The sequence below is a fragment of the Vigna umbellata genome, chromosome 10 (genome assembly GCF_029865625.1).
Source record: "Vigna umbellata cultivar VRB3 chromosome 10, Vumbellata_1.0, whole genome shotgun sequence".
In the NCBI taxonomy this organism is placed as follows: domain Eukaryota; kingdom Viridiplantae; phylum Streptophyta; class Magnoliopsida; order Fabales; family Fabaceae; genus Vigna; species Vigna umbellata.
Genome location: NC_142174.1, coordinates 19,747,223 through 19,819,311, shown reverse-complemented (window position 1 = coordinate 19,819,311; position 72,089 = coordinate 19,747,223). Strand labels below are relative to the sequence as shown.

At 35.1% G+C, this 72,089-nt stretch overlaps 3 protein-coding genes and 3 pseudogenes across 5 annotated transcripts in view; 4 read left to right on the top strand and 2 right to left on the bottom strand.

The window, feature by feature from the left end:
• Positions 1 to 3,474, bottom strand: part of LOC124833365 (protein CYCLOPS-like) — a 5,848-nt gene extending 2,374 nt beyond the window's left edge. Inside the window, exons 1-6 of the mRNA XM_047307836.2 lie at positions 2,616 to 3,474; positions 1,367 to 1,413; positions 962 to 1,102; positions 738 to 789; positions 605 to 657; positions 1 to 393 (exon numbers count right to left, since the gene is read on the bottom strand). The exon at positions 1 to 393 is cut by the window's left edge and continues 275 nt beyond it. Coding sequence (XP_047163792.1) covers positions 1 to 393; positions 605 to 657; positions 738 to 789; positions 962 to 1,102; positions 1,367 to 1,413; positions 2,616 to 2,801 — 872 coding nt within the window. The 5' untranslated portion in view covers positions 2,802 to 3,474. The remainder of the gene's footprint in view (positions 394 to 604; positions 658 to 737; positions 790 to 961; positions 1,103 to 1,366; positions 1,414 to 2,615) is intronic.
• A 7,679-nt stretch (positions 3,475 to 11,153) lies between these two features.
• CLPP4 (CLP protease P4) lies at positions 11,154 to 21,136 on the bottom strand. Its single transcript, XM_088100383.1, has 2 exons — positions 20,623 to 21,136; positions 11,154 to 11,930 (listed from the first exon to the last, which is right to left on the bottom strand). The coding sequence occupies exons 1-2, from the start codon at positions 21,057 to 21,059 to the stop codon at positions 11,447 to 11,449; spliced, it is 921 nt and encodes a 306-aa protein (XP_087956509.1). The 5' UTR covers positions 21,060 to 21,136; the 3' UTR covers positions 11,154 to 11,446.
• Positions 21,137 to 23,634: 2,498 nt separating this feature from the next.
• LOC148192121 (uncharacterized) lies at positions 23,635 to 24,768 on the top strand (annotated as a pseudogene).
• An 8,848-nt stretch (positions 24,769 to 33,616) lies between these two features.
• On the top strand, positions 33,617 to 36,769 carry LOC148192120 (uncharacterized; annotated as a pseudogene).
• An 11,307-nt stretch (positions 36,770 to 48,076) lies between these two features.
• LOC148192119 (protein NPG1-like) lies at positions 48,077 to 54,101 on the top strand. 3 transcript variants are annotated; one of them, XM_088100191.1, is made up of 5 exons: positions 48,077 to 48,290; positions 48,631 to 48,879; positions 49,617 to 49,866; positions 50,005 to 51,215; positions 53,850 to 54,101. In XM_088100191.1, the coding sequence occupies exons 2-5, from the start codon at positions 48,727 to 48,729 to the stop codon at positions 54,024 to 54,026; spliced, it is 1,791 nt and encodes a 596-aa protein (XP_087956317.1). In that variant the 5' UTR covers positions 48,077 to 48,290; positions 48,631 to 48,726; the 3' UTR covers positions 54,027 to 54,101. The 3 variants fall into 3 exon arrangements, with proteins under 3 accessions (XP_087956317.1, XP_087956319.1, XP_087956316.1); XM_088100193.1 differs by having other exon boundaries at positions 48,077 to 48,369; positions 48,709 to 48,879; XM_088100190.1 differs by having other exon boundaries at positions 48,709 to 48,879; positions 53,850 to 54,100.
• Positions 54,102 to 60,002: 5,901 nt separating this feature from the next.
• Positions 60,003 to 61,136, top strand: LOC148192118 (uncharacterized; annotated as a pseudogene).
• Positions 61,137 to 72,089: the final 10,953 nt, after the last annotated feature.

The following is a 72,089-nucleotide window of genomic DNA, read 5'->3' as shown; positions in this document are numbered from 1 at the left end:
TTTTGATGATTCCAATTTTCTTGTTCTTCGCTAAAACCAGTTTGGAAAAGTGGTTCTTGAGGATAATAAAGTCCATTTAAGCTATCTCCTGCAGCTTCTTTCTCAACTTGGTTCCATAGTCTCTTGCGTTGCAATGTACCCTTTAGCATACTAACACAAGATGATACTTTATCTGCATTAACCATTTGATGAGCGTGGAAGGTAGAAGAAGATGAGTTAGATGGAGACATGAACGATCCCTTTTGGCTTGGAAGCTCACACACAGTAATGTAATCAAAACCGTTAAAATTTGCTATTTCTTGTTTTGTTGAGTCCACAACATGTTGAGGGGCCATGCTCATTGATTCCATTCCTTGTTTTGTTTGAGAATTTTGCATTTCAGTATACTTCCGCCTGCAAATAAGTAGTTTGAACTTTCTCTCAGACAAATGGTTCAAATTAGCTCACAACAACAATGAAGTAAAAGTCTAAAACTTTAGGATCTAATGTATGACTTTGTATCGGTGTAACCATATAAAATCCAACGGAGGAACTAATATAGTGCAAGTGCCTCTTGTAAACATGACTTTGAAGAACAGAAATACAAAGGGTGTGGTAATGATACCTCAATTCAGAGGACCGGCTTCTTGTTACTCTTTGATCACTAAGAAACCAGGCCTGCATTAATAATTAGACATTGAAGGGTCATGAACCTTTGTGGAACTAAAGCTTAAGTAATGAGTTTGGCATATACAAACCTTGGCCAGAAACAGGTCACTGCTAGATTGTAGTTCTTTGTTAACAGGATCTCTGAAAAAAATTTGCAGATATGGAACAACTTTCTAAATCATATTATTTCTTGATGTTGACAAAGAAATTCACAGCAAAGATAATAATGAAGAAACAATAAAGTCCAATGAATAAAATTAGGTTTGCAGAGATTTCATATGAATAGCAGTTTGAGGAAGACTACAACAATTACCTGATTTGAAAATTGATGTCACCTGAAACATCATTTGCAAAAAGGTTATTTTGCATGTATAATTTGTCATTGTTTCTTCCCTCTGAAGCTACACTAACACGTTGTTCATTAGACACATTATTTGCAAGTTCGGTGGAGATCCTGCGGTTTCAACACAATCACAATTTCAAAACAAAACACGGATTAGGACTTAATGCATCAGGAAATTCGTGTGTCATCCCAGAAAATGCATAATTAAAAATTAAAATTATTGAAACCAAGATTCGATGAAGGATCAACAGGAACACTACAGTTAATTGCTACTGAATATCTTGATTAACACTATCATGATAGACAAACTTTTCTTAATTTTGAAATTAAACCAATTATGCTAATAAAATGTGTTACTTTCACAAACATACTCACCTCTTTGATAATCGACTGTTTAGTCCCATGCTTGATGAATTGTACCCCTGATTTACAGAACAGATATCATCAATTGAAAGAAAGTGGCAGAAATGAAGCATGAAGAAACGTAAGGTAAGAAGTATCCAAGTACAAGTTCCCTAGTCAAAAAAATTTCTATATACAATTAATTCATCATCAAAAAAACTATTGTAATTGTTGTGGCCTGGTAATTCAACCCTTCATGACATAACATGCTTTGGATAAAATCCAAATAGCCTTTCTTTTGTTGGGGTTAAAGGGCTTCACATGTTAAAATGGCAATACTTTTTCATCATTCTTTTTGCTTGCTCAGCTGTTTTGTTCAACCAGTGTTTCTTTAAGGAGAAAAATCAGTGGACTTTGATTCTTCAATTAATATCCACAGATAAATCCTCATTAATCTTTACTCTTTACCTTCTTCACCGGCATTTGTCGTGTGATATTGTCTCTATCCTTGTATATTATAGTTTAAAAAGACAATACCTAAGAACAGTTTTTAGAATTACTTTACTGTTATGTGAGGAGAACAGCCTTCATTTCACTGCAAATTTTTTTATCAGAATGAACTAGAGCATTGTTAGAAAGAAGAGAAGGATCAGCAAGTTCGGAATGGTTTATTCTCTAACCTACCTACCTAAATATAAGCAATAATCACGTAATATATCAATACGATTCATGAAAGGTGGTATGCATTTTAAGGGCTACAATATGAACAAAGTATAGGCAGACACTGTCAATTTCATATATTAATAGGTAGTCTTGTTCTCATTTCAAAAATCAGGGAGACTAGGATTCGTAGCTATGACAATCAAAATAGAGTTTCAACTTGGTTTGCAAAATTAAAATTTACATCAAATGTCAACAAAGGTTCAGAGGTAAAAATCTGATTCTGATAGAAAGACAACACCAAAAGCACATAAGGAATCTGAGTTGTGTTCTTAAATTATGCAGGGTGAGGGGTTCCATATACTCTTGGTAGGGGAACTGATCTTGAATGGGAAACCCAGAAGAATGGTAGTTGCTAAATTGTTCATCCTCTACTAATCATGGTCAACTGGTATATCTGCTCAAATGTACAAACTATGAAGTTCAGGAATTGTTTAGAAACTTGGAACGAAAATATGCATGTCAAGAAAGTTTGCTGCTTTGATCTTACGTTCAACAAAAACAAGAACATAAACAACAAACATCAAAGTAACATGATCTTGTGTCATATACAGTGACTTGCCTCTCCATTTGTTAACCAACGTTTGAAGAGCTCTTCACTGTCGGTGCGGAAGCTTTGTGAAACAGCCTTGAATCCCAACATATCCATGGTAGGCACTGGCATACCAATAGGACTCTCCATCACTGTCTTCAGGAACAACTCCTCACTTGTATTCTTGTATAAGCCAGAAAAACCCCTCCCTTCCATTTTCTTCTACCTCAGGTCAACACTTAAAGCTGCTGGATACTGTTTTCAACTCAAGTTTGGTTGAGCCTTTCCGGTTTCTCAACAAAGCTTTCAGCTGAATTCTGTGTCGTATATGATAATACCATCATCCAAACCCAGAGGAATAAATAACCTACTTCATTTCTCAAACGTATATATCACTCTCTGAAAATTCAACCCCACAATCCAAGCCTCTAAACTCTGTCAAACTAGAAAATATTACTTTAGAAAAAAGGAAGAAAAAAACAAAGAGCTGATGAGTACCAGTGCAGAAACTGTTTTATCCAAACTAACATGCAACACAGGAACAGCTCCTGCAACAATTAACACGTGAAACTTCACAAAAACACTTTTATAGGAAAACAACCTGTGTAAGGACACAGTATTTACTTTGTTCCATGACAAAAGCTGAATTGTAAATTCCTTTTCTCACTAATTAAACAAACATCAGAACAGTGGCATCTAACAGTGAAAAATAAATTCTCTAAAGATTCTTTGCAGCACTAATTTGTCTCTTGTGTGCCCCCAAAGTGAAAATGTTGCGGCGGTAAAAATGAAGTCTTGAATGGTTAGAGACCGCGTGGAAGTTTAATGGGCAGGTTTAAAAGTAAGTAAAGTTTTTAGCTTTTGATCGAAGCAAAGAGAAGCATTACATTAAAATAATGATGGTTTGGTCATCTTAAGCAGTAAACAAATGCCGCAGGTGGTACAATTGGAAGAGGTTAGTGTGAAAGGGACGTTGAGGAATATTCAATGGATTTTCTGGTTTTAAAATTGGAAGCTGTTGAGATGGCGCTTTCATTGTTGGCTAAGCACCGCAGCAACGTTCTTTCAACTCTCTTCATAGAATGTGAAAATCATTGCTCAGTGCTGCTTACATGCTGAACATTAATTTCCATGTCTCATGAATCATTTACATTTCAAGTTTTATATTTTAGTCATAAGAATTGAATAACATAAGAAAAAAATTATCATAAACTAAAAACTAAATAAGGAATTTATATTTTAGTCATAAGTATTTTTTATTTATTTAATAGGGATGCACCATGTAATAAGAGATCATTATTGAGAAAGAAGAAGAAAAAAATCTTTTTTCAGTTAAAATTAATTTATACATAAAAATAATTTATAAATTTTCTTACTTTCAAATCTGGTTCAACTATTTTTCTTCAATTATGTTTTAATCAATAGGATTTTTCTTTTTCTTTTGCTAACTGAGGACTATGTTATTACACTTAGTTTAGTGTTTTTAATATATTGTTATCTTAATATACGAAAAGAATGCGCATTTCTAGCTTAGATAAATTATGCGAGTTGCATTTAAAGCGTGATCAATTATAGCATATCATATGTCTTTATTAATAGTAATATTATACATACTATTCTTAAATGCTTCCCGAAATTTAATACACAACATTAACAATTATTAATCTCAATTTTAGTTATAATTTGAAGTGCAGAAATATAAACATGAGAAAATTCTATTAGTATATGTAACAAAAACATACTATTAATCAATTATTTTCATATTTCATAGATATTAAGTAATAAGACATGATACAATAAATATATATATATATATATATATATATATAAATAAGTATATATATATATATATATAAATAAATAAATAAGTATATATATATATATATATATATATATATATATAAATAAGTGTATATACAATCATCCAATTAATAAAACATAGTCAAGTATCAAAATATTTAAAACTCTTTTACACAGTACAAAAGTCATATATATAGATAAAACACCTTAAAATAAATCATAAAATAGTTTTAATATTGTTTACCATAGTCATATGCATTCACTAGTAAAAAACGGGACTACTAACATGTCCATTATGTTTCGGTTGATCAAAAACCAAAGCATAAAATGGGACAGTAGCATTTTTAAAATTATTGAAAAAGTATATGCCTCGGTTCTATTTTAACCGAAGCCATAAAGTACTTACAACCTCGGTTACAAAGGTAATCGAAGCCATAAAGCCCGCAAAAGTTACCAAGAAAAGACTTTTCAGATGACAAATATCTTTGTGCAGGGTTTTTGGCCTCGGTTTTGAGGATAACCGAGACCAAAACCCCTCAGCTCCGTTGACATTCTCGCTTTGTACTCTGACGTTTGAACGGACAGACTTTTTGAAAGGGGGCATGGCCTCGGTTCTCCTTGGAACCGAGGTAAAATGGTTCATTAAAATTACAAAAATGTCATTTAATATAATTTTTTAATTTTTTTTGGGCATTTTAATTTTGTGCAAGGATTTTGGCCTCGGTTCTCCTTAGAACTGAGGTAAAAAAGTTCATTAAAATTACAAAAATGTCATTTAATATAATTTTTTAATTTTTTTTCTAGGCACTTTAGGCCTCGGTTCTTTATAGAACCGAGACGGTGGAGGCTTACTGCCTCGGTTAAAAAAATAATCGAGGTAATAACATGCGTTTAGGTTTAAATTTCGTTAACAGAGGCATTTGTAGATAGAAGACTTTCGTTTCGGTTTAAATTGCGTTGTTGCTCTCTCTCGCCCTTAGGGGTTCTCTCCACTAATGTTTTGTTCTCTTCTTCACTCCTTTGTCGCGACTTCACAAGAAGGGGAAAGCACTCATCTTCATCTTTTTCTTTTCTTCTTGTTTCGTTTCGCCTCATAGTGAGGGAGGCACGAACTTCTTTTTCCTCTTCACCAACTCTGGTTCGTGTTTCGCATTGAGGGAAGACTCCCTTTCACTTCTCGGTGTTGGTTCGTTTTTGCAGGAAGGGAGACGACTTTGACAACTTAGGCACATCTTTATTTCTCGCGATGTGGTAGTAGCGGTGCCTCCGCGAGGGTTCGTGTTTTGGTGTCTTCGCAGTGAAGGGAAGTCGTGTCAGACTCCAGAACAAAGTTTAGGATTTCTGACCTCGTACTGATTTGGGATTTTTTTTTAATCTGATTCCTGCGTTTTGGATTAAAATTTGGAAATTTTGGGTTTCTATGCTTGCAAAATTTTCTTGTAATTAAGGTTTTAATTGTTCTGGTTTTGGGAATTTCTGTTCCAGTTGGGTTCTTTTTAAAAATTTCATATAAGAGCACCTGATTTTAAAAAAAAAGGGTTTTGATATCTGTTCTAGCCTGAACCGCTGCCATAGACCCATGTTATTACCTTGGGTGCAGAAGAATCGAAACAGAAACCTTGGAGATATTACCTCTATTGGATCTTAGACCAAAAGTCTCCACCTTTTTACCTTGCCAGTATATGTCTCGATTCAAAAATCAAAGTGTATTGTCAAAAACAATTGTTGTTGTTTTCCTTTGTTGCACTAATGATTATCATTTTTACTCACATACAATATATAATCACAATATATAGTCCTAGTAGAAGGATAAACACTAACCAAAACAGGAAATATTATAAGTTGGTGACATTTTTCATATGTTAAAATAATTTATCAATACATTTCATTCATATTAATTCATCTCATAAAAGCATACGTGTACTCTAAATTCTATTTTCTAGAAAACATATATAATTGAGTCAAATTCTTATAAAATCTTATATCTATCATAACTTTTTATTATCTTGTAAAGTTATTTCATTTTAGACAAAGTCATTTTTATATGACAAAGTCATTTTTATATGACAAGATAAATTTATATACTATATGTAAGATATGATATATTTCATGTCGCTTCACCAAACTAAGCGGTCTCCTTCCATTTTCATCACCTAAACATCATTCTTTAATAAGTTTAGGTGTTTAGTATAGTTAGGATGACCTCATGTCGAAATCTCTTGTCAAATGCATACATTAGCAATATACAATATGACAAATCTCTTTAGAAATGGCCATATTGTACACATCATTAACACATAAAGCATAACTATTATAAATCCAATAGATTTATGGCATAAAACGAATCTTGCTTTACTCAATCTCACTCAATATATTTATGGCATAAAACGGTCTTGCCTTTACTCAACCTCATACTAAATAAACTTATAGCATAATATAGTCTTTGCTTTACTCAACCTCACCCTTAAAATTCACGATTAAAACTCATTTCATGTTTTTAAACTCTATTTATCGCTCAACCATCAAATGATTCACCCAATGACCATAAGTTCATCTTCGCTCAAACTTAGACTTGCTCAATTATTCATTTTCTTGCTTACTGAGACACCCCTAAATGTATAGTCATTTGAACGACCAAGTCATTCCTAGACATAAGATTTCTCAAAATATCTTTTGTCGGGCGAGTGATTCACTTGCTCACTAAGACCACTATGAGCTAGTTTCATCAAGCTCTCCCAACAAGTGAGGCCACTTGAGCTCACTAGATTTGAAATTTGAAATTTTCAATTTAGTGGGTGACTTGCTCGCCCAACTAGTCTAAGAAAATAAAAAATTTAGTATATGTATTAAATCATTCATTTGGTCAATCTAATCATTTTTACATGTTTATTAGTTCAAAAATAACATACGTACAAGTTTAAAAGTGTCTTAAATACATCAAATTTTTTACCGAAATAATACATCTTGGATTGATCAATAAACATAATTCACATATACATCACATATTTCAAATTAATTCAATCAACATTATAAGTTTCATGCACCTTCCATATTTAAATCTATATAAGTCAAATTTAGGAAATAATTCATCGTACTAATTCCTCAATACTTAACATACCAATTCATACAACCAAAACATATTCATGGATAAAAATTTTACTAGCTTTTCTTACATGAAGTAGATAACTTTAATTTATAATAATTAACTTAATATAAAATATTTTGAATGTATAATTTAATTAGGCAATGTATTTATTGTTTTATACAAATAAAGTAATTACATATAATTCACTTCATCTTAATATTATTCGTACTTTTTCATTCAATTAATTATTTTTAACATTATTTAAAAAATGACAATTTAATTATATGTTTATAATTTAAGTCCAGTACATTTCTTTTGAAATTATAATCATAACTCTGATTTATTGCAATATAATTTTTAATATATTATAAACATTATTTTTTCTTTAACTAAAAATGTTTCAAAATTATTTTGGTACACCCAATAATTACATATTAAGAGTCAAAAACTAAATTCTCAGTTTCAAAACTAACAATGTAATTAATTACCTATATTACCTTATCTCAACATACTTCAAAATAAAAAATTATTAAATATGTTTATGTTTTTATCTTTACGCAATTCAAAAGTAATCTGAAAAATAATATTATTTTATAATACACTAAATATATTTTTACTAATTACATGATAAATGCATGAAATTTATAATGTAATATAAAATTATATGTATTCACGTTAAATAAATAATATTTTATAAGTAGAAAATTAATAATTATTTAACAAAAAGTAATACAGAAATTATTACTTGTAGTATATTAAAAACGAAATAATTTTAAATGCAAATATCTGAATAGTAAAGAATAATAAATACGTTCCCCAATCATATGCAAAAGAAAATAATCTAGTCATCTTAATTTAAAGCATTGTTTGGTACCTCAATTATTATAGTTAAATTTTTTTAATGTTAAACCCACTATGATTAAGAAGGTAAGAACTAAAGAAAAACAAGTAAGAAAATGTAAAAATTAAAACTAAACTGTTCTAAATATAATATTAATCATTGTGCACCTTAAATTTAAAAACAATATCACTCCCTAAGAATAATTTCCCTCAAACCATCTTGCACTGTATTTGAGATCGCTGACACATTTGTCTCTAATCTCTATGACAAAAAAAAGTCAATAAAAATAATGCCATTTAGTGCTTATTTTTTATTAATATCTTTTGGCGTCATTATTTTAAATTGGTCTGACTTTGATTCCTTTCTTAAATTTAATTAATAATGCTTTGTTAATACCAATTTTTGTAATTGATTTTTATCAATCTTTTTCACTCATTTCTCCCTACAAAGTTTCCTCATCTGAAATTGTTTGATTGGTATGTACATTCTATTTAAGCGTTTGCAATAGAAACATCATGAGTATCATTTTGGAACATTTGAATTTGATATCACATTTAAATTTTTAAAATTGTTAGCACATTTTTTTGGGTTAAATATGTTTTTAGTTCTTAAACTATTGGTCGTTTTTGGTTTTCGTCCCTCTTTCAAAATAAGATACAACTTGGTCCTCATTCTTTTCGAAATATTCGTTTTAGTCCTCGAAAACTAACACCGTTAAAAATTTGATCCTCATTTAGTCAACAAAATGAGGACTAAAACCAAAGTTTCGAGGACTAAAACGAACGTTTCGAAAAGAATGAGGACTAAATTGTACCTTATTTTAAAAGAAAGATCAATAATTTAGGGACTAAAAACATATTTAACTCCATTTTTTTAAACAATTATATAAAAATTGTGGTTAATAATTCATAAAACTTCATAGAAGAATAAAATATAGTCTGACGTGTTTAGAAACATACACATACCAAAATACAGATGAAAGAATATTAAATATAAGAGAGTGATGCATGAATTGAGGAAAAATAAATATATTACCATTAAGAAAGCAATTATATGAGATGCTTGCAACATCAATTTTGGTTACGTAATTGAGGAACAAAAACAAGAGAACATGGTTAAGCACCTCTCTTAATCATGCAACTTTTGCAGGCAAATTAATCAATATGCTACTTGCATCCTTCACACCAACTCTTCAAATAAATATTCCCTTCAAAACAAAAATGCGCTTTTACTTTTCATATTGGTCAATCATCTTTTTTTATTATCGATAACTTCAACTTTTATTTCAATGTGTAAACAAGTTTTATTTCATAAACATATCGTATCAGATTTTGATGGAAAATAACTTATATAACATTGACGTAATTACACTTTTACTCGTAATACATTTGAGTGAAATTCCATTGAAAAGACTTTTAACATAAAAATAGTATTTTTTTTCTTTTATTTATTTGAAGGGATGACTAAGAAAGATTTATACTTTCATATTCAAAATAAATATTTTAAAATAGGATTTATTTAAATAAATATAATTGATCTAATGATTAGTCGGTTGAGATTCTGTTCTTATAAGAATAATGGATGAAGATCATATGATTTTGTTTTAAAAGATATATTTGTTGAGAATCCAAGTGTGAGTTCAAATTTCACATTGGATAGAAATGAGAAAGTAAAACAGTATATAAAGATGACAGACCTATTAACTTATTGTCTTAACGTTTTGAGTAAAGAGTGTTATCGATCCCTTATATATATCACAGAATGAAAGGAGAAAAAAAGTATTTAAAATACACTAAATTTTGACTCTTAAACAATATGAGACTGTTAGGTATAACAGAAATAATAATAATAATAAAATTTGAATTATAAGTAATTTTCAATCTAAAATCTTAATATAATAAATTTGTGAATCTTATTTTTTATATAAATTTTTTATTTTTCATCTTTATTCAATATAAAATAATACTCTAAAGGAAGAGGAATTGAAGATAGAAAATGGAGTAAATTTTGTGTGGTGCAGGCATAATTAGTGGAATGAATATGGAGAGAGTTTGATTGTGAATAATATGATAATGTTAAGTTTGAATATGAAAGTCAAAGTATGGAACGGCATAATAAGGGGAGGGAACATTTGGTTGATCCGGCACAAGTTACCTAATTTTCGAGCAAAAGAAGACAAGGCTGCTCTTTTTGGCTTTCGAACTGTGACATGCACTGATAGTAATTGGTCATCATTAATTATTTCAGTAATCACCAATTAGTACTAATTACAGGCTCCACTTTTCATCAGTCGGCACCGTTTTGTTTCATTGCTCACAAAGGTTGACCTACACATCAGTATCTATCATCATTCACACTTTCTTTTTCTGCTTTTCTTTTATATTATATATATATATCTCTAAAATATCACTCTTCATAATTAATGTTTCTTGCAGCTTCTGAGACGTTTATGTTTTTGGTCTGTTAGAACAAAATTTAGTAACTGATCATATTTTTAAGTTTAGTTTTTATTTATCTTAACAAAATTGAATTTTTATTAATTGTTAATATTATTTGTCAACTGGAGAGAGTAGTCACAGCACATTTATATCCACATTGCATCATAATTTCATGTATTGATTATACCAGTACTTAACTCACAAACCCCAGCTAAAAAGTATCTCTATACGACGAAAAAGTTCTAATACTATGCAATGCAACTTTGGAGTTTTTGATTACAAACTCAGTGATGGAGAATATTTTCTGCATCATATATATTTTGTCTTACCCATTATGCAAGAACATTCTGCTAATTATAATAATTACAAATGTTAGAAGTTTAACTCCTGAATTAGATGTTCCATGAGAAAAATAAAGAGAATATTTTATAGAAGCTCCTGACAGAAGGGTGGCCATAAAATCTGCTACAAATTAATTTTAAAAAATAAGAAAAAATGATAGTAGTTGATTTAACGAAGAAATAATAGAGCTAATGATAACCAACAAAATTCTCCATAACAGAACAGTAATTTTTCACTCACCCACACAAAAATTAAAAATGCAAATCCTACACTTTTGAGGGTTTGTTACAGCATGCTGAAGCTTCACCCAAAATGTTGTATACTGCTATCAGCGTAACATTGAATTCAAGGATAGCTAGTATATCTCATCATCAGGAATTTCTGGGTTTAGGAATTTCTTTGGGTCTTTACTTATTTCTTCATAGTTTAGTGTTGATTTCACCCTTTCTGGCACTGGCATGAGAGGAATAATTCTATCTCTATCGATCACACCATCAATAATTCCATACTCAACTGCTTCAATTGGAGACATATATTTATCCCTATCAATATCTTTCTGTACTTGCTCAAATGAGCGTCCAGTGAAACCTGCTATAATTCTTGTGATATTATTCTTGTTGTGCATAACTTCATTAGCCTGAATTTCTACATCTATAGCTTGTCCACTAGCACCTCCCAGAGGTTGGTGAATCATAATTCGTGTATTTGGCATAGCAAACCGCTTGCCTTTGGTGCCACCACCGAGGATAACAGAAGCTGTTGATGCTGAAATTCCAAGTGCAACCGTGGAAACATCGGCCCTCACAAGCTGTACGGCGTCATAGATAGCCATTGTAGCACTATATTAAAAACAAGCAGAGTAAATAAGCGGAGAAAAATAATTAAGCCATCAAACATTTGCAATGAAAAAGCCACCATGCAGAGAAGATTGATATTCAATAATTTAACAAAAGAAATCCAACAGATGCTACAAAACTCTAAGCAAATCTATATTCTGTACAGACTTCCAATTCATTCTCGAAGCAATATGAAAGGAACCTAATGGTTTGATCAGCATTACTAGGATTGTGTTTGTTTCAGTTTCTAGACCCCTAGCATCTGTTGAAGCCAATGACACCAACGACATGGATTGGCTTTAATGTGCATAGGAACATGTGCAGACTGAAACAATACAGACTTAACCAGCCCAAAAGAGTAGGAAAAACATTAAGAGCACCTAGCTCTTGTCAAAGTTGAAATTAAAGATTATACAAGCCCTTCTGACATGGCCTTGGTTCTTATTAGTACTAGAATGGAGAAAGACAAGTGTATAAAAGCAAAAGTAACCAAATTAAAGGAATAACTAAAGAGAAAATCTTGACCAAAGTGGAGGTTTCGATTCTCTTTGCACATATATCAAAGCCACTCCTTTGTACTAAGAGGTGCCAAAACAAGTACGTCCTTGAAGATTCCAGCATTTCTCTCCAACAATAGGCCCCACATAATAAATAGTAGAAAACATAGACTTGAAAGGAAGAAGATTCTTATTTTTGTTAATTGATTTGAAATATAAAGAAGATTCTTGGTGTGGCCAGATTTCTTACAATGAGAGCACCAATGCTCCTTCTTATCTTTTAAGCTAAGTTTCATATTTGCAATATTTTAAGTCCCAGGTTTGGAAGTCTTTTCAGAGAACATGGCAGCTCCTTCAATGGAGGGCTCATTCATCATGCCAGTCAAGGAGCCTCCCCACCTCAGACAATAAAGACTTCAGAAAGATAAGGCAGTCTTTCCTTCCAAAGAATTTTAGCCCTAATAGGGTCATATTCAGGATTCAATCCTCATAAGAACTTAAATATCCAAGATCATGAAACAAACTAAGCAAGTGTGATAGCATCTATGCTATTCTCAATCTTCAAATTTTGATATTGGTCCAACTCAATCCATAAACCCTTCAACATTCCATAATATGTTGAAATAGAGAGGGTTCCCTGCCTAGCACCAAAGATCTTGCTTTCTAACTCATAACATGTAGAGATGTCCTGTCGCATAAAATAAGTAGTTGCAAGGTCCTCCCAAATTTCACGAGCACTGGAGTAGAACATATAGTTTGTACTTATTTTTGTAGTCATGGATCCCCATAACCATGTAATGATTTGTGAGTCATCATTATCTCAAATCTGAAAAAGAGCCACCCGTGGAAATGGCCTTTCCTTCCATATGATTGAGTCTACCCGTTTAACGTGCGTTTGATAAATTGAGCCCATTGGAGATGTTAGGATATTTATCCTATTTTATCATCATTATATTGTGTTAAGGGTTATCCTATTTTATCATTATTATAGTGTGTCAAGGGTTACCCTATTTATCGTGATTATATTGTGTCTAGGATTACCCTATTTATCATGATTATATTGTGTCTAGGGTTACCCTATTTATCATGTACTTGTGTATCAATTTATTCTTATAAATAGAAGATTGTGAGAGGGATCAATTAAACCTTCTAGAATTATTTTACAGTTTCAATCTTAAGTTGGTATCAGAGCGGGTCGATCCCGCTCTGGTTTCTGTCTCGTAATATATATCTGTCCGGAGCCACAGTTCTTCGTCGCCTGCCACCGTCCGCCGCTGCCCCCTGCCACCGTCTACCGTCGGCCACCGGCCACCGTCCGGCCACCGCTGCGCCAGCCACCGTCATCCATTACTGTCATAGTTTCCTTCGTCTAAACCCTTAGGGTTTTCTTGTTCCTCGTTAGTACTATTCCTCTTCTTCAGAAATGGCGTCTGGCAGTACTCTTTCCTTCTTTGGAAGTTCATCAATTACCTCCAAGAAGCTAAATGGAAAAAATTATCTATCATGGTCTACTGCCGTTGAAATGTGGTTCCTTGGCCAAGGGCATTATGACCACCTTGAGCGAGATGGAAGCCATGTGCCTACTGAAAAAGCTGATCAGTGGAAACAAGCAGATTTCCAGTTGTGTGCCCTGTTATGGCAATCAGTGGAACCCAAACTTCTTGTATCTTTGAGGGCTTTCAAAACTTGTCACTCCTTTTGAAAGAAAGCCCAAAGCATTTATGCCAACGATATTCAACGTGTCTATGACACTATGAACAAGCTTGCATCTCTTAAAATGGCAGACCATGATATGGTGTCCTTCATGGCTGAAGCCCAATCTCCTGTCGAAGAACTTAGGATGTTTTTGGAAGTAGATCCATTAGAGGATATCAAAAAGAAACTAGACAAATTTTACATGGTGTTGATCCTTCGTGTCCTACATCCCGATTTTGATCATCTAAGTGATCAACATCTAACTAGTCATGAGGTCCCCTCTATGGAAACATTGACCACTTGCCTTCTGCGTGTCCCAGTACCTCAAACTCAAGAAGCGCATGAACTAGTGGAACCATCTGTCATGGTTGCCACACGAGGAAGAGGAGGACGTGGCACTAGAGGAGGAGGACGAGGAGGTCGGGGACGTCCTCAATGCACATACTGTAAAAGGATAGGTCATACTCAAGAGAATTGCTACTCCTTACATGGTTTCCCTTCCAAAACCGCTAATATTTCGAAGACTGAAACTTCCACTTCTATGTTTTCTGAGGATGAATATCAAGAGGATTTAAGGTTAAAGTCTAACAGCTTGGCACAACCATCTCAATCTCCTAAGACATCAACAGCTTGTGTTTCTCAATCTATGGAAGGTCAAAATTCATGGGTAATTGACTCAGGTGCTTCTGATCACATTTCTAGTAATACCTCTTTGTTCTCATCTATTTCCTTTCGAGAAAAACCTCATTTTATAACCCTTGCAAATGGATCTAAAACTTCTTCCAACAGAGTCGGTCATGTTTCTTTGTCTTCTTCCCTCAATCTCAACTCAGTCCTTTTTGTCCCTAATTGTCCTTTTAATTTAATTTCCTTAAACCAGTTGACTAAAATGTTAAATTGTTCAATAACCTTTGATCATAAATCTTTTGTTATACAGGAGCGTGGTTCGGGGAGACAGATTGGAGAAGGATATGAAGCTGGCGGATTATACCATTTTGGATCTCGTCCAAGGGTATCCTGTGTTACTGCTCCTAATCCTAAAGTGTTACATGATCGACTTGGCCATCCTCATTTGTCCAAATTAAAAAAGATGTGTCCTGAACTTAGTGGTCTCCAAACCTTAGAATGTGAGTCATGTCAATTAGGAAAACATGTTAGATCTTCCTTTCCTAAAAGGTCTCAATCAATATGTAATTCTAGTTTTTCTATCATCCATTCTGATATATGGGGACCTAGTCGTATCTCCTACTTTGGTTTTAGATATTTTGTTACCTTTATTGATGAATATTCAAGATGTACTTGGGTTTATCTTATGAAAAATCGTTCTGAATTGTTAGCTATCTTTACATCCTTTTTGAATGAAATCAAGAATCAATTTGGTCAAGTAATCAAAATATTAAGAAGTGATAATGCAAAAGAGTATTTCTCATCCTCCTTTTCTGCCATCTTGAGTTCCCATGGTATCTTACATCAGTCTACTTGTCCTCATACACCACAACAAAATGGTATAGCAGAACGAAAAAATAGACACTTGGTTGAAACTGCTCGTACCCTTTTGCTTGGTGCCCATATTCTTGTTCATCACTGGGAGGATGCCATCTTAACTGCATGTTATCTTATTAATAAGATGCCCTCCTCCTCTCTTGATAATAAAGTCTCTTTCTCTATTTTGTTTCCTAATGATCCTCTCTTTCATACATCTCTCCAAATGTTTGGCTGTGTATGTTTTGTTCATGACATGTCTCCAGGTCTAGACAAACTCTCCGCTCGCGCTCTCAAATGTGTCTTCTTAGGCTATTCTCAACTTCAAAAAGGATATCGGTGTTACTCTCCTTAAACTAAGAAGTATTACATGTCTGCCAATGTCACATTCTTTGAACAGACTCCTTACTTCTCTCCATCTGTTCAGGATGTTTCTATCCTCCAGCAGGTCCTTCCTATTCCAATGGCTGAGTCAAATAGCTCCACTGTCTCTGTCATTCCAAGTCTTGATCACAATCCTTCTACACCTGTTTCTCCACATACTGAGATCATCCCACACAGGGCCCCAATGGATAGTCCACCTCCCCAAGACAATGGTGCATCTCCTACTTCAGATTCTTCTCCCTCGTCACCTCCTCCCACACCTCCTGGTACAACTGATTCAGCATGGCCTCTTGCCCTCAGAAAAGGTACTCGTTCCACTCGAAACCCTCATCCCATTTATAATTTTCTAAGCTATCATCGATTGTCGCCCTCCTATTTTTCTCTTTTATCCTCAGTGTCCTCTGTTGTTATACCCAAGAATGTGAAAGAAGCACTTGATCATCCTGGATGGCGACAAGCTATGATTGCAGAAATGCAGGCTCTTGACCACAGTAATACTTGGGAGCTGGTGCCCCTTCCCCCAGGAAAAAAGGCGGTTGGTTGTCGATGGGTGTATGCAGTTAAAGTTGGCCCTGATGGTGAAATTGATCGACTCAAAACTCGGCTTGTTGCAAAAGGTTACACTCAGGTTTATGGTCTTGATTATTGTGACACTTTCTCTCCTGTAGCCAAGATGACTACTATTTGTCTCTTCTTTGCCATGGCAGCCATTCGTCACTGGCCACTTCATCAATTGGATATCAAGAATGCCTTCCTACATGGTGATCTTGAGGAAGAAGTTTATATGGAGCAACCTTCTGAGTTTGTTGCTGAGGGGAGTCTGGTATGGTATGCAAATTGCATCGATCTCTATATGGCCTCAAGCAATCCCCACGTGCTTGGTTTGGAAAGTTTAGCTCCATTGTTCAAAAATTTGGGCTAAAACGCAGTGAAGCAGACCATTCAGTTTTTTACTATCATTCTTCTCTCGGGAAATGTGTTTACTTAATAGTATATGTTGATGATATTGTCATTACAGGAAATGATGCTGTTGGAATATCTCAACTAAAAGAGTACTTGTGTAGACATTTTCAAACCAAGGATCTTGGAAGTCTCAAATACTTCTTAGGCATTGAAGTAGCGCAATCAAGAGATGGAGTTGTAATCTCCCAAAGGAAGTATGCTCTTGATATATTACAAGAAACAGGCATGATTGATTGTAGACCGATAGACAGTCCCATGGACCCAAACCAGAAATTAAGGACAGAAGAAGGTGAATTATTCTCCGATCGAGAGAGGTATAGAAGGCTAGTTGGAAAACTGATTTATCTCACTATTACAAGGCCAGATCTATCCTTTGCAATTAGAGTGGTTAGTCAGTTCATGCAGGTTCCATGTATTGACCATTGGAATGCTCTCATTCACATTCTAAGGTATGTAAAAAAGGCTCCCGGGCAAGGATTGTTATATGAAGATAAAGGAAGCATTCAGGTCTCTGGGTATTGTGATGAGATTGGGCAGGTTCACCTATTGATAGACGGTCTACTACAGGATATTGTGTTTTTCTGGGAAGAAACATTATTTCATGGAAAAGTAAGAAACAGGATGTAATAGCTAGATCAACCGCGGAAGCCGACTATAGGGCAATGGCATCACTAACATGTGAACTTATATGGGTGAAACAATTCCTTCAAGAGGTTAAATTTTGTGATATCCATACATGAAGATGTATTGCGACAATCAAGCTGCTCTCCACATTGCATCAAATCCAGTGTTTCACTAGAGGACTAAACATATAAAAATTGATTGTCATTTTGTTTGTGAAAAGTTGTTGACTAAAGAAATATGTACTGAGTTTATTGGGTCAAAAGATCAACTCTCAGATGTATTGACCGAGTCATTAAGGGTCCTCGGATTGAGTTTATTTGTTCCAATCTTGGTACATACAATTTGTATACTCTAGCTTGAGGGAGAGTGTTAGGATATTTATCCTATTTTATCATCATTATATTGTGTTAAGGATTACCCTATTTATCATGATTATATTGTGTCTAGGATTATCCTATTTATCATGATTATATTGTGTCCAGGGTTATTCTATTTATCATGTACTTTTGTATCAATTTATTCTTATAAATAGAAGAATGTTAGAGGGATCAATCAAGCCCTCTAGAATTATTTTACAGTTTAATTCTCAAGTGGAGATAATTCTAACCATTAAGGTGATTGTTATCAAGCAAGTGCAGAAGATCGGCATTGTTTAGTGGAGTTGCCATGACAAAAATAAATAATAGGAATTCCTTAGCCCTCTCCTAAGTGAAAATGAAAGGTAAGACAGAAAGCTCCAGTGATGGCAACAGAAATGGCACCAGTGACAGCAGTTGCGATGGCAGCTGCGCAACAGCGGCTGTGATGGCAGCAGCACAACAACAGTGGTGATGCAGCAGCTACAGCTCTGGGGAAAGCTCCGACGACAACTCCAGTGAGTGGCAACAGATGGGGGCAGCAACAATGAAAAAACCGCAACTTGGGAGCACTTCAGGCAACTCCCAATAATTAAAAGAAATGGCTATACTTCAGGCAACACTAACAAAAACCATAACTAAGACGGGAAAGAAGAAATGTTGATGCAGGGCTTCCTAGATCAGAAGCTCTGATACCAATTTGAAAGGATTAATTCGAAAGAAAAAATATTCTTATTTTTGTTAATTGATTTGAAACAGTACATCAACTCCTATATATAGAAAACTTAAACCATAAAATAATAATTACAAGAGGTCTCTAGAATCTTCTAACAATTTCTAGTAATAAATTTAATATCCTACCAATAACTTTTAGTATTGCATTTAATATCCAACTAACAACACATAGCACGGCCAAACTGACTTGCCCAAATCATTTGCAGCAATTAGGTCTCTACATCCTAAAATTTCCCAAAACAGAAATCTTTCAAAGATCAGAGATTTGAATATTTCGAGGCACATTGATTTCATGCTGGTGGGGTTTGATCACAGGTTAATTCCATTACAACATCAAAACAAGATAGAGCATGATGCAACTAATATACCAGCACAGGAAAGAAAAGCTTCACATTTCATCGAACTGCAATGAGGTAATGTGAAAACGGGACATAAAGGAAAGGGTTATCTGTTTTTTCCCTGAAACAAAAATGACCACCTAACAGTTTGAAGCCCCTAAAGCACATCAACTTGTAAAAAGTAGAAAAATTAGATCAAATGTATATAATGCAAATGAAATAAAAATTAAAAATACAAAAGGGATAAAATTGTATCAGCCAAATTTTGGTGCTAGGATTGTCTACAGATACTCTTCAGAGTCAAAAGTGATTTGTAATTTGAAGACCAAACTCATGGTTGAAACCTGATCAATTGTCTACACACCCCAATCTTTGTCTTGTTCTCCATATGAAATAGAATTATTTGCCGAATACCTCAAATCAAACAAAGTTGGGTCTCTATAAAATCTAAGTAGGTTTACTCTTTTTACAAGTTTTACTTTACTGGTTTAATTTAAGTTAAATTACATAGTAGCATGGCAGAATCTAAAATATGCTAATTATAAATCAAAACCACGATGCTATAGGCAAACAGATACATGCATGTGTGTAAAGGACAACCTTATGACTGAAACAAAAAGAAACTAGATTATTAGATTATCATAATAAACCAGACCAAAATATCAAGTCATGAAACCTTATAAAATGGTTGTAAGCCATTATTAGAACCAATCCCTTATATCTGAGTGTACAAAAACCGAGTATAACTTAAAAAACCAGGTACACCTTAAACCATGTTTAGTCTCGCTTAAAACAAGGTGGCGATTTTGAAATTATTGATGAACATATCAATTGAAAAGTAAAACATAAGGCAAGGAACCTAAAAGTTTATAGTCGGGAACAATATGTCCTCCTAAAACAGTAAACTCAAAAGTAACAACTAAGCAAAACTCTTCAAACAGAATTAGAACAAAATTTGCAATGACAACTAAAATAGAGGAATAATATCATCAACATTTGAAGACCATCCAATAGTCTTAACATTGAATAGTATAAACCGCCCATCGTCAACAGCCCAGAGAAGGGTTTACATATGCCAAAATAATCTATCAGAAAACCAATAAAAAAAATACATAAAGCCCATCCCAAATTAAACATAGAACTCCCTTGTTCAATCAAGCAAGCCTGTTCATGTTTTATGTTAAGTTCATTCAAAGCAAACTTCAACTAGTAGCCGTTTCATCAATTAAACATTCCGTTACCAGCAACAAACACTACAAAAAGTAATTAAACACAAAATACCATTTCGGTTCCTCAAAGGTAATGTTCGGGATACTATCAGACATTAAATGTATAAACTTCCCCCAGGCAAGAATTTCCAAACATTAATTTATCAATTCGCGAAGGGTTAGCCTCTTCCTCTTCCCTAAGACTTAACTCGGTTCTCAAGGGCTGGCATCTATCCCTAATTCTCCATGTCAACTTTTTTCCAGAAAAATCAATTAAATGAAAAAAAGGTAAAAAAAAAGTGTTTTTGTTCCTACCCTTTGAACTTCCACTCCTAATCCAGACACTTTACATATACATTTGCATTACCATTCTGAAAAGTAAGAAAAACCCGACAATCAAAACCTCATCTAACCTGAGAGAACCCCCAGTAGAATTAATAAATAGCTTTATATCCTTAGTGGGGTCTTGGGCATCCAACAGAAGCAACTGACTCATAACAGCATCAGCCACAAAGTCATCGATGCTGCTCCCAAGGAATACGATTCTCTCCCTCAGCAACAACCCCATCACGTCGCCATCCGCCCCTCTCGCGGCCGTCGCTGGCGTCTGCGGCGCGGATAGCTGGAAAGAGAGACTGGGGTTTGGAGAGTCGGACCCAAAGTTTAGGCTTTTAGAGGAAATTGGCGAGGCCGAGACGCGGCATCGTGGTGGGGTTTTAATGGGTTTGGAAAAGCGCGAAAATGAGAAAGAGGGTTTTGGGGCGAAAGAGGAAATGGGAAGTTTAGGGTTTTGGGAAAGGGTGCGAAGGGAAGGTGAAGGGTGAGAGGGAGAAATTGAGAGCAAATCCATGGTGTGAAGTGTGAAAGAGTGATGGAGAAGTGCAGAGGGAAGTCTCAGAAAGTGGTGGCTACTTCCTTGGTTAGATAACACAATTTTATTTATTTTTTAACTCCAAATGCTTTGCTTTTGAAATATTATTATTATTTTTTAAAGGTTTAATCATTAGGTACTAATTTTGGTAAGATGTCTCATGTTTTTAGTTTCTTTTTTTCTCAATTAGATTTTTATTTTCAAAAAAATAAAACAATTAGGTTTTTTTTATACTAATACCATTAAAAGAGTTTACACGTGATAATTCCTGATTTTTTGAATTTTTTTTATTATTTTTTATTTATTTTAAATAAATTTAAAAATATTACGTGTCAAACTAATATGATGTCATGTGACAATGATAGTATAACATGGCACTGACAGTATCAATAGGTTGGACAAATCAAACTAAACTGTACTAAACTATAACTAACTATATTATACTAAACTAAAAGAAACTGAATTATTTAGGATAGGCTTAATTAACGCCATTTGTACGGATTTAACGGAAGAGATTTCATTGATACAAATTTTATTAAGTGAGGACGTAATTGACGCATTTTTTAAAGGATTGACTAATTTAACATTTTCAAACGAAACTGGAGACAAAATAGGGTATTAAGCCCATAGGATAATAACTGAACTGAACTGTTTTATATTTTAATTTTAAAAAACTGAACTTATATAGTTAACTAATAACTATACTAAATCAATACATTGCTATTTATATACACTGAGAACATGTTGAAACACAATTCATTACAATTATTTCATGGGTTATATTATTTTGAAATCTAACAAATTTTTACGTACATTTTCCGATCTTGCTTATATATTAATAATATTGAATATTTGTAATATAGAGAAAATTCTGTGCATGCACCTGATACACAAAATAGAAGAATATATATATTTGTATTATATTTTATAATTATTTTCTCATACACAAATTTTTATCTTTTTATTTTACAAATATATTTAGTTTTATTAATTTACAAATAATTACCAATTCATAATTACAATTTAATAAAATTTAGTTCTTTTAAAATATATAATGAATTTTAGTATGAATTTAATAATATTATTTTATTTTAATAATTATTATATTAACTTTTTAAACAACTTTTAAAAACAGTTATTTATTTATTTATCCATATATATATTTAGTTTTATTAAATTACAAAATAATTATCGATTCATAATTACAATTTAATAAAATTTAGTTCTTTTAAAATATTTAATGAATTTTAGTATAAATTTAATAATATTATTTTATTATAATAATTATTATAGTTAACGTATAAACTCTAAAAAAGTTATTTATTTATTTGTCCATATTATTTATATATATATAGTCTAAAAGATAGTTCGAACATATTTTTGTTTCTTATTTTTTTATGTTGCTGAAATAAAAAAGCAAAAGCAAGTAAAAGTTTCAAATCAAAACCTAAAACACAGTTTAGAGTTTAAAACAGTTAATTATACTCTTAGTAGAAAAAGTTTAATTTTTCTAAACTGCACTAAAGAGCAGTATAATTCAGTTTTTATAAAAACAGTTTAGTGTTTATAGTACAAAATAGCATAGATTATCTATAGTTTACTATAACTAAGTTAATTATGTCCAGCCTTAAGTATCACGTATCACTGTTAGGTCACATGTTATTGCATTAGTCTCAGTTTGATTCTTGTATTTTTATTTTATCTCTATTTGGTCCCTCTATTTTTATTTTGTCTCACTTTAGTCCTAATTTTAAAAATTAAACAATTTTGTCCATCTCCAAATTCAAACAAAATTTAAATTGTATACAAATCTTAACAAATATGTTTATTAAAATTGATATTTTTATTAAATATTTTTAACAAGATTAAGTTTGTTTATATTTTTATTTAATTAATTATATAAATATTAATTATGTTCTTTTTAATAAGAGTTAAAATAGAACAATGACATAACATGATGGTGTAAATTTTCTAAATGATTGAGCTCACTTAACAAATAATTGATGTGAAATTTTACTTTAATTTCTAAATAAAAAATTGGAGAAAATTTTCGTGAAAACGATAACTAAAGGTGGTTTCTTCTTTCATGATTTTCTATGAAAACTTTTTCCACGAAAATTCACACTAGCATGTTATGTTACTCTTTTTAAAACTCTTATAGGTATATTTTTAAATAACATAATTAAACTTAGGCTTAATAGCTTATTTTGTTCTCAGTTTTGGTGAGTTGTGTCAATTAGGTCCCTCCTTTTAAAAAAGTGTCAATTGCATCCTCACATGGTAAAATTTCCCCCAATCAAGTCCCTTCCGTTAAAACTCACTAACACTGCTAACTTTTTATTCTCTCTCTCCTTTGTCTCTCTACAATGCAGCAGACCTTTATGTCAAAATTCTCACTACCTCAAAAGGACCCTGAAACCTTAATAAAAGCATATTGTCTTCAACATTCTATGTTCTAACTCCCTACAGCTATCACCATTGTCTTCTCTCTCTCCCTCTCTTTGAATCATAATCACTTCTCACAATCACTTCCTTACCCATCCCAACTACCAACATGGTTGATGCTGCCCTCTGGATTCCCTCACACTTCCTTATAGTCCACGACCATCACATCAACAACGTCCACTTCCACGCCCTTTTCGCCTTTTCTTATGAGTTCCACTACGGCCTTGGGCTCTCTTCTCCGCCGATCGAATCTCTGGCCAGCTCCACAGAGATCGAAAGCAGTAACGACGAAGAGGACTTCTTCGTCGCACTCACTCGTCAACTTAGTCAGTCCTCGCTTAACGAAACTAGTAAACACCTCTCTACGCTACCCATTCAACCCGACAATGGAACATTCTCGGAGATTCCGAGGAAGACTTAGGGTTTAGTCGAGTCCCCACACTCCACGCTTACCAGATTGGGGAGCTGGTCGGGTTGAAGTGTCGGTTCCGACGACGGAAGCCCGAACGGGTACTTGTGCGTTCCTTCTCCCTCGATGACTCCATTTGACAAAAACAACGACCCCTGGGAAGCTATATACGTTGTCGCCGAACAAGTCGCAAGGTTGAAGATAAACAACCACCATGGTTCCTTATTTTCCTTATCGCATTGATATACACTCTGTTTTACTCCTATTACCGGTCTTATGCAGGGTTTCTAATAATGACTGATGTTTTGTTGGTTCCATAGGTTGCGAGACCGAAGCAGCAGTGTGGTTCGGTTTAGGGAAGGCCAACTAAGCATAACTGAGTCGTTCATTAACAACAAGTTCAGGTTCAAAACAAAGCGCGTGAGTTTGGCCATGAGAGTGTGAATGTGAAATGCACTCGTCCTACATGTTTTCCCCAATCTGCATGGTCCCCTTGTCAAGTTCAGCAACAAAACAATCGGATGCAGTTTGGCGGATCCGGGTCTTGGGTTACTGTAGGTACGGGTGGATCTTCTGTGAAAAGGGGATGCGGCGGAACTGGGGTGTTCTTGCCTCATCATTATGAAACAACCCCTTCTGAACCTCGCAAGAAATCTGGTGAGGGGTTATTTGCTTTTACTTGTACCTTTCTCTCTCTTGCCTATTCTCTGTATATCTCGGGTTTTTTGGTGTTTGATTTTGTCTTATGGTGTGCTTTTAACCTGGTCAGGCTCTGCTCCTATGGACTTACTCAAAGAGGCTCTAACAGAAAAGCTCATTAACGAAATAGTATGACTCCATAAAAAAGGACGAAAAAAATAACACTAACAGAAAGGTCTGTTGCGTTGTAGAGAAACAGAGGAGAGAGAATAAAAAGTTAACATCGTTTGAGTTTTAACGGAAGGAACTTAATTGAGGAAAATTTTACCAAGTGAGGATGCAATTGACACTTTTTTAAAAGGAGAGACCTAATTGATACAACTCACCAAAACTGGGGACAAAATAAGCTATTAAGCCTTAAACTTAATCTTGTAAAAAATATTTAATAAAAATATCAATTTTAATAAAAATATTTGTTAATATTTACATACAATTTAAATTTTGTTTGAATTTGAAGAGGAGAAAAATTATTTAATTTTTAAAATTAAGACTAAATTGAGATAAAATAAAAATACAAGATTCAAATTGAGACACAATAAAAATACAGGGACCAAATTGAGACTAATGCAATGACATGCGACCTGACAATGATACGTGGCACTATTAGTGCCATGTAACACCATCTTGGTCATGTGGCACAATATCAGTTTGACATGTGACATTTTAAATTTTAATTTTAAAAAATTAAAAAATAATTAAAATTTTTGAAAAAACCAAGAACTAACACGTATCACCTCCTTTAACGTTGTTAGTTCGGAACTAAGACACTGACCTAATTGCTTTAATTTTTCAAAAATAGGGACCAACAAAAAGAATAACTAAGAATCTAACTGAGACTTCTCAACAAAATTAGAAACCTCATATTAAACCTTTATTAAATATACTAACTTTTGTGTTTTTTTTTTAAGATTCATGAGTAATTAATTCTCCCTTGCCTTATTAATTATAGAAAAAAAGAATTGTATCGGTAAAAGGGGAACTAAAATTCAATTTTTTTTTTGAAAACGATGTTTATTTAGTGTTTAATCTATATTAAAAAATAACTCTTTCTTATAAGGAAAACTTAGTTTAAAAATTCTTGCTTCTAACCAGAGCATATGGCATTTCACGGAAAGTTTTATCTGTTTTTTTTGTTCATAGATGTTTGGTTTTCATTTTTATTTTATACATAAGATGAGATGTTTGATTTGTTATTTAATGTTTCTATGGAACAAAATGTCAACGTATCAATTCACCTATGTTGAAACATTTTAAATATCTCTATTTGAATATTGGAAGAATGTTTGAGACACTATTTTCAATGCATTGAGGAAAAAATAATCTAAGAATTTGAAAATTAACTTTTAAGTCACTAGTAGAAAAAGTGGTTACTGACGCGCCATATAGGCTTCGGTTAAGAAAAAACTGAAGCGTACATATGTATATACCTTAGTTTAGAGAAATCCGAGGTGGAAGGGGCATATTGCATCGGTTAGTTGCAGAACTGATGCCTATACCTCTGCATGGCGCCCTACAAATCAGACTTTTGGCTGACAACTTTTTAGAAAAGGTGCGATTGCATCAGTTGGTAGCAAACCCGATGCCTATAGGCCTGAAGGAATGACATGACTGTGCTATTGCGTAGGGTAGTTGGTGGAACCGAAGCATATGTTTGGAGATTATGCCTCGCTTTTACAAGGAACCGAGGCCTATTTGAGCTGAGGAATCGATTAGTTGAATAACCGAAGCATATCATCATATACAATTTTTACTCTCGCGTAAGGACTTACCCTAGACTGTGCATCTTCTTTTTTCCTCGCCTAAACCTGCATTTTCTCTCTAGCCATCGGTTAGTTGAACCCGCATTTTCTTCCTCGCTTGCACCTGCATCTTCTTTTGCGTAAGAAGTTACCCTGCTTTTTCCTCCTTTCTCGCGGCCTCTCTTCTTCATCTTGTACGCCTGAAGTTTCTTCGCTTTCCCTACATTGTGCATCCATTTGTTGCGAGAATTTTTGCACCGTCGTTCTACTACTCTGCCGCCTTCGTCCTTGCAGTTGTAGCCGTTGTCGCCCCCGTTGTCGTCATTGCCCTGCTACCGCCGTCGTCATTGGTGTTGCCCATCACGGTAAGTTGTTCAAACCCTCTTTATCTTGTCTTTGATATTTGAGTTGGTATATTGGTTGAGACTGTTATATTGGTTGAGACTTGGTGCAGTAAGAAAAATCTGCTCTCTACATTTTGCTTCCTGATTGTAAATTATTGAATGAAAAATTAGTAAAAGTGATGTAAAATATTGGTATAGTTTTACAAGTTGTTAAGGGCACTCAAGTGACTACCGTTGGAAAATCAGTTAACCAAAACATGAATCAGTGTTATTAGAAAAAGTAGGGGCAGAAACGTAATTACAGGCCCAATTAATATCTTCTGATATTAAAGAAGCGAAACAAGCACGTGAAAGAGAGAGAAACAACAGAGTGTGATGTTCCTAGATAGAGATCAAAGCTTCTGGAGCTTTGCTAGGGTTTCTCCAGTTCCAACCTCAGGCCACCGCACTCACTACTCACCGGAGGACAACACACATACACAAGGATCAAATCGGCCCACACATCAGAAGACAATCAGGTACTGTATAATACTCTCAGAAATTATTTTATTCAAATTAGACTAGAATGATTTACAACAATATATACACGATAGCAAAACTGTAACAGAAAAATTAACTTGTTTATATTTTTGTTTAACCTTACACTCCTCCTAAACAAAACGATGAAAGAAATAAAATTTTGATGAGAAAGCCCTCTTTTCCACTGATTGATTGGTGAAAAACATCACCTCCGACAAACCTCCGTCACTCCTACTGATTAATGATCGGTAAAACCACCTTTCTTTTGTTTTGAACGATTTTTCACCGATTAAACTGTGAAAGCCCCTTCCTTTGAGCCGAAAACCCTAGGTTCTCGCGACCTCCTTATGCTGATCTGTCATCATGCCAACATTTCTCACCCCGATCTGCTTTCTAAGAGTTAGAAAGCTTTCTCCTTTTAGAGCTTTAGTGAATACATCCGCAATCTGATCTTCAGATCTGTAGTGTACCACTTTAATCTTCCCTTTGCTGACTTGTTCCCTGATGTAGTGGAACCGAGTCTCAATGTGTTTGCTCCTACCATGTGATGTAGGATGCTTGGTCAGGTCTATGGCAGACTTGTTATCTACAAGAAGTTTGACCTTCTCCTCTGCTTCAATCTTCAATTCCCTTATCAAAGAACATAGCCAAGCTGCTTGACAAGTGGCTTCACAAGCAGAAATGTACTCTGCCTCACAAGATGACAGAGCCACTACAGGTTCCTTAGTGGAGCTCCAAGAAATTGGTGCTCCTTCCAAGAAAAACACATATCCTGTAGTACTCTTCCTATCAGCCTTATCTCCAAACCAATCTGAGTCAGAGTAGGCAGTGACTCGCATCTTTCCTCCTTGTTCACCTTTTGGTAACAAAATTCCATATCTGTAAGTACCTTTTAGGTACCTCAGAATTCTTTTAACAACATTTAAATGAGATACTTTGGGATTCTGCATGAATATGCTAATCAAGCCCACACTGAAATTAACATCTGGCCTAGTATTACACAAATACCGTAGGCTCCCAACCATTCTTCTGTACTCTGTAGGATCAACTGTCTCTTCCTCAAGATCTTTCTCAAGCTTCAAGCCAACTTCTGCAGGAGTATTTGCAGGGTTGCAATGAAGCATGTTAAATTTAGTTAACATGCCCAAAGCATATCTGGATTGATGCATCAACATACCCTCATCAATCTTGGTGAATTCAATCCCAAGAAAATAGCTGAGTTGACCCAGGTCACTAATTTCAAATTCTTGTAGTATTTGGACTTTGAAATCAACAATTCTCCCAGCACTACTTCTTGTAACTAACAGATCCTCCACATATAGGCATACTATCAACTTTTCTTCTCTCCCATCCTGTTGATAACACTGAACATACACTCCATGCTCAAAAATGCACTTCTCAAACCCAATGCTCCTCATAAAACCATCTATCCTTTTATTCCAGGCCCTTGGAGCCTGTTTGAGCCCATACAGAGCCTTCTTCAACCTGTACACCTTGTCAAGATGCCTCTTGACTTCAAAACCTTGAGGCTGGACAACATACACTTCTTCCTCCTAGTTCCCATTCAGAAAAGCAGACTTTACATTTAATTGATGTAAGGTCCATTTGTTCTGCATAGCCAAAGAAACCACCAATCTCACTGTTTCCATTCTGGCCACTGGAGCAAACACCTCTCCATAATCAATTCCTTCTCGTTGTAAGAACCCTTTGGCCACCAATCTGGCCTTGTACCTAACCGCTACACCTTGTGGATTTATTTTGGACTTATAAATCCACTTCAGTGCTATTGGTCTTTTGTTAGGAGGTAAGTTTGTCAACTCTCAGGTCTGGTTCTTCTTAATTGAACCAATTTCTTCCTCCATAGCCTTGTACCACCTCTCATCCTTCACTGCCTGTTCAAACTCAACTGGTTCGGCTTCTGCTATCAATGCAAAATGACCAAAATTTCCCTATGATGAAATAGTTGCACCATAGGCCAGGTCATAGTCTCTCAGATGTGTTGGCATTTGGGTGACTGTAGCTGACTTTCTAACACTCTCCTTCCTTCTGCATGCCTCTAACTCTGCTGTCGGTTCACTATCCAACTCAATGGTTGATCCTTCTTCCTTTTTTAACTCCCATTGCTACTCTCCAGCTTCATTAACTTTTACATCTCTGCTAACTGAAGATGCACCTGTTATAGGGTCATACAGCTTGTACCCACCTATAACATGGTATCCTATCAAAATCAATGGAATTCCCCTGTCATCAAGTTTCTTTCTCAACTGTTCTGGAACATGTTTGTAGCATAGGGACCCAAAAATCTTCAAATGTTTAACATCTGACTTAACTCCAGTCCAAGCCTCCTCTGGTGTGACACCATTCAGTCTCTTTGTTGGGGATAGATTCAACACATAGGCAGCTGTCATAATAGCCTCCCCCCATACAAAATTTGGCAGTCCCTTGCTCTTCAACATACACCTGACCATGTTTAGAACTGTCCTATTTCTCCTTTCTACTGCCCCATTGTGTTGAGATGTGTAGGGAGGTGTTATTTCATGAACAATTCCCTCTTTTTCACAGTATTCTCTAAAATCAGTGGAGATATACTCTCCTCCTCCATCTGTTCTTAGGATTTTCAGCTTCTTCTCACTTTGCCTTTCAACCATGTTTTTAAACTTCTGAAAATGTTGTAACACCTCTCCTTTTCTCTTCAATAGATAGACCCAACACTTCCTGGTCCAATCATCTATGAATAGTAGGAAATACATGTTGCCACCAGGTGTTTCTACTTGCATAGGACCACATAAATCAGAGTATACCACTCCAAGCTTCTCTGTAGATTTGTGTGGTAAATACCTCTAAAAACTGCCACGGGTCTGCTTGCATTGAACACATTCTTTGCAAACAGTTCCTGGAATATCTACCTTTGGTAAACCAATCACCATTTCTTTTGGCTCAACATTGACATATCTTGGAAATTCAGATGCCCAAATATGAGATGCCACAACCATTCTTCTTCACTTTCTGTTGCAGTAAAACAATGATGATTTGCTGCCTCTATCACCACTTTGAATGTTCTATTCTATGACAGTTGTGCCTGCACAACAACCTTCTCATTCTGATTGAAGATGCTGAGACAATTGTCTTCCATCTTCATCATGTATTTCTTCTCCAACAGTTGCCCAAGACTAATTAAATTAGTCTTCAACCCAGGTACATACAGTACCTCTTCTATGACGACTTCTCTGTCCTCTACACCTCTCAAAACCACTTTGCCTCCAAACTACTGTTGTCAGCAAATCTGATCTTCCCATGCTTTACTCCCTGAATTTTCACAAACCAATCTTTTCTTCCAGTCATGTGAGTGGAGCACCCATAATCAAGGTATCAAACAATGCTTTCTGGTTGTTTTCCATCAACATGTGCCATTAAAATCACTGCCTCTGAATCTGATTCTTCTTCTTGGGCAAGGTTAGCCCTCTTCTTGAGTTTATTCTTAGCCCCTTCTCCATCCCAGCACTCCTTAGCATAATGTCCATACTTCTGGCAGTTAAAACACTTTACCTTTTTCTTGTCAAATTTCCACTCTCCATCAGTCTTCTTTGATTTTTTTTCTTTTGCAAACTCATTGGACTCTCCTTGCTGGTCTTGAAAGTCTTTCCCTTTCTTGCCTACTTTACTTCCTTTCTTGAAGCCGTTTTTTCCTTTCCACTAAAATATGTCCTGTAAAGTCTGTTCCTGACACTGTCTGCGTTCGTTGAGGCGTAACTCATGGGCCTCTAATGAATGAAGCAGCTCCTCATTATCAATATCCTCCTTTCTTCGAGTTTCTTCAATGACAGTCACCACATAGTCAAATCTGGGAGTTAGAGTCCTCATAATTTTATCTACAATATACTCGTCTGTTACCTTGTCACCACAAGCCCTCATTTTGTTCACTAACTCCTGCACCTTATCAAAATACTCAGCCACGGTCTCACTCTCCTCCATGATTAGAGTTTCAAATTGCCTCCTTAGAGCTTGCAGTTTCACCTTTGCATTTCTGTTTCCATCACCGTAGGTTTTCACCAACGTACCCCAAATCTCCTTTGCAGTGGTTGCATTAGAGATTTTGTTGAAAATCTTTTGACTTACACATTGATACATTAAGAATCTGGCCTTGCTATCCAGTTTCTCTAATATCTTGTGTTCTTTCTTCTGTTCTTGGGTTGCCTTTTCACTCAACACAGGCACCCCATCTTCAATGACTTCCAACACATCCTGAAAACCAAACACAGCCCACATCTTGATTCGCCAATCAGCAAATTGCTTCCCATCAAACATGGCTAGTGATCCCTGAATCCCTCCAATTCCAGCCATCCTTTCTTGCAACAATCTTTTTGAATCTTTGATCTGCACACAGTCAAAGAGCCCTTATTTCTGCACTTCTGGATACACACACCTCCAGATATCAACACAACACCAGGACAACAGCCTAAGCTCTAATACCATATTAGAAAAAGTAGGGGCAGAAATGTAACTACACGCCCAATTAATATCTTCTGATATTAAAGAAGCGAAACAAGCACGTGAAAGAGAGAGAAACAACAGAGTGTGATGTTCCTAGAGAGAGATCAGAGCTTCTGGAGCTCTGCTAGGGTTTCTCCAGTTCCAACCTTAGGCCACCACACTCACTGCTCACCGGAGGACAACACACACAAGGATCAAATCGGCCCACACATCAGAAGACAATCAGGTACTGTATAATACTCTAAGAAATTTTTTTATTCAAATTAGACCATAATGATTTACAGCAATATATACACGATAGCAAAACTGTAACAGAAAGACTAACTTGTTTATATTTTTGTTTAACCTTACAAGTGTGAATGGCCTTGAGAATTGGGGAGTTCCAGTAATGAAATAAAGTGACAAATCCTCCCAATTGGTGGATAGAAGAGGTAGATGCAGTCTTGTGGGATGCTTAGGCTGATATTTCAATTACTTGCTATTGAGACATCGGGCAACAAACGTTTGAACATCCTGAAACATAAATTAGCTTTTAGTTAATGGAGAGTTTGGTAACCCCTGTGAACTCCTAAACGTGTAGTGTGAAAATTGATGCATAGGATGATATGGAAAAGGTTGAGCAAATCCACTCAAAGCTTGCCCCAAAAGGGAACGAGTCCATTGTAAAGTTGGTATCAAAATGATCGGTGGGCAATTGCACAGTTTGTTTCCAACATGGAAACTTTGCAAGCTAAGAAATGCAACGGAAGTTGGAAAAACGAGACAACCAGTTCTTTAACTTTTTTAATAACGTATATTAAAAACTAATTTCATAATTATTAAACAAATAAATCTAATTGATTAAAATCATATAAAATATTATAAATCAAATAATAATAATAAAATAAATAAATAATAATATAATTAAAATAAATAATAATAAAAACAAGATATTGATGTTTTGGAACTCTTATACTGGTGGTTGTAAGAGTTTAGATATCTTGAAACTTTTGTCGTGTTTATGATATGAAAATGATAGTTATCATCAATAATAGTAATTATAATAATTTTAAATTATTCAATTATTCATTTAAAAATTTTCACCATCCTTTTAAGTTTATTTTCTTAAATTTTCTTTCCTTCTGTTTAAGACTATAAGACCATTTCTTATTTTCTTCTCTTATCCAGATGACAACTTTCATGATGCATATAGAGAATTAGCCAGGAATGAAGAAAAAAAAATAATTCATAAACATGATTAACAAATAATGAAATGATAAAAAAAAGAAATCAAGTATGTTAATAAGTTTTTATAACTATCGATGTATTATTCTCACTTGTTGTTTGCTTCAATATATTGTTTTCTTGAATATATTGCATGTTGTATGTGTAATTATTTCTTTGCTTGAATATATATTGTTGTTGTCAAATAGCCTTAGTTTCCCATTTGAGATTCAATACAAAAATTATTTACTATCTCCAAATTTTTTAAATAAATGTACTTTTTACAAATGAATAGAGGAGATGGTAATAATAATTTACAAGTATTGAATCTTGAATTGTCCGGTTGGACAGTTTAAGAAGAGTAATAACTTTTTCATAATTTATTAATACATATCAATTTTAATATACATCTCTTAAATTTCATGAAATTGCAGTTGTGTTTTGTATTGATCTTCTGGTGCATATTTGATTGTGATTTATAATCACTTTCATTTCGTGTAACTTGAAGACCAATGCGAAGTGCTGACAAAATTTCGTAAAATTTTAGATATGTTGTTTAAAATTGATATGTTTAATAAACTAAAAAAAATGAATCTTCTTGAATGGGATAGGGTCACACCTTGAATACAAACACGATCAAAGTGATCATGAAAGATGATTGAAATTGTGTAAACAATTTCAGTAAACATGCGTACGGATCGAGGGTGGATTAATTTACCACGCATCAACACTGAGTATGAGAGAGGGGTAGCAGAATTTATAGAGTTTGCGTAACGTAATGCGAGTACAAGTAGTAATGATGAAGTCAAGTTTAAATGTCCCTGTGTGAATTGTTTGAATGGGAGGAAGTTGAACGCAGTCAATTTTAGGAAACATCTTATCTGTGATGGTTTCGTATGAAGTTATACAACATGGATATGGCACGATGAGGCAACAAACTTTCCAACTGTCTGTCCAACTGAAAATGTATATGATTCCACCATGGATATGGAAAATGGACCGGAAGAAGACAACTTAGACGACATGATCCGTGATGTTGGCGCAGAAGCTTTTGCCCAAGCACATGTGTATGAAACGATGTCCATGGATGCAGATACTCCTTTGTATGTCTGTTCAACTAAGTTCACACGGTTGTCAGCGATGTTAAGGCTCATGATTTTAAAGGCGAGCAATGGATGGACTGCTAAGAGTTTTACAAAATTGTTGTCATTGTTGAATGAAATGCTACCAGATAAAAATACATTACCCACTTGTAATTATGATGAAAAAAAAATTCTTTGTCCAATGGGTATGGAGTATAAACGGATACATGCATCTCTGAGTGATTGCATATTGTATAGGAATGAGTATGATGTTTTGACAAAGTGTCCAAAATGTGGGTTACCACGATACAAGGCAAAAAACAACGGTGAAGATAATTGTCACATAGAAAATAATGGTTCTGCTTTGAAAGTAGTTTGGTACCTTCCACTCGTGGCCAGACTTAAGCATTTGTTCGCGAATCCCAAAGATGCTAAAAACCTAAGATGCATGCAGATGAGGGAACAACTGATGAGCTGTTTCATCATACAGCTGATTCAAAGAAATGGAAAAATATTGATCAAGAATTCCCCTAATTTGGTCAAGAGTGTAGAAATCTTAGGTTTGGCTTAGCAACTGATGGAATGATCCCTTTTGGTAATTTAAGTACCAATCATAGTTTTTGGCCCGTTATATTGATAATTTACAACTTATCTCCTGGATTGTGCATGAAAAGAAAGTACATGATGTTGTCAATGTTGATATCTGGTCTAAAGCAGCCTTGAAATGACATAGATGTTTATCTTAGGTCACTAGTTGAAGACTTGAAGTTGTTGTGAGTTGATGGGGTTGAAATATTTGATGTCTTTGCTTCATAAACTTTCATGATGCATGTCATGTTATTTTGCACCATTAACGACTTTCCAGCTTACGGTAATTTGTCGAGGTACAGTGTGAAAGGTCATAAAGCATGTCCTATATGTGAAGAAAACACTGCAACTCAACAATTAAAATACGGAAGGAAGACAATGTATATGTGTCATTGGCAATTTTTACAATCTAATCATCCATATCGAAGGTTAAAGAAAGCATTCAATGGAGAACAAGAGAAAGACAATGCACCCATTCCACTTACTGGACTTGAAGTTCTTGAAAAAGTTAATAGAGTACATTATGTATTTGGGAAAACGTCCAAAAAGTCTTCTGTAACGACCCCTTGGAAGAAGAAATCAATATTCTTTAATCTTCCATGTTGGTCAAAGTTAGATGATAGACATTGCATAAATGTCATGCATGTAGAGAAGAATGTTTGTGATAACTTGATTGGTACACTACTAAACATCCGGGGAAAAACAAAAGATGAAGTGAATGCGCGTTTGGATTTGGTTGACATGAAGATCTGAGAAGAGTTGGCACCAAGAGAGATTGATAAACGTACTTATTTGCCCCTTACATGTTACACAATGTCCAAACAAGAGAAGATAAGTTTTTGTCTTTGTTTAAAGAGTATCAAGATACCACAAGGATATTCTTCAAATATCAAAAGCTTAGTGTCAATGCAGGACTTGAAGCTTGTTGGACTCAAGTCTCACGATTGCCACGTCTTAATGCAACAAGTGTTACTAGTGGAAATTCATGGAATTTTACCCAAAAAAGTTAGGCATACCATAACTCGACTGTGCTCATTTTTCTCGTCAATTTGTAGTAAAGTCATCGATCCTACAAAGTTAGATGAACTTCAAAGCGAAATTATCATCATCTTGTGTCAGCTAGAAATGTTTTTCCCTCCATCCTTTTTTGACATCATGGTGCATTTACTTGTTCATTTGGTCAGAGAAATAAAGTTGTGTGGACTAGTAAATATACTTAAGATGGATGTACCCTATTGAGCGTTATATGAAGATTTTGAAATGGTACGTCAAAAATCAATCTCGTCTAGAAGGTTCAATGATTGAAAGATATATTGTTGAAGAAAGTATCGAGTTTTGTTCTGATTATATGACTAAAGCAAATCCGATAGGAGTCCCTCGAATATCATGGTTGAATAGATATTCTACAAGTAAAAGCATCTGAGGTGTGAATGTGGTGACGAAAAGTCGTGGAGAATTGATGCAAGCACATCTGTACATATTAAACAACATAGATGAAGTGATCCCATTTTTGGAAGCATACAAAGCCGTTGTAAAGGATAAGTATCCAAGACAATCAGAGAAATGGCGGTTGATGGAGCATAACAAAACATTCTTGTCCTGGTTCAAATATGAAGTTTTGAAAGAATCACGGTCTTCTAAGACTTTGTTGTGGCTAGCAAATGGTTTGAAGTTTGATGTTGTAGGTTGTACAGGCTATGAAATTAATAATTGCACATTCTATACAAAGACTTTGCATGATAAAAGCATATTACAAAATAGTGACGTCAGTCTAGAAGCTGAGTCGCTACAATTTTCCATCTCCAAAGGTCAAAATCCTGTAACTGGATCCATGAGATATTATGGTAGAATAGAAGAGATATGGGAGGTTGATTACACTAAGTTTTCCGTTGCACTCTTCAAATGTAAGTGGATCGGCAATAAGAGTGGTGTCAAAATAGATGAATCTGGTATGACACTTGTTGAGTTTCGAAATGTTGGTTATGGAGACGAACCGTTTATCATGGCATATCAAGCAAGTCAGGTTTTTTATGTTAAAGATCCTGCATCTGACCATTGGTATGTTGCTCTTCAAGGAAAAAGACAAATTGAAGATAAAGAAGAGAACTTAAGTAATCTTCATATTGTCGACAACCATCCATTTAATATGACAATTTACTGCTTCGGTTAATTTTGAACCGAGGCAGTATCCTACCTTTTATGCCTCGGGTCAAAATCGAGACAAAAAGTTCTAGACTTTTTGTCTCACCTGGATATGCCTAGGTTTAGGAACTGTTGCCTATTGCCTATTAACAAAAATAACCATTGTCGTTTTCCTTGACGTGAGTTAACAATTTCAATATGATAAAAACAGTAATGATTAATTTCATACTTGTAAAAGTTTGTTTGTTTTGTTTGTATGAACATTTTAGTTATCTAAATATAGAAAAAAGTAATACGTGCTAATATTTTACTGTTTTATTAAATACTACACATTATATTTTAGAGGGAAGGAGAGAGATTTTTTTTTTCCTAAAGGATAAGAAAAACAGAAAATGATTTAATTTCACTGGTTGCAAGCTAAGATACCAAAATTTTAACAGAGAAAAGGAAAATTTGTTCTTTTATTAAAAAGGAAAAAAATATTTTTTTATGATGTAATTGATTTTTTTTATGACAAGTGAAAAGTTAAATAATGATTGTATATATGTAACAATTAGTAAGGATTTTTTTAATTTTTTTTACATTTTTTATGATTTTCTCTATGTTTTGTGATTATTTTTAATTGTGAAACTGTAATAAATAATACAATATAACTTTTAAAAATGTTTCTATATAATTTAACTGTTTCTTTATTATGATAATTATTAAATTAACTAGTTTTTTTAATTGTATTAATTATTTCGCTGTGTTTTACTGGTATGATATAATAGCAATGTTTAACGGAATACGATCGTTATTGTTAACGAATTATTTTCTAGGTTTAATTGCTTCCTTTGTCCCCAGTTTGGTTGAATTGTGTCAAATTCATCCTCATTTTTAAAAAAGTTTCATTGTCGTCCTCACGTGGTGTAAAAGTTTCATTGTCGTCCTCACGTGGTGTAAAAGTGTCAATTGAATCCAAACATAGAAAAAATTTGTGTCAAAGTAGTCATTTTTCCTATATCTCTGTGTCTTCATTTCATACAATCAAGTACAGATATTCATTTTACCTTATCCAATTTAAGGCTTTTCATAGCTCCAGAGAAGTGACATATGAAAGGAAGACACAGAGATATAGGAAAAATGACTACTTTGACACAAATTTTTTCTATGTTTGGATTCAATTGACACTTTTATACCACGTGAGGACGACAATGAAACTTTTTTAAAAATGAGGATGAATTTGACACAATTCAACCAAACTGGGGACAAAGGAAGCAATTAAACCTATTTTCTACTATAAAGTAATACACGTCTTTCTTATTTATTCTTAAGAGGTAGCTTTTTGTAAAAAGAAAAAAAAGAAAGAAGAAGAAATTTTTTTTTCACTATATTGCAATATATTTTCTTATCTTATTTCATTATAAATAGAAAAGTTGGTGTTTTGAGTTTCATTTTAAAAAGTAGTAACTCTTTGACATTTATCTTGAATAAAACAGATTTAAGTAAGGAAAATTAGTTCAATTTCTGATAATATCATAAAATAAATGACTTGATTGTTGAAGTGAATTAGTTTCTAAATGTTGAGTTTATGCAAGTTTGATGTATTTTATTGAAATGTGTTAAGAAATCTAATAGTGTAATTTATAGTCAACGGGTCAAATATGTTTAGCTTGATATTATTTGATTATATATATTAGTTTTGTTCCAAGGAATGAATAAAACAAGACATTTTGGTCAATGGATATTTCTTAGAAATTTTTTAAATTATGCAAACTTATTAAATAAGACATGCTTACACTAAGCAAACTTTATTTTATTTAAATTTTATAGAGCATAAAAAACATTTATTGTTGAGCGCACATTTAAATAGAACTCTAAGTATTTTGGTTCATAGGAAAAATCAACAATTCGTTAGGAAAATTAATAGTATAGAATTGTATTGACGTGACAAATTAAAAAAATTTATTTCCAAATTCATTTTCATTTACTTCCAAATTTACTCAAATAAATGATAAAAAAATTTATCTTTAAATCCTCTCAAATCCACTTTCTCAAATCCACTCAAAAGAACAAGACCTTAAAGAGAATTGGTTGATAAACAAGTTAGATCTTATCAATCTCTCCCATATCTTAGATTTGTTAGAAAAATGATGAAGATGAAGTTTTGATGATGTCCAAATCAAGTCAAGAACAACCAAGACTCATGAAGAATGATCTTTGAAGACTTGTAACTTTTGTAATAACTGTATAAATATAGGAAATTAGTAGTTTTATGTATGCATTCAAAAGTGATGTAAAAATAAACCAAAAGCAAAAATTGTGCAGTGCTAATCGATTAGCAGAGGCTGTTAATCGATTATTCCAGTGGCGAATGGAGAAGCACAGCAATGCAGTGCTAATCGATTAGCAAGGGGTGTTAATCGATTAGCGCTAATCGATTAGCGCTAATCGATTAGCAGAGGGTGTTAATCGATTAGCAAGGTGACCGTTTGAAAAACTAGCCGTTTTTAGAGCCGTTGGACTATCCGTTGATGCGTTAATCGATTAGCAACTTAAGATAATCGATTAACACAGTAAGAAAGGCTGAAAACGAAAAAATGGAAGAGCATTTGGATGAGTCTATAAATAGACTCTCATTTCCTCTCAAGAAGAACATCCAGAGACAACAACAACTCTTCCCTTGTGCTCTAGTACTCAGAAATCATTGAGACTTGTGTGTTCTTGTTCGGCTTGTGAAACTCGTGTCTGTGGAGCTGGTAAAGTGCTGCTACGGTGACAGAGGAAATAGCCGGTTCATCCTTGGTGTGTCTTAGGAGGTGTTCGGAAGAGGAAGTTCATCCTTCATGAAGTATTCGGAGGAAGTGTTTCATCCTTTGTGAAGATTCAAAGGAGGTGTTGGTTCATCTCTTGTGGCATCAAGAGAGGTGTTTTCTAAACTCTTACAAATTGTATCTGTGTGATTGTAGTTTGTAATTGTTTTGTGATTAGTGAATTGTTTATCTTGTTTAGAGATAAGCGACTGGACGTAGGATTGGTAAGATCCGAACCAGGATAAAATCATCTGTGCAAATTTCTCTCAACCTTACTCTATTTTATTGTTATTATTAATCGCTAAGTAAGTTTAATTGAGTAGAAATTTTTAAGGCACACGTTTTTAGTAAGAACCAATTCACCCCCCCTCTTGGTTTGTTGTTCCACGCTAACCCATCCGCTGCAGCCGCTTTGATAATTGGTATCAGAGCTTGCTTTGATAGTCATTCAAATGGCGGGATCGTATCAAACATTCGCAGAGGGTGCTTCTATCAATAGACCACCACTATTCACAGGTGAAAATTATGCATTTTGGAAGGTTAGAATGCAAATTTTTATGGAATCTATTGATGTAGATATTTGGGATGCTGTTACATTTGGTCCTTTTGTTCCAACTAACAATATGCAGGAACCAAAGCCCCGTGACCAATGGACTGCTGAAGATAAGAAAAAATTTGGTAATGATGTAAAAGCTCGTAATATTATTTCATCTGCTTTAACTGTTGATGAGTTTTACAGGATTTCTGTTTGTAAAACTGCACAAGAAATGTGGGAAGTACTGAGAGTAACCCATGAAGGTACATATGATGTTAAGAGAGCTAGAAAGAATACCTTAATCCAGGAATACGAAATGTTCAGGATGAAGCAAGGGGAAACAATAGTAGATGTTCAGAAACACTTCACCAACATCGTAAACCATCTTATTGGATTAGGTAAATCTTTCGATACTGATGAGCTTAATATAAAAAATTTTGAAATCTTTAGACAGGTCTTGGCAACCAAAAGTGACTGCAATTTCTGAGTCACAAAATCTCAACACAATGACCATGGCTGCATTATTTAGAAAGTTGAGAGAGCATGAACTTGACCTCGGAAGACTAGATGAAGAAGAAGCAAAAACTAAGAAAAAGACTCTAGCCTTCAAATCTGAGGTAGAAAAGAGCAAAAGCAAAATGGAAGATGAAGACTCAGAAGAAGATGAAAATTTGAGTCTACTAATCAAAAGGTTCAACAGGTTCATGAAATCAAAAGGCAAAGGGAGATTCAGAAACGAAAAGAGAGAAAATCAAGGATCGTCATCAAACTATAGATGCTATGGTTGCAGAGAAAAGGGACATTTAAAAGCAGACTGCCCAAATTAAAAGAAGGGTGAAGAAAAGAAAGAAAAGAAATTCTTCAAGAAAAAGAGAGCATACATCGCATGGGACGATGACAACGAATCAATTTCTGACTCGAGCAATTCTGATGAAGAAGCAAACATATGTCTAATGGCGGATGACGACACTGCTGGAAGCCAAGAATTATCAAAACCAAGGAAGTATATGTGGTGTCTTGACAGTGGATGTTCAAAACACATGACCGGAGATAAAAAGAAATTTACAAGCTTCCGGAAAAAGGAACGAGGCTTTGTCACCTATGGTGACAACAACAAAGGAAAAATCCTTGGAACAGGAGATATTGGAAGTGAAGATACCTTGATGATCAAAGACGTGCTATATGTGGAAGGATTAAAGCACAACTTAATTAGCATTAGTCAATTATGCGATAAAGGATTCAAGGTAACCTTCGAACAAAATTCTTGTACTATTTATAAAAATGATTCTTCTGAAATTGCTTTGAAAGGAATTAGGCATAACAATATTTATTTGATTGATTTAGAAAATGCATCAAATAGGAATATTTCATGTTTAGTAGTAAAAGAAGAAAATCCATGGTTATGGCATAAAAGAGCTGCACATATTCATATGCAACAATTGAATAAACTCATTTCTAAAGACTTAGTAATTGGTCTACCAAAACTAAAATATGTGAAAGATAAATTGTGTGATGCATGTCAAAAGGGAAAACAAGTGAAATCATCTTTTCATTCGAAAAATGTTGTTTCTAGTTTAAAACCCTTAGAACTTTTGCACATGGATTTATTTGGTCCCTCTAGGATAAAAAGTTTTGGAGGAAATTATTATGCTTTAGTTATTGTAGATGATTATTCAAGATATACTTGGACTTTCTTTCTTACTCTTAAAAGTGAAGCTTTCAAAGAATTTAAAAAATTTGCAAATTTAATTCAAAATGAAAAGGATTTGAAAATAAAGGCTATTAGAAGTGACCATGGAGGTGAATTTCAAAATGAATCTTTTGAAACTTTTTGTGAAGAATATGGCATTTCTCATATTTTTTCTGCACCTAGAACTCCTCAACAAAATGGAGTTGTAGAAAGAAAGAATAGATCCTTAGAGGAACTTGCTAGAACTATGTTAAATGAATATAGTGTTCCTAAACAATTTTAGGCTGATGCTGTGAGTACTGCATGTTATGTATTGAATAGAATGCTTATTAGGCCAATTTTGAAATGTACTCCTTATGAACTTTTTAAAGGTAGAAAACCAAATGTTTCACATTTAAGAATTTTTAGATGCAAATGTTTTGTCTTAAATAATGGAAAACAGAATTTAGGAAAATTTGATTCCAAAGCCGATGAAGCTATTTTTCTAGGATATTCTCTAACTAGCAAAGCTTATATAGAGTTTTTAATCGGAAAACATTTGAAATAGAAGAATTTGTGCATGTTGTCTTTGATGAAATTGCGGACCTTGAGGCAAAACCTCTTGAGTCAGATGAATCAGATGCAGGTGAAAATGAAGACTTGCAAAAGACAACCAATGAAGAGAAAATCAATAATCCTCAAGATAATGAAGATCTAAACAAAATATGGCAACAACCTAGAGGATTATCATTGGACAACATCATTGGCGACATATCAAAAGGGGTAAACACTAGAAGAAATTTAGTTAATTTTTGTATGAATGTAGCTTTTATGTCGCAGATAGAACCTAAGAACATTAAGGAAGCTCTTCAAGATGAACAATGGTGTATAGCAATGCAAGAAGAACTTAACCAGTTTGAAAGAAATCAAGTTTGGGAATTGATTCCTAGGGAAGATACTCATCAAGTAATTGGAACCAAATGGGTATTCAGAAACAAACTAGATGAAGATGGAAACATCACTAAGAATAAAGCTAGGCTTGTGGCTCAAGGATATAGTCAAGAAGAAGGTATAGATTATGATGAGACATATGCTCCAGTTGCCAGGTTAGAGGCAATACGCCTACTTCTTGCTTATGCATCTATAATGAAATTTAAATTATTTCAAATGGATGTTAAAAGTGCATTTCTAAATGGTTTTATAAAAGAAGATGTGTATGTTGAACAACCACCTGGTTTTGAAGATTTTAAATTTCCAAATCACATCTATAAATTAAAGAAAGCACTTTATGGTTTAAAACAAGCACCTAGATCTCGGTATGAAAGACTTAACAATTTTCTTTTAGAAAATGATTTTAATAGAGGAAAAGTTGATTCCACTTTGTTTATTAAAAGAGTCGGAAAACATATTTTGATTATTCAAGTATATGTTGATGATATTATTTTTGGATCAACTAATAAATCTCTTTGTGAGGAATTTGCTAAGACTATGCAGGGTGAATTTGAAATGTCTATGATGGGAGAATTAACATTCTTCCTCGGTCTTCAAATTAAGCAAATGAAAGAAGGTACGTTCATTTCTCAAACCAAGTATTGTAGAGAAATTCTTAAGAAGTTTGAAATGGACAAAGCAAAGGAAGCATCTACACCTATGGGAACCTCTTGCTATCTTGACAAAGATGAGTCAGGTAAAGAGGTAAATCAAACTAAATATAGATGCATGATAGGTTCTTTGTTATACCTTACTGCTAGTAGACCGGATATTATGCAGAGTGTTTGTGTGTGTGCTAGGTATCAATCTAGTCCTAGAGAATCTCACCTTACAGCAGTTAAAAGAATATTGAAATATCTTAAGGGAATTGCATCCTTTGGTTTATGGTATCCATCAGGAACGGAACCTAGTCTTGTAGGTTTTTCCGATGCAGATTATGGAGGTTGTAAGATAGATAGAAAAAGCACTAGTGGAACATGTCATCTTCTAGGTAGTTCCTTAGTTTCTTGGAACTCTAAGAAACAAGCCTGTGTAGCCTTATCAACCACTGAGGCTGAATATATTGCTGCTGGAAATTGTTGTGCGCAAATTTTATGGATGAAACAACAATTAGAAGATTATGACATTCATTTAGATCATATTCCACTTAAGTGTGATAATACAAGTGCAATAAATCTTACAAAGAATCCCATAATGCATTCTAAAACCAAGCACATTGAGATTAGGCATCACTTTCTTAGAGATCATGTGCAAAAGGGAGATTGTGAAATAGAATATATTGATACACAACATCAATTAGCTGATATTTTCACCAAAGCATTGCCTAAGGATAGATTCTATGAGCTTATAAGAGATTTAGGAATATTGAAAACATCTTAAAATTGGACATAGGTAACAAATTGGATGTTTTTCGGAAATCAGCGTCAGTTAATCGATTAGTCCGTACCACTAATCGATTAGCGCTAATCGATTAACACCTCTTGTTAATCGATTAGCAACCGTTACAGGGAGTAAATTCTGCAAAATCTAGCCGTTGTAACGGCTATAAACGGCCATTTTTTGATTTTTTGAACGTTAGGAGTGAATTTTCAGCCTATTTAAACCCCTACCATCCCTCATTTTACCCACTCACATTATCCATCACTCTACAACTCAAATTCTCTTCATTCCTTCACTCAAAATTACCATAATCTTGCTGTCCAAATTTTTTTTTTCATGGCTGAACCCTCAAGAAGGAGAAGAAGAAGAAGCTATGCATCTGAGAGCACTCCTCCCGCACGTGGTCCAAATATTCATGGGTGGATTTCAGACGATGGAAGGCATGAGGAATATTTGCAAATGTGGAAAGAACGGAAGGTTCTTCGCCAAAAATTTGTTGATCTAAATTGGTTTACTGCAAATCAATTCCAGTTCTCTGGGCAATTGGTTGAGCAAGGCGTCCAACATTTCTTGCAACTTCAAGGACGTTACTATCCAGATTTGGTAAGAGTCTTTTACTATAATCTGAAGGTCCACAGTGGTATTGTTTACACTCGTGTTAAGGGTGTAGATATTGTTCTTGATCATGACATTTGGACAAATGTCGCTCAACTTCCAATCCTAGAAAATACTCTGCATGTGCCAAATGACTTTGATGATTTTAACAAAATTTTGGCCTATCGCTCTTTCATGCGCAATCCTTAACGACCTCTACCTAATAGGAGATATCTTCTAGTAGGAAATCTTAGAATGGAGGAAAGGGTCATTCATTATCTTATTGTGTGGTTGCTTTGTCCAAGAGGTTCAAACTTGGCACAATGCCTTGAAACCGATTTGATGCTCATGTCTGCTATTACTCAAAATTCAAAAATCAATTGGGCAAGTCTAATCTCTGATACTATAGTATGTACAAAGAGGTATGACCGAGCTCATCTTCCATATCCTCTCCTTGTTTCCTTAATCTGTGTTTATAGAGGAGTTGATATTACCGGAGAAAAATTTCTCACCGTCTCACGAAATCATCAAATTGAGGAATCCGCACTGCATCAAATGGGTTTTATACGACAAGGGAATATGTTTGTCCGTGCTGAAGGTGATATTGCACAAGTTGATAACGAATCCGATGAAGAAGATGAAGATATTCCTATGCCAGATCCAACAAATGTTGCTGGACCATCTCATCCTCCACAAGAATATAGTCTAGAAAGTATATCTAGACAAATTGAAGCAATGGCCTCTATGCAACAAACTAGGATGGATGACATGATGGCTTATCACACTCTTCGCTATGATGAAATAAATAATCACCTCAAGGAAATTGATGACAAACTAGCCAAACTCTATGTTCCCGATAGTGATGATGAGTCTTAGGCACTTTATGCTTCTATGCTTTTTGTAGTGTGTGTGCTTTATATTTAACTTCCTTGTATGCTTGCCTCTTTAAATTCAATAAAATGTATGTTGTTTTTCCTTAATATTTCTATGCATATATGCTTTTATTAAGGGGGAGTATATTTCTAATAAATTTAGGGGGAGCAATTATACATCACTTTTTAATAATGATCAAAAAGGGGGAGAAATATTTAAAGTCTTAAACTTATTTCTAAGTTCACTAACAATTGTTTCTTCCTTAAGTTGTATTTTAAATACAGATTATTACCAAAAGCTTTAAATCAATAAGGTTTTGATCATCATCAAAAAGGGGGAGATTGTTAGCAAAATGATGAAGATGAAGTTTTGATGATGTCCAAATCAAGTCAAGAACAACCAAGACTCATGAAGAATGATCTTTGAAGACTTGTAACTTTTGTAATAACTGTATAAATATAGGAAATTAGTATTTTTATGTATGCATTCAAAAGTGATGTAAAAATAAACCAAAAGCAAAAATTGTGCAGTGCTAATCGATTAGCAGAGGCTGTTAATCGATTATTCCAGTGGCGAATGGAGAAGCACAGCAATGCAGTGCTAATCGATTAGCAAGGGGTGTTAATCGATTAGCGCTAATCGATTAGCAGAGGGTGTTAATCGATTAGCAAGGTGACCGTTTGAAAAACTAGCCGTTTTTAGAGCCGTTGGACTATCCGTTGGTGCGTTAATCGATTAGCAACTTAAGATAATCGATTAACACAGTAAGAAAGGCTGAAAACGAAAAAATGGAAGAGCATTTGGATGAGTCTATAAATAGACTCTCATTTCCTCTCAAGAAGAACATCCAGAGACAACAACAACTCTTCCCTTGTGCTCTAGTACTCAGAAATCATTGAGACTTGTGTGTTCTTGTTCGGCTTGTGAAACTCGTGTCTGTGGAGCTGGTAAAGTGCTGCTACGGTGACAGAGGAAATAGCCGGTTCATCCTTGGTGTGTCTTAGGAGGTGTTCGGAAGAGGAAGTTCATCCTTCGTGAAGTATTCGGAGGAAGTGTTTCATCCTTTGTGAAGATTCAAAGGAGGTGTTGGTTCATCTCTTGTGGCATCAAGAGAGGTGTTTTCTAAACTCTTACAAATTGTATCTGTGTGATTGTAGTTTGTAATTGTTTTGTGATTAGTGAATTGTTTATCTTGTTTAGAGATAAGCGACTGGACGTAGGATTGGTAAGATCCGAACCAGGATAAAATCATATGTGCAAATTTCTCTCAACCTTACTCTATTTTATTGTTATTATTAATCGCTAAGTAACTTTAATTGAGTAGAAATTTTTAAGGCACACGTTTTTAGTACGAACCAATTCACCCCCCTCTTGGTTTGTTGTTCCACGCTAACCCATCCGCTGCAGCCGCTCTGACAAGATTGTTGGGTAAATTATAACTAAAAGTCAAATAATATTTCAAACTATTTTACAATTTAAAATTTTCTAAATGTTAAAATTTATTGGTTTTCATTATATTGTTTTTTTTTCTTACAAATAAGTAAAATTAAATGTCTTTAGATTCCAATATTTAAAAATAAATTGAGATAAATATATATGTATAAATAAGAATATTTGATATACTTTACATATTCTTAAAGTAAAATTATTTATTGAGATATATTCAAACAAAATTCAAAAAATAACATATTCAAAGTCATATTATATTTTTAGACATAATTAATATTATCATGTACCATTATATTAAAAACTGTAATTTATACTGTAATTATTTTATTTAATTGATTGTATGACTGCATAATTAATTGTATTTTAAATATAATACGTTACAAATATTATATCAATATTTAAATTTTAATAATATATTAAAATAATAAGTAAAGAAAAATTATTGATAATAAAAAATATTTCACTTTTTTCTATGTCTTCAGTTCTTTGATACAATTATTTATTTATTCATGCTCTAGTTATTATTCTTTTCCGTTTTTTTTACTATTTAACTTTCGAATATAAACAAAGCATTAAAATATAAAATACAATTTAGAAGTTAAAATGTACCAGTGACGGTTAATGATAAAATTAATATTAATTTTAAATTTAATTCAATATATATTTAATTATATCATAATTATCATTGTACTACTCTATTAATAACGGAAGTTTCTCACATACATGTGATAATATAAAAGGATAAAATAAATCAATCATGTAATCATTTTAGTAAGATAGAAAATAATTGATTACATATGTATTTAAATGATAATGCATAAATTTAAATTTATTTAAAAAGAGGTATAAATATTAAATTGCTAAGCTCAGTGTTATTAATTATTTTAATAATTATTAGAAGTTATAAATAAACTATTTTGAATTAATTAACACTGTAAGAGTCTCTGCATTATCCACAGTGGTAAAATTAAAATGTGCAAAGATTAAAGTTTATATTAATTTTAAAAGAAGTGAGAGTATTTAGTTGTTACTTTTCTTGGGCATTCAATTTTGGTCATTCTCTTCTCTCACCAGCTGTAACAGCGGTTGACCTCAAACCACCCACCACTCTTCTTCTGTTTCTTTCTATTGTTGTTTTTTCCTCTCAAATAAGACAATGCCATCAACTTTGATCAAATGCTGATAAAATTCAAGGGTCCCCTCTCCTAGATCTTCCTTTCGGTTACTGTTGCATCTATTCCCTTTGCTCCAACGCCACGTTGCTTTGGTCAGTCACAACCTTTTTTTATTCATTGTTCCATTTTCCAGCTTCTTCCCTGGATCTGCAATTTCCCACCCTCTCCCATGTAATTTTTTTTTCTGCAATTTTCAATTTTTCTTCCAAAGTTTGATGATTTTTATGTTATCACGGAACCCCATTACATCGAAAACGACTTTTGAAGTGAAAAACATGCATTTGTGGGGACTTGCATCGTATATGACAATGCTAGGATCAGTTTTTAGCAATGCCGTGTGAAACGGGGAACTTTGTTTTTCTTTGCGATACTAAAGATTTGGACTTGTGTGTATGAGTTTTTGTTTAGATTTTGTGAAATATATATGACCAGTGTGCAATGCCGTTGAAGCTTCTAAGGGACGACAAAATTGGAACTTACGTGGAAAGGGTGGTTATGGAGTGTGTGCAGGTTGGAGGGAAATGATTGATGGGGTCTACTGAGCATGGGAGAGTATCAGTTAGGGAGTTCCAGGCCAATGGAAGCCGCATGGCTGCATCAGAAGTTGAGGCCAAGCTTGATCAAGGAAATATTCAAGAAGCAGAAGATTCGTTGCGAGAAGGATTGTCACTCAATTTTGAGGTTTGTTTGTTAATACTGCCACACTTTACTAGTTTGTGTCAGCCATTTATTTGTGTAGCAAAATATTCCCTTTGTTTCTCTTTTATGACATCTGGTGGCAACTGTTTCTGGATTGTGCATTTCATATTTTCAAATAGTAAGAAGCAGAAACCAAGGGCCAAATTGTCACTTAGAGTTATTGGAGAAAGCTGATCTTGATGTCAAATGGTTGTGATATTTGTCTCTGAAATTTTTTGTTGTTGGAATTTAGCTACTCATTCATCATGTTTGCTAATTATTTAGACTTCAATATGTTGTCTTGATTTATATTTCTGTTTCGGAGCAACTCTTAGATTTATAGGAATAAGGTCTGCCTTCTCTAGGTAACTGTAACTACTATGTTCTCAACACCTTCAATAACAAGGCGATAAATTTCATCTGTGAGCCAAACCTCAGGATCTTTGAATCTGATAGCATGCAATGTATTTTTGTCGTAGTACTCATATTATTCTAATTTGAGCATTGAACATATTATAGATTGCAATTTGTACATATGTACGTAACATAATTGAATTTTTTGAAGCTAGAAAAAACATGTCAATACAAGAAATGGGCTTCGTAATTTGTACTGTGTAAATTTGATACAAATGATATCTTGAATGCATTGATTCTTGGCACTGGATAGGAGGAGCTGTTTTTTGGGAGAAATTAATCAGATCATAGAGTTTAGCCCTGATGTTACTCTTAAAACTTTGCAGGAAGCAAGAGCTCTTCTTGGTAAGTTGGAGTATCAGAGAGGTAATGTAGAAGGTGCTCTTCGTGTGTTTGATGGGATTGATCTCCAAGCTGCCATTCAGAGGTTGCAATCTTCATTTTCTGAGAAACCACCGGGCAAGAAAGGTCGTGGTCACACTGAATCAGCCTCGGGCTCTCAGCATGCGGCTAGCTTGGTGCTTGAAGCCATCTACTTAAAAGCCAAGTCTCTGCAAAAATTAGAGAAATTTACAGGTATCATATACAACCTTGACTGTTGAAATTTTTCTCCACCTTACATTTACCTTCTTAATATTTTTTTCCCTTCTAAAAGGGAGTGATTTCATAATCAGAATGGATACATTGAAATTCTTGTTTAATGAATTTATGCAGAGGCTGCTAATAATTGTAAACGTATTCTTGATTCCGTTGAGAAGATATTTTATCAGGGTATTCCTAATATTCAAGTGGATAATAAATTGCAAGAGATAGTCAGCCATGCTGTAGAGCTCCTTCCAGAGCTTTGGAAGCAAGCTGGTTGCTATGATGAGGCAATCTCTGCTTATAGGCGAGCCCTTTTTAGTCAATGGAACCTTGATAATGATTACTGTGCAAGAATTCAGAAGTCATTTGTTATGTTTTTGCTATACAGTGGGGTGGAGGCAAGTCCACCTAGTTTGGCAGTTCAGATTGAAGGATCATATGTGCCTAAAAATAATCTTGAAGAGGCTATTCTGCTATTGATGGTTCTTTTGAGAAAGTTTAGCCTTGGTAAGATGAAATGGGATCCATCAGTCATGGAACACCTTACTTTTGCACTTTCTATATGTAGCCAAACTTCTACTTTAGCAAAGCAAATTGAAGAGTTGATGCCTGGAGTATACCATCGAATCGATTGTTGGAATTCTTTAGCTTTTTGTTATAGTGGTGCTGGACAAAATGACTGTGCTTTGAGCCTGCTAAGGAAATCTTTGCACAAACATGAACGACCAAATGACATTACATCATTAGTGTTAGCAGCTCGGATCTGCAGCTCGGATCCCCATCTTGCTGCTGAGGGAGTGATCTATGCACAGAGGGCAGTCAATAATGCTCGTGACCAAAATGAGCATTTGAAAGGTGTTGCTCTACGGATGTTGGGACTTTGTCTTGGAAAGCAATCTAAGGTTGCTTCCTCTGACTCTGAGAGGTCTCGCCTTCACTCCAAAGCTTTAGAGTCATTGGTGGCAGCAATCAAATTGGAGCCAAACAATTCTGATCTGATTTTTGAATTGGCTGTTCATTATGCGCAACACCGAAACTTGTCTGCTGCTTTGCGCTCTGCGAGACATTTCTTTAATCAAACAGGTGGTTCTATGTTGAAATCTTGGAGATTGCTTGCTCTAATTTTGTCTGCACAGCAAAGATTTTCTGAAGCTGAAGTGGTGACAGATGCTGCTTTAGATCAGACTGCAAGATGGGAGCAGGGGCCACTGCTTAGGCTGAAAGCAAAGTTGAAGATATCCCAATCACGACCAATGGATGCTATTGAAACCTATAGATACCTTCTTGCATTGGTTCAAGCCCAGAATAAATCTTTTGGGTCTTCCCAAATTAGTTCAAAGGTAAGATTCCTGCGGATCCTTTGATAGAGGTCACACATTAGACAAATTGAACAGATTTTATTTTGGATTATAATGGATTAGATTAAAAGAGTCATTAATCAATTTTGAACCATTAAAAATTTAATTAAAAAAATATGATTCATCTTGATTCATTAGATAGAAATTCAATTCAAACCAATCTATCCATAAAAGTAATATATTTCTAAAAAATAAAAAATAAATTTTACAGAATAAATTTTAAATTTATATATTTAAATTTTTTTAAGAAGGTATATTTAAGAAAGATTAATTATGAAAAAAAGATTAATTAGAGTGATTTTGATCCAATAAGCATTGATGGAAGAATCTATTGAGTTTTTAAAAATAATATATGTATGATTAACTTTCCATATAGTTAAATGAATGGATTTCACCCTATTGTTTTATATTTTTGTAATGGGTGGATTGAATGGATGATGGATGAATAGATTGCTCTGCCACCCTCAATTTTTTGGATAAAAACAATTGAATTCTTCTTAGAACAAATTCAACCTCAAAAGCTAACTCATGAGGATCAGTAGTTGACATGGGATTACAACCCACCTCTATTTGGAAAGTGTTAGGCCTCTTATAAGTAAATATTATAAGAGGAAAAACAGGATTTAGGATTTTTAGCAGGACTGAATAGTTTTAGAAGTTACTAGTAGGGGCAAGCATAACTGCCTTTAAGCAGTTATTAGTAGAATAAAAAAATATAAGGGAAGGGAGGGGGCGATTTTTCCAGGGTGGGTTTTGGGGAGGGAGAGATCAATCTCCAACATCTTGGAAGGGAACCTTTGTACTCAATTAATTTTACTTAGTTATTGTGTAATTTGTAACTTGGTATCAATTCAATTGAATAAAATTCAATCCTTATTTGCACACTAGTTGGTGTTTAGCAATTGATATTTGAGCTAACAAGTTCTTGGAGTGTTGGAAGTCCCACATCGATTAAAGATAAGACCAATTTATAATATATAAGTGGGTGCAAACCTCACCTTATAAGCCGGTTTTGTGTGATTGAGTTAGACTTAAAGTCCATTTCTTAACATGGTATCAGAGCTATGGTTAGAGCCTATCCTAACAATATTTGTTATTTGTTGGGCATGTTGTTCCACCCGCTATCAGGCTGCTATCGATCATGGAGAGCATCTACCAACTATCATTAGGTATTCCAAATTTTCCAGGCCTGAGGGCAAGCCCGAGTCCAGGTTGCTTATCAGAGAGCCAGAATTTTGGTTTTTTAGTAGGACCAAATTGATTTAGCATTTATTAATTAGTTTAACAGTTATTGTTAGGGGCAAGTCTAACTGACTCTAGACAGTTATTAGTAGAATAAAAGAAATAAGATAAGGGAAAGGGAGGGGACATTTTTCTTGAGTGGGTTTCAGGAAGGGAGAGATCAAGCTCTCAACATCTTGGAAGGGACCTTTGTACTCAGTTCAGGTGTAGTTTGTAATACTGTATCAGTTCAATTTAATAAAATTTCAGAAAACTGTAAGGTGACCAAAACATGTGTCTATGATAAAAATTAAGACTATCCTAAATTTGGCCTGAACCCAAAACTTAATCCTAAATTAAATCATGGCACTAGTCAAGGATAGTTTTAGCCATCTAAAGCTTTGGTCATATTTATAATGTTTAAGGTTTAGTGTTTAAGGATTTTTGAGAAAGCGACACTACAGAAGCTACAATTTTGTAGTTAGGAACCTGAAGGCCTTACGAACCCTACAACATATTCTCTCAGTCTACCAAGTCTTGTACATTGTAATTGGAACCTACAAATCACCATGCACCACAGCTTCAGGGCTCATGCAAGATTAGTCCTTTAAATAGTGCTGTGAACATTACACTACCTGTATACATTGGTGGATCTTTCGAAAATATTTTGGAGGTGCCAAAACCATTTTATAGGTGTACAAAATTTTGGAATGCTAAATATATAAAAATACTAAAATTAAAAGAAAATATTTGTATTTATATTTAATATATATAAATACAGGAACAGTGCGAGAACCACACTACATTGTTTAGCCTTTTGTAGTCAGATAGTCCAAGGCCTTATAAACCTCAAATAAAAATCTAATGCTTCCAATATGGGACTAAAAAGGTCCCCCACCGTGTAATTGATTCTAACAGTTTCCTCTAAATTCTGTCAGTTGAAGGCACTTGAGGAGATTCGTATTGCAAAATGATACTCCAAAGTACAGTTCTATACCATTTTAGATTTGACTTACAAGAAACTTAAATTTACTGTGATGTTAATTACCAAACAAAATACACAGTAGCAAGCATTTGTTAGTGTTATAAAAAGGTTGAGTTGGCTTTTGTCTGTAAAAATGAGAGCATCAAAGATGTGTCAAGAAAAAAAATATGGGAAAGACCGTTGTATATTTTACATATCTTTTATGTTGTTCTTATGTTCGGATATTTCCCTTTGATTGTCATTTTTTACACTGAGTTTTAAGTCATTCCTTCCTCCTTCCTTATGTTTTACTGAGAAACTTTTTGGCTGATAAGGACGGACAAATGAAAGAAATATACGCCCCCCACCCCCCTAAGTTATAAATTGTTGATTTAGAAATCAATGACTTCAATTTTGTTAACTCTTTTCAGGTTCTGGATGATAAAATAAATGAATTTGATATTTGGCATGGTCTGGCAAATTTATATGCTAGTCTCTCTCGTTGGAAGGATGCTGAAATCTGTCTGCAGAAGGCCAGGGAGTTGAAGAAATACTCTGCTGCAGTAATGCACACTCAAGGCAAGACCAAAATCTTCGTGTTGCTTTAAGTTTTCTGTTTAAGCATGTTAAACTTAACTCTCACCCCACCCCACTTCAAATCACTTGCTGATTGCATTGAGGGAGCTTTAAGCATTTGTTAGATAGCCCCAAGCTTTAAGCATTTGTTAGATAGCCCCAAGCTTTATTGGAGCATTGTTAGATAGCCCCAAGCTTTATTGGGTACCATAATCATAATAAATAGGCGTAATTACTTTTATTCTTTACCTTTTCGGGAGGGAGTGATTAGGAATAAGATAGGGGAAACCTAGGGGGAAGGATATGAATTTTGATCATTAGGTTTTGTAAGAGAGGTTATGCTTTCATGTAACTGACGGAGATCCTGCTCCCAGTTATTGGTTGTTATCTTTGATTCAGTATTTCTATTCAATAACAGATGTATATTCAGTAAATTTCCATTGTTCCTTATCACTGAGACTGTGTGAGTGAGCCTACTGGTTACGTCCCATACTTGGGTATGTAACAATTGGTCCGACCTTCCGGATCTGACAAGGGAGAATACGAGGCCAGCCGAAGCGACAGAAAAGAGAGAGGACGTCATGGAGGGAAGGATGAGCGTCGTCGAAGTAAAATTGGAGCACGTGGGGTTAAGTCAGGAAAGCATGCAAGTGTCCATAGGCGTGGTGGAGACAAAGATGGACGCACTCTGCAAGAATTTTCAAGAGCTAATGAGAGTGATGACAACACAAACCCCTTACCTAGAGGGGAAACACGAAGGAAGTCAAGGGTATGTTAATGGAAAAATCAACAAAGAGGAGGGCGATAAAGATGAAGAACCAAACGGCAGGTAGACCGTTCGGTAGGGAAGGAGATGGATCGAACAGTGACAGGGGTAATGTGCCGTATGGAGTTGAACGCCAGGAGGAATCCTTGAACTGGAGAAGAAGGATCGAGTTACCAGTCTTCGAAGGGAGTGATCCACTGAATTGGATCAATAGGGCAGGACAAATTCTTTGAATTACAAGGGGTGTCTGAGGAGGAAAACTTGCGCTTGGCGTACATCAGCATGGAGGGTAGTGTAGGATTCTGGTTCAAGGTTTTGGAGGGAACAAACGGACGATAGTACGTGGAACGGGACTGAAGGAGGCGATAGTAGTACGGTTCGGGAGGCATCAGCCAAGGGACCAGTTTTTGAGAGGCTGGCGGCCATTAAGCAGACAGGCACAGTGGAGGAATACATCCAGGAATTTGAGATCCTGGTAGGGCAGACAAAAGGATTGGCCAAAGCACAACTTATGGGATATTTCATGGCAGGATTACATGATGGAATTCGAAAGCAAGTTCGATTGCTTGATCCGAGGGAATTGATGATGGCTATGAGAATAGCAAGGGACTGTGGAGGACGTCCAAGGGGGTACGAAGACGGGGAGTGGAAGTATGAACAGAAACCAATCCTGGGGAAGACCAAGCGGTTCTGGCATGCGTTTGGAGCCCGGTCGATCCAATCAAAATCGATTGGTAGTGATTAGAGGAAACCGAGCGGGAACCATGGAGAACGGGGGCGCAGGAGGAAGAGAGGGAACACACAGGGGTGGCGCAGGCCGATCGCTCATTAACAACAGAGAAAGAACCATAAGGAATTTACCTTATGCGAAGTATATGAAAAGAAGGGAAGAAGGGAGATGTTTTAAGTGTGGGGGACCTGTTCGGTCCAGGCCACCAATGTCCAGAAAGGAGCCTGCAGGATGACGATATTGGCAGAGGATGAGGAAGACGACGAAGAAGAAGAGAAGACCGAGCTTGACCAGATGAAGATGGAGCTGTCAGCTTTCTCAGCTGGGGGGCTAACCCAGCCCAAAACGATGAACTTACATGGACAGATAGGAGGGAGACAGGTGTTGATTCTGATTGATAGTGGCGCTAGCCACAACTTCATCAGTAACGAACTGGTGAAAGAGTTGGGTTTGACCGTGGTGGATACTCCCCCTTATTCGGTGAGTTTGGGAGATGGACAGAAGAAGACCAGGGGATGCTATGAGAAAGTGGTAATTTACATGGGAGACACCGAGGTTACCGAACAGGTTCCATCTGTTCGAATTGGGAGGGGTTGATGTGATACTAGGAGTAGAATGGTTAGCCAAGCTGGGAGAAGTGACGTTGAACTGGAGGGAATTGACCATGGTGTTCGACCAAGGAGGAAAGAAAAAAACCATAAAAGGCGACCCTACCTTAGCTCGGAGGATGGTTGATCCAGAAGCACTTGTTCAAGATGAAAGAAGTTGAAGCCTGGATGTTAGTATGGGAGCTCAGGTGGATCAAGAGGAGCGCGGACGAAGAACAGTTCGGTCGTGAACTGACAAAGGCACAGGGACAGACAATGGATCAGATTTTGAAGCTACATGCGGAAGTGTTTCATGAGCCCAAAGGTCTACCTCCTGACAGGGGCATGGCTCATCAAATCCCATTAAAGGAAGGCACGAATCCAGTGAACGTACGGCCATACCGTTACCCCCATGTGATGAAGGGGGAGATTGAGAAGCAGGTGGCCGAGATGCTGAAAACTATGGTCATAAGGCCGAGCACCAGTCCATATTCCAGTCCTGGTAATACTAGTAAAGAAGAAGGACGACAACTGGAGATTTTGTGTGGATTATAGGGCCCTCCACCGAGCCACGGTACCGGATAAATTTCCTATTCCACTGATAGAGGAAATTGTTAGATGAACTGAGAGGGGCCAAATATTTTTCGAAAGTGGATTTGAAGTCCGGCTACCACCAAATTCGGATGGGAGAAGGAGACATAGATAAAACGGCCTTTCGGACTCACCAGGGACACTACGAATTCATGGTGATGCCGTTCGGTCTCACCAACGCACCAGCCACCTTCCAGAGTGCAATGAACAACCTGATGCAGCCTTACCTGAGGAAATTCGTATTGGTGTTCTTTGATGATATATTGGTGTATAGCCGATCTTGGGAGGAGCACTTAGAACATGTGGGGATTGTGCTAGGGAAGCTCAAGGCGAACAGGTGGGTGGCCAACAGAAAGAAATGTGAGTTCGGCAAAACCCAGATACGCTATTTGGGTCATTGGATATCCGAGAAGGGTGTAGAAATGGACCTAGACAAGGTAAGAGCGGTGGTAGAATGGTAGAAGCCCAAGACGGTGAAGGCTTTGAGGGGATTTATGGGTCTGACAGGGTACTATAGGCGGTTTGTGAAGGACTATGGGAAGATTGCCAAACCCTTGACCGACCTTCTTAAAAAGGGGCATTTTACATGGACGGAGCCAGCGGAGGAAGCCATGTCAAGATTAAAGAAGGCCATCACCACTGCACCAGTGTTGATTCTACATGATTTTGACCAACCGTTCCACATCGAGTGTGATGCACCAGGAAGGGGGATAGGAGTGGTTCTCACTCAAGGAAAAAGACCCATAGCGTTCTTCAGTAAGGCGTTATCGGAGGGGTCATTGAGCAAATCGATATATGAAAAGGAATTGATGGCGTTGCTCCTAGCCATACAACACTAGAGGCCTTATCTCTTGGGACAAAGGTTTGTGGTTCACACTGACCAAAGGAGCCTGAAGTACCTGTTGGAGCAGCACATCACCACTCAGAATCAGCAAAATTGGATTGCAAAGCTCTTGGGGTATGACTTTGAGATTGTGTACAAATCAGGAGTCCCCAACAGGGTAGCAAATGCCCTATCGCGGAAGGAAGAGGATGACCCGCAAGAGGAAAAGGAATTAAGAATTGTGGCCAGACCTTATTGGCAAGACTTCGAGGAGATTTTGGAGGAACTTGAAGCAGATGAAGAGTTAAAGAAGGTGATAGAAGACTTAAGGAAGGACCCCAATTCACATTCCTCGTNCAAATCAAACTAAACTGTACTAAACTATAACTAACTATATTATACTAAACTAAAAGAAACTGAATTATTTAGGATAGGCTTAATTAACGCCATTTGTACGGATTTAACGGAAGAGATTTCATTGATACAAATTTTATTAAGTGAGGACGTAATTGACGCATTTTTTAAAGGATTGACTAATTTAACATTTTCAAACGAAACTGGAGACAAAATAGGGTATTAAGCCCATAGGATAATAACTGAACTGAACTGTTTTATATTTTAATTTTAAAAAACTGAACTTATATAGTTAACTAATAACTATACTAAATCAATACATTGCTATTTATATACACTGAGAACATGTTGAAACACAATTCATTACAATTATTTCATGGGTTATATTATTTTGAAATCTAACAAATTTTTACGTACATTTTCCGATCTTGCTTATATATTAATAATATTGAATATTTGTAATATAGAGAAAATTCTGTGCATGCACCTGATACACAAAATAGAAGAATATATATATTGTATTATATTTTATAATTATTTTCTCATACACAAATTTTTATCTTTTTATTTTACAAATATATTTAGTTTTATTAATTTACAAATAATTACCAATTCATAATTACAATTTAATAAAATTTAGTTCTTTTAAAATATATAATGAATTTTAGTATGAATTTAATAATATTATTTTATTTTAATAATTATTATATTAACTTTTTAAACAACTTTTAAAAACAGTTATTTATTTATTTATCCATATATATATTTAGTTTTATTAAATTACAAAATAATTATCGATTCATAATTACAATTTAATAAAATTTAGTTCTTTTAAAATATTTAATGAATTTTAGTATAAATTTAATAATATTATTTTATTATAATAATTATTATAGTTAACGTATAAACTCTAAAAAAGTTATTTATTTATTTGTCCATATTATTTATATATATATAGTCTAAAAGATAGTTCGAACATATTTTTGTTTCTTATTTTTTTATGTTGCTGAAATAAAAAAGCAAAAGCAAGTAAAAGTTTCAAATCAAAACCTAAAACACAGTTTAGAGTTTAAAACAGTTAATTATACTCTTAGTAGAAAAAGTTTAATTTTTCTAAACTGCACTAAAGAGCAGTATAATTCAGTTTTTATAAAAACAGTTTAGTGTTTATAGTACAAAATAGCATAGATTATCTATAGTTTACTATAACTAAGTTAATTATGTCCAGCCTTAAGTATCACGTATCACTGTTAGGTCACATGTTATTGCATTAGTCTCAGTTTGATTCTTGTATTTTTATTTTATCTCTATTTGGTCCCTCTATTTTTATTTTGTCTCACTTTAGTCCTAATTTTAAAAATTAAACAATTTTGTCCATCTCCAAATTCAAACAAAATTTAAATTGTATACAAATCTTAACAAATATGTTTATTAAAATTGATATTTTTATTAAATATTTTTAACAAGATTAAGTTTGTTTATATTTTTATTTAATTAATTATATAAATATTAATTATGTTCTTTTTAATAAGAGTTAAAATAGAACAATGACATAACATGATGGTGTAAATTTTCTAAATGATTGAGCTCACTTAACAAATAATTGATGTGAAATTTTACTTTAATTTCTAAATAAAAAATTGGAGAAAATTTTCGTGAAAACGATAACTAAAGGTGGTTTCTTCTTTCATGATTTTCTATGAAAACTTTTTCCACGAAAATTCACACTAGCATGTTATGTTACTCTTTTTAAAACTCTTATAGGTATATTTTTAAATAACATAATTAAACTTAGGCTTAATAGCTTATTTTGTTCTCAGTTTTGGTGAGTTGTGTCAATTAGGTCCCTCCTTTTAAAAAAGTGTCAATTGCATCCTCACATGGTAAAATTTCCCCCAATCAAGTCCCTTCCGTTAAAACTCACTAACACTGCTAACTTTTTATTCTCTCTCTCCTTTGTCTCTCTACAATGCAGCAGACCTTTATGTCAAAATTCTCACTACCTCAAAAGGACCCTGAAACCTTAATAAAAGCATATTGTCTTCAACATTCTATGTTCTAACTCCCTACAGCTATCACCATTGTCTTCTCTCTCTCCCTCTCTTTGAATCATAATCACTTCTCACAATCACTTCCTTACCCATCCCAACTACCAACATGGTTGATGCTGCCCTCTGGATTCCCTCACACTTCCTTATAGTCCACGACCATCACATCAACAACGTCCACTTCCACGCCCTTTTCGCCTTTTCTTATGAGTTCCACTACGGCCTTGGGCTCTCTTCTCCGCCGATCGAATCTCTGGCCAGCTCCACAGAGATCGAAAGCAGTAACGACGAAGAGGACTTCTTCGTCGCACTCACTCGTCAACTTAGTCAGTCCTCGCTTAACGAAACTAGTAAACACCTCTCTACGCTACCCATTCAACCCGACAATGGAACATTCTCGGAGATTCCGAGGAAGACTTAGGGTTTAGTCGAGTCCCCACACTCCACGCTTACCAGATTGGGGAGCTGGTCGGGTTGAAGTGTCGGTTCCGACGACGGAAGCCCGAACGGGTACTTGTGCGTTCCTTCTCCCTCGATGACTCCATTTGACAAAAACAACGACCCCTGGGAAGCTATATACGTTGTCGCCGAACAAGTCGCAAGGTTGAAGATAAACAACCACCATGGTTCCTTATTTTCCTTATCGCATTGATATACACTCTGTTTTACTCCTATTACCGGTCTTATGCAGGGTTTCTAATAATGACTGATGTTTTGTTGGTTCCATAGGTTGCGAGACCGAAGCAGCAGTGTGGTTCGGTTTAGGGAAGGCCAACTAAGCATAACTGAGTCGTTCATTAACAACAAGTTCAGGTTCAAAACAAAGCGCGTGAGTTTGGCCATGAGAGTGTGAATGTGAAATGCACTCGTCCTACATGTTTTCCCCAATCTGCATGGTCCCCTTGTCAAGTTCAGCAACAAAACAATCGGATGCAGTTTGGCGGATCCGGGTCTTGGGTTACTGTAGGTACGGGTGGATCTTCTGTGAAAAGGGGATGCGGCGGAACTGGGGTGTTCTTGCCTCATCATTATGAAACAACCCCTTCTGAACCTCGCAAGAAATCTGGTGAGGGGTTATTTGCTTTTACTTGTACCTTTCTCTCTCTTGCCTATTCTCTGTATATCTCGGGTTTTTTGGTGTTTGATTTTGTCTTATGGTGTGCTTTTAACCTGGTCAGGCTCTGCTCCTATGGACTTACTCAAAGAGGCTCTAACAGAAAAGCTCATTAACGAAATAGTATGACTCCATAAAAAAGGACGAAAAAAATAACACTAACAGAAAGGTCTGTTGCGTTGTAGAGAAACAGAGGAGAGAGAATAAAAAGTTAACATCGTTTGAGTTTTAACGGAAGGAACTTAATTGAGGAAAATTTTACCAAGTGAGGATGCAATTGACACTTTTTTAAAAGGAGAGACCTAATTGATACAACTCACCAAAACTGGGGACAAAATAAGCTATTAAGCCTTAAACTTAATCTTGTAAAAAATATTTAATAAAAATATCAATTTTAATAAAAATATTTGTTAATATTTACATACAATTTAAATTTTGTTTGAATTTGAAGAGGAGAAAAATTATTTAATTTTTAAAATTAAGACTAAATTGAGATAAAATAAAAATACAAGATTCAAATTGAGACACAATAAAAATACAGGGACCAAATTGAGACTAATGCAATGACATGCGACCTGACAATGATACGTGGCACTATTAGTGCCATGTAACACCATCTTGGTCATGTGGCACAATATCAGTTTGACATGTGACATTTTAAATTTTAATTTTAAAAAATTAAAAAATAATTAAAATTTTTGAAAAAACCAAGAACTAACACGTATCACCTCCTTTAACGTTGTTAGTTCGGAACTAAGACACTGACCTAATTGCTTTAATTTTTCAAAAATAGGGACCAACAAAAAGAATAACTAAGAATCTAACTGAGACTTCTCAACAAAATTAGAAACCTCATATTAAACCTTTATTAAATATACTAACTTTTGTGTTTTTTTTTTAAGATTCATGAGTAATTAATTCTCCCTTGCCTTATTAATTATAGAAAAAAGAATTGTATCGGTAAAAGGGGAACTAAAATTCAATTTTTTTTTTGAAAACGATGTTTATTTAGTGTTTAATCTATATTAAAAAATAACTCTTTCTTATAAGGAAAACTTAGTTTAAAAATTCTTGCTTCTAACCAGAGCATATGGCATTTCACGGAAAGTTTTATCTGTTTTTTTTGTTCATAGATGTTTGGTTTTCATTTTTATTTTATACATAAGATGAGATGTTTGATTTGTTATTTAATGTTTCTATGGAACAAAATGTCAACGTATCAATTCACCTATGTTGAAACATTTTAAATATCTCTATTTGAATATTGGAAGAATGTTTGAGACACTATTTTCAATGCATTGAGGAAAAAATAATCTAAGAATTTGAAAATTAACTTTTAAGTCACTAGTAGAAAAAGTGGTTACTGACGCGCCATATAGGCTTCGGTTAAGAAAAAACTGAAGCGTACATATGTATATACCTTAGTTTAGAGAAATCCGAGGTGGAAGGGGCATATTGCATCGGTTAGTTGCAGAACTGATGCCTATACCTCTGCATGGCGCCCTACAAATCAGACTTTTGGCTGACAACTTTTTAGAAAAGGTGCGATTGCATCAGTTGGTAGCAAACCCGATGCCTATAGGCCTGAAGGAATGACATGACTGTGCTATTGCGTAGGGTAGTTGGTGGAACCGAAGCATATGTTTGGAGATTATGCCTCGCTTTTACAAGGAACCGAGGCCTATTTGAGCTGAGGAATCGATTAGTTGAATAACCGAAGCATATCATCATATACAATTTTTACTCTCGCGTAAGGACTTACCCTAGACTGTGCATCTTCTTTTTTCCTCGCCTAAACCTGCATTTTCTCTCTAGCCATCGGTTAGTTGAACCCGCATTTTCTTCCTCGCTTGCACCTGCATCTTCTTTTGCGTAAGAAGTTACCCTGCTTTTTCCTCCTTTCTCGCGGCCTCTCTTCTTCATCTTGTACGCCTGAAGTTTCTTCGCTTTCCCTACATTGTGCATCCATTTGTTGCGAGAATTTTTGCACCGTCGTTCTACTACTCTGCCGCCTTCGTCCTTGCAGTTGTAGCCGTTGTCGCCCCCGTTGTCGTCATTGCCCTGCTACCGCCGTCGTCATTGGTGTTGCCCATCACGGTAAGTTGTTCAAACCCTCTTTATCTTGTCTTTGATATTTGAGTTGGTATATTGGTTGAGACTGTTATATTGGTTGAGACTTGGTGCAGTAAGAAAAATCTGCTCTCTACATTTTGCTTCCTGATTGTAAATTATTGAATGAAAAATTAGTAAAAGTGATGTAAAATATTGGTATAGTTTTACAAGTTGTTAAGGGCACTCAAGTGACTACCGTTGGAAAATCAGTTAACCAAAACATGAATCAGTGTTATTAGAAAAAGTAGGGGCAGAAACGTAATTACAGGCCCAATTAATATCTTCTGATATTAAAGAAGCGAAACAAGCACGTGAAAGAGAGAGAAACAACAGAGTGTGATGTTCCTAGATAGAGATCAAAGCTTCTGGAGCTTTGCTAGGGTTTCTCCAGTTCCAACCTCAGGCCACCGCACTCACTACTCACCGGAGGACAACACACATACACAAGGATCAAATCGGCCCACACATCAGAAGACAATCAGGTACTGTATAATACTCTCAGAAATTATTTTATTCAAATTAGACTAGAATGATTTACAACAATATATACACGATAGCAAAACTGTAACAGAAAAATTAACTTGTTTATATTTTTGTTTAACCTTACACTCCTCCTAAACAAAACGATGAAAGAAATAAAATTTTGATGAGAAAGCCCTCTTTTCCACTGATTGATTGGTGAAAAACATCACCTCCGACAAACCTCCGTCACTCCTACTGATTAATGATCGGTAAAACCACCTTTCTTTTGTTTTGAACGATTTTTCACCGATTAAACTGTGAAAGCCCCTTCCTTTGAGCCGAAAACCCTAGGTTCTCGCGACCTCCTTATGCTGATCTGTCATCATGCCAACATTTCTCACCCCGATCTGCTTTCTAAGAGTTAGAAAGCTTTCTCCTTTTAGAGCTTTAGTGAATACATCCGCAATCTGATCTTCAGATCTGTAGTGTACCACTTTAATCTTCCCTTTGCTGACTTGTTCCCTGATGTAGTGGAACCGAGTCTCAATGTGTTTGCTCCTACCATGTGATGTAGGATGCTTGGTCAGGTCTATGGCAGACTTGTTATCTACAAGAAGTTTGACCTTCTCCTCTGCTTCAATCTTCAATTCCCTTATCAAAGAACATAGCCAAGCTGCTTGACAAGTGGCTTCACAAGCAGAAATGTACTCTGCCTCACAAGATGACAGAGCCACTACAGGTTCCTTAGTGGAGCTCCAAGAAATTGGTGCTCCTTCCAAGAAAAACACATATCCTGTAGTACTCTTCCTATCAGCCTTATCTCCAAACCAATCTGAGTCAGAGTAGGCAGTGACTCGCATCTTTCCTCCTTGTTCACCTTTTGGTAACAAAATTCCATATCTGTAAGTACCTTTTAGGTACCTCAGAATTCTTTTAACAACATTTAAATGAGATACTTTGGGATTCTGCATGAATATGCTAATCAAGCCCACACTGAAATTAACATCTGGCCTAGTATTACACAAATACCGTAGGCTCCCAACCATTCTTCTGTACTCTGTAGGATCAACTGTCTCTTCCTCAAGATCTTTCTCAAGCTTCAAGCCAACTTCTGCAGGAGTATTTGCAGGGTTGCAATGAAGCATGTTAAATTTAGTTAACATGCCCAAAGCATATCTGGATTGATGCATCAACATACCCTCATCAATCTTGGTGAATTCAATCCCAAGAAAATAGCTGAGTTGACCCAGGTCACTAATTTCAAATTCTTGTAGTATTTGGACTTTGAAATCAACAATTCTCCCAGCACTACTTCTTGTAACTAACAGATCCTCCACATATAGGCATACTATCAACTTTTCTTCTCTCCCATCCTGTTGATAACACTGAACATACACTCCATGCTCAAAAATGCACTTCTCAAACCCAATGCTCCTCATAAAACCATCTATCCTTTTATTCCAGGCCCTTGGAGCCTGTTTGAGCCCATACAGAGCCTTCTTCAACCTGTACACCTTGTCAAGATGCCTCTTGACTTCAAAACCTTGAGGCTGGACAACATACACTTCTTCCTCCTAGTTCCCATTCAGAAAAGCAGACTTTACATTTAATTGATGTAAGGTCCATTTGTTCTGCATAGCCAAAGAAACCACCAATCTCACTGTTTCCATTCTGGCCACTGGAGCAAACACCTCTCCATAATCAATTCCTTCTCGTTGTAAGAACCCTTTGGCCACCAATCTGGCCTTGTACCTAACCGCTACACCTTGTGGATTTATTTTGGACTTATAAATCCACTTCAGTGCTATTGGTCTTTTGTTAGGAGGTAAGTTTGTCAACTCTCAGGTCTGGTTCTTCTTAATTGAACCAATTTCTTCCTCCATAGCCTTGTACCACCTCTCATCCTTCACTGCCTGTTCAAACTCAACTGGTTCGGCTTCTGCTATCAATGCAAAATGACCAAAATTTCCCTATGATGAAATAGTTGCACCATAGGCCAGGTCATAGTCTCTCAGATGTGTTGGCATTTGGGTGACTGTAGCTGACTTTCTAACACTCTCCTTCCTTCTGCATGCCTCTAACTCTGCTGTCGGTTCACTATCCAACTCAATGGTTGATCCTTCTTCCTTTTTTAACTCCCATTGCTACTCTCCAGCTTCATTAACTTTTACATCTCTGCTAACTGAAGATGCACCTGTTATAGGGTCATACAGCTTGTACCCACCTATAACATGGTATCCTATCAAAATCAATGGAATTCCCCTGTCATCAAGTTTCTTTCTCAACTGTTCTGGAACATGTTTGTAGCATAGGGACCCAAAAATCTTCAAATGTTTAACATCTGACTTAACTCCAGTCCAAGCCTCCTCTGGTGTGACACCATTCAGTCTCTTTGTTGGGGATAGATTCAACACATAGGCAGCTGTCATAATAGCCTCCCCCCATACAAAATTTGGCAGTCCCTTGCTCTTCAACATACACCTGACCATGTTTAGAACTGTCCTATTTCTCCTTTCTACTGCCCCATTGTGTTGAGATGTGTAGGGAGGTGTTATTTCATGAACAATTCCCTCTTTTTCACAGTATTCTCTAAAATCAGTGGAGATATACTCTCCTCCTCCATCTGTTCTTAGGATTTTCAGCTTCTTCTCACTTTGCCTTTCAACCATGTTTTTAAACTTCTGAAAATGTTGTAACACCTCTCCTTTTCTCTTCAATAGATAGACCCAACACTTCCTGGTCCAATCATCTATGAATAGTAGGAAATACATGTTGCCACCAGGTGTTTCTACTTGCATAGGACCACATAAATCAGAGTATACCACTCCAAGCTTCTCTGTAGATTTGTGTGGTAAATACCTCTAAAAACTGCCACGGGTCTGCTTGCATTGAACACATTCTTTGCAAACAGTTCCTGGAATATCTACCTTTGGTAAACCAATCACCATTTCTTTTGGCTCAACATTGACATATCTTGGAAATTCAGATGCCCAAATATGAGATGCCACAACCATTCTTCTTCACTTTCTGTTGCAGTAAAACAATGATGATTTGCTGCCTCTATCACCACTTTGAATGTTCTATTCTATGACAGTTGTGCCTGCACAACAACCTTCTCATTCTGATTGAAGATGCTGAGACAATTGTCTTCCATCTTCATCATGTATTTCTTCTCCAACAGTTGCCCAAGACTAATTAAATTAGTCTTCAACCCAGGTACATACAGTACCTCTTCTATGACGACTTCTCTGTCCTCTACACCTCTCAAAACCACTTTGCCTCCAAACTACTGTTGTCAGCAAATCTGATCTTCCCATGCTTTACTCCCTGAATTTTCACAAACCAATCTTTTCTTCCAGTCATGTGAGTGGAGCACCCATAATCAAGGTATCAAACAATGCTTTCTGGTTGTTTTCCATCAACATGTGCCATTAAAATCACTGCCTCTGAATCTGATTCTTCTTCTTGGGCAAGGTTAGCCCTCTTCTTGAGTTTATTCTTAGCCCCTTCTCCATCCCAGCACTCCTTAGCATAATGTCCATACTTCTGGCAGTTAAAACACTTTACCTTTTTCTTGTCAAATTTCCACTCTCCATCAGTCTTCTTTGATTTTTTTTCTTTTGCAAACTCATTGGACTCTCCTTGCTGGTCTTGAAAGTCTTTCCCTTTCTTGCCTACTTTACTTCCTTTCTTGAAGCCGTTTTTTCCTTTCCACTAAAATATGTCCTGTAAAGTCTGTTCCTGACACTGTCTGCGTTCGTTGAGGCGTAACTCATGGGCCTCTAATGAATGAAGCAGCTCCTCATTATCAATATCCTCCTTTCTTCGAGTTTCTTCAATGACAGTCACCACATAGTCAAATCTGGGAGTTAGAGTCCTCATAATTTTATCTACAATATACTCGTCTGTTACCTTGTCACCACAAGCCCTCATTTTGTTCACTAACTCCTGCACCTTATCAAAATACTCAGCCACGGTCTCACTCTCCTCCATGATTAGAGTTTCAAATTGCCTCCTTAGAGCTTGCAGTTTCACCTTTGCATTTCTGTTTCCATCACCGTAGGTTTTCACCAACGTACCCCAAATCTCCTTTGCAGTGGTTGCATTAGAGATTTTGTTGAAAATCTTTTGACTTACACATTGATACATTAAGAATCTGGCCTTGCTATCCAGTTTCTCTAATATCTTGTGTTCTTTCTTCTGTTCTTGGGTTGCCTTTTCACTCAACACAGGCACCCCATCTTCAATGACTTCCAACACATCCTGAAAACCAAACACAGCCCACATCTTGATTCGCCAATCAGCAAATTGCTTCCCATCAAACATGGCTAGTGATCCCTGAATCCCTCCAATTCCAGCCATCCTTTCTTGCAACAATCTTTTTGAATCTTTGATCTGCACACAGTCAAAGAGCCCTTATTTCTGCACTTCTGGATACACACACCTCCAGATATCAACACAACACCAGGACAACAGCCTAAGCTCTAATACCATATTAGAAAAAGTAGGGGCAGAAATGTAACTACACGCCCAATTAATATCTTCTGATATTAAAGAAGCGAAACAAGCACGTGAAAGAGAGAGAAACAACAGAGTGTGATGTTCCTAGAGAGAGATCAGAGCTTCTGGAGCTCTGCTAGGGTTTCTCCAGTTCCAACCTTAGGCCACCACACTCACTGCTCACCGGAGGACAACACACACAAGGATCAAATCGGCCCACACATCAGAAGACAATCAGGTACTGTATAATACTCTAAGAAATTTTTTTATTCAAATTAGACCATAATGATTTACAGCAATATATACACGATAGCAAAACTGTAACAGAAAGACTAACTTGTTTATATTTTTGTTTAACCTTACAAGTGTGAATGGCCTTGAGAATTGGGGAGTTCCAGTAATGAAATAAAGTGACAAATCCTCCCAATTGGTGGATAGAAGAGGTAGATGCAGTCTTGTGGGATGCTTAGGCTGATATTTCAATTACTTGCTATTGAGACATCGGGCAACAAACGTTTGAACATCCTGAAACATAAATTAGCTTTTAGTTAATGGAGAGTTTGGTAACCCCTGTGAACTCCTAAACGTGTAGTGTGAAAATTGATGCATAGGATGATATGGAAAAGGTTGAGCAAATCCACTCAAAGCTTGCCCCAAAAGGGAACGAGTCCATTGTAAAGTTGGTATCAAAATGATCGGTGGGCAATTGCACAGTTTGTTTCCAACATGGAAACTTTGCAAGCTAAGAAATGCAACGGAAGTTGGAAAAACGAGACAACCAGTTCTTTAACTTTTTTAATAACGTATATTAAAAACTAATTTCATAATTATTAAACAAATAAATCTAATTGATTAAAATCATAAAATATTATAAATCAAATAATAATAATAAAATAAATAAATAATAATATAATTAAAATAAATAATAATAAAAACAAGATATTGATGTTTTGGAACTCTTATACTGGTGGTTGTAAGAGTTTAGATATCTTGAAACTTTTGTCGTGTTTATGATATGAAAATGATAGTTATCATCAATAATAGTAATTATAATAATTTTAAATTATTCAATTATTCATTTAAAAATTTTCACCATCCTTTTAAGTTTATTTTCTTAAATTTTCTTTCCTTCTGTTTAAGACTATAAGACCATTTCTTATTTTCTTCTCTTATCCAGATGACAACTTTCATGATGCATATAGAGAATTAGCCAGGAATGAAGAAAAAAAAATAATTCATAAACATGATTAACAAATAATGAAATGATAAAAAAAAGAAATCAAGTATGTTAATAAGTTTTTATAACTATCGATGTATTATTCTCACTTGTTGTTTGCTTCAATATATTGTTTTCTTGAATATATTGCATGTTGTATGTGTAATTATTTCTTTGCTTGAATATATATTGTTGTTGTCAAATAGCCTTAGTTTCCCATTTGAGATTCAATACAAAAATTATTTACTATCTCCAAATTTTTTAAATAAATGTACTTTTTACAAATGAATAGAGGAGATGGTAATAATAATTTACAAGTATTGAATCTTGAATTGTCCGGTTGGACAGTTTAAGAAGAGTAATAACTTTTTCATAATTTATTAATACATATCAATTTTAATATACATCTCTTAAATTTCATGAAATTGCAGTTGTGTTTTGTATTGATCTTCTGGTGCATATTTGATTGTGATTTATAATCACTTTCATTTCGTGTAACTTGAAGACCAATGCGAAGTGCTGACAAAATTTCGTAAAATTTTAGATATGTTGTTTAAAATTGATATGTTTAATAAACTAAAAAAAATGAATCTTCTTGAATGGGATAGGGTCACACCTTGAATACAAACACGATCAAAGTGATCATGAAAGATGATTGAAATTGTGTAAACAATTTCAGTAAACATGCGTACGGATCGAGGGTGGATTAATTTACCACGCATCAACACTGAGTATGAGAGAGGGGTAGCAGAATTTATAGAGTTTGCGTAACGTAATGCGAGTACAAGTAGTAATGATGAAGTCAAGTTTAAATGTCCCTGTGTGAATTGTTTGAATGGGAGGAAGTTGAACGCAGTCAATTTTAGGAAACATCTTATCTGTGATGGTTTCGTATGAAGTTATACAACATGGATATGGCACGATGAGGCAACAAACTTTCCAACTGTCTGTCCAACTGAAAATGTATATGATTCCACCATGGATATGGAAAATGGACCGGAAGAAGACAACTTAGACGACATGATCCGTGATGTTGGCGCAGAAGCTTTTGCCCAAGCACATGTGTATGAAACGATGTCCATGGATGCAGATACTCCTTTGTATGTCGGTTCAACTAAGTTCACACGGTTGTCAGCGATGTTAAGGCTCATGATTTTAAAGGCGAGCAATGGATGGACTGCTAAGAGTTTTACAAAATTGTTGTCATTGTTGAATGAAATGCTACCAGATAAAAATACATTACCCACTTGTAATTATGATGAAAAAAAAATTCTTTGTCCAATGGGTATGGAGTATAAACGGATACATGCATCTCTGAGTGATTGCATATTGTATAGGAATGAGTATGATGTTTTGACAAAGTGTCCAAAATGTGGGTTACCACGATACAAGGCAAAAAACAACGGTGAAGATAATTGTCACATAGAAAATAATGGTTCTGCTTTGAAAGTAGTTTGGTACCTTCCACTCGTGGCCAGACTTAAGCATTTGTTCGCGAATCCCAAAGATGCTAAAAACCTAAGATGCATGCAGATGAGGGAACAACTGATGAGCTGTTTCATCATAAAGCTGATTCAAAGAAATGGAAAAATATTGATCAAGAATTCCCCTAATTTGGTCAAGAGTGTAGAAATCTTAGGTTTGGCTTAGCAACTGATGGAATGATCCCTTTTGGTAATTTAAGTACCAATCATAGTTTTTGGCCCGTTATATTGATAATTTACAACTTATCTCCTGGATTGTGCATGAAAAGAAAGTACATGATGTTGTCAATGTTGATATCTGGTCTAAAGCAGCCTTGAAATGACATAGATGTTTATCTTAGGTCACTAGTTGAAGACTTGAAGTTGTTGTGAGTTGATGGGGTTGAAATATTTGATGTCTTTGCTTCATAAACTTTCATGATGCATGTCATGTTATTTTGCACCATTAACGACTTTCCAGCTTACGGTAATTTGTCGAGGTACAGTGTGAAAGGTCATAAAGCATGTCCTATATGTGAAGAAAACACTGCAACTCAACAATTAAAATACGGAAGGAAGACAATGTATATGTGTCATTGGCAATTTTTACAATCTAATCATCCATATCGAAGGTTAAAGAAAGCATTCAATGGAGAACAAGAGAAAGACAATGCACCCATTCCACTTACTGGACTTGAAGTTCTTGAAAAAGTTAATAGAGTACATTATGTATTTGGGAAAACGTCCAAAAAGTCTTCTGTAACGACCCCTTGGAAGAAGAAATCAATATTCTTTAATCTTCCATGTTGGTCAAAGTTAGATGATAGACATTGCATAAATGTCATGCATGTAGAGAAGAATGTTTGTGATAACTTGATTGGTACACTACTAAACATCCGGGGAAAAACAAAAGATGAAGTGAATGCGCGTTTGGATTTGGTTGACATGAAGATCTGAGAAGAGTTGGCACCAAGAGAGATTGATAAACGTACTTATTTGCCCCTTACATGTTACACAATGTCCAAACAAGAGAAGATAAGTTTTTGTCTTTGTTTAAAGAGTATCAAGATACCACAAGGATATTCTTCAAATATCAAAAGCTTAGTGTCAATGCAGGACTTGAAGCTTGTTGGACTCAAGTCTCACGATTGCCACGTCTTAATGCAACAAGTGTTACTAGTGGAAATTCATGGAATTTTACCCAAAAAAGTTAGGCATACCATAACTCGACTGTGCTCATTTTTCTCGTCAATTTGTAGTAAAGTCATCGATCCTACAAAGTTAGATGAACTTCAAAGCGAAATTATCATCATCTTGTGTCAGCTAGAA

What these genes read in the sequence shown, in the direction of transcription:
- CLPP4 (XM_088100383.1), bottom strand. Translation starts at nt 21,059, where the DNA reads ATGGATTTGCTCTCAATTTCTCCCTCTCACCCTTCACCTTCCCTTCGC. An exon ending in TCTACTGGGGGTTCTCTCAG is followed by an intron (nt 11,931 to 20,622) that starts GTTAGATGAGGT and finishes TTTTTAATATAG; the next exon opens with TGCTACAATGGCTATCTATG.
- LOC148192119 (XM_088100191.1), top strand. Translation starts at nt 48,727, where the DNA reads ATGGGGTCTACTGAGCATGGGAGAGTATCAGTTAGGGAGTTCCAGGCC. An exon ending in GATTGTCACTCAATTTTGAG is followed by an intron (nt 48,880 to 49,616) that starts GTTTGTTTGTTA and finishes AAAACTTTGCAG; the next exon opens with GAAGCAAGAGCTCTTCTTGG. An exon ending in CTTCCCAAATTAGTTCAAAG is followed by an intron (nt 51,216 to 53,849) that starts GTAAGATTCCTG and finishes AACTCTTTTCAG; the next exon opens with GTTCTGGATGATAAAATAAA.